Source organism: Ursus maritimus, unplaced genomic scaffold (assembly GCF_017311325.1).
Source record: "Ursus maritimus isolate PB19 unplaced genomic scaffold, ASM1731132v1 scaffold_6, whole genome shotgun sequence".
Taxonomy (NCBI): domain Eukaryota; kingdom Metazoa; phylum Chordata; class Mammalia; order Carnivora; family Ursidae; genus Ursus; species Ursus maritimus.
The window spans coordinates 35415279-35468450 of NW_024426774.1; the positions used below are offsets into that span (position 1 = coordinate 35415279).

The 53172-nt window shown below is 47.3% G+C and overlaps 1 long non-coding RNA gene across 1 annotated transcript; it reads right to left on the reverse strand.

Moving 5' to 3' along the window:
- Nucleotides 1-9292: 9292 nt before the first annotated feature.
- On the reverse strand, nucleotides 9293-15372 carry LOC121101001. The gene is made up of 3 exons (XR_005832838.1): nucleotides 15238-15372; nucleotides 14772-14907; nucleotides 9293-9999 (listed from the first exon to the last, which is right to left on the reverse strand). It is a non-coding gene; the product is annotated as an uncharacterized LOC121101001 (long non-coding RNA).
- Between the last annotated feature and the right edge of the window lie 37800 nt (nucleotides 15373-53172).

Below are 53172 nucleotides of genomic sequence, written 5' to 3' on the forward strand. Positions count from 1 at the left end.
TTCCTCAAAGGCAAGACAAAGCTTTACAATACAGTTGTCCTCGGGGACTTCCTCCTGTCTTGCATGTCCCTAGGCATGCAGTTCATTTCATGGCACAGGACAGGTCACCAGGACAACCAAGGTCAACATGAAATGCAGCACAAGTTTCTGCCCTGGGCAGGTGACGTGCCAGGCGCCTCTGTTCATATCACTCAGCCTATGAGTTTGGTAGCACTGTCATCATCCCCACTTTACAGACAAGAAAACTGGGCTCTAAGGGCCAGACCAAGGCAAGAGATGCAAGATCTGAGATTTCTATTTGCATTGCTTTACTCTTTGTGACCAAAGAATCCCATGCTCATGACAAAATATGTGGAGACTACAAATAGGTAAAAAAGAAGCCAAAACATGGCACCCACAGTTCCACTCCTACAGGGAGCTCCTACTAAGAATACATTGAAATCAATATTCCCAGAGATCTCTACTTTGAAGAGGAAGAAGCACTGTTTCTCTACTTTGGAGATACCTTCCTCCGGCACCAAGAGAGACAAAGCTGCGCCCTCCTCCCAGGATGGACCATCACTGCCCTTCCAGAAGTTGCAGGTAGGCCATCCCAGCCTGCCCTCCATCTCGTCTTTTAAATAGACACCACCTTCTCAGTTTAGACCCAGGCTTGGCCTTGCTCTTTCGGCTGTAACAAGACACTGACTGATCCTGGTCTAGTGGATGCCCTCCAGCCCCCACTCTCCTCACGTGATCCTTGCCCTTTGTGCTGTTTCAATATGAAGATTTACCACATGTTAAACATTCCACTTGTGGTGCCTGAGGATCGGCCAGGATCCAGCCCACGGGTATGGGTCACACTGTCAGGTCTCAAGGGACTGAAGGCAACTGAGCCCCCAGACGACTCCTGCCAAGAGCCATCCCTCCACCACTGCACCCTGCACGCTCACATCTGCACATCTGGCTTTGGCCCAATTCAGACTTTCAATTCTTTGTATTTGAAATCAATTCCTACAAGTCTGGTGGATCGCTGTTTCCAGGAAAAAGGAAAGAATAGTGGACTTCACGGTGAAAGGGGAGGGGAGCAGGGGTGTGAGCAGACCTTGCCGCCTTCTTCATTCCTTCCAACTCTCTCCTCTTCTCATTTGCTCTCCTTTTCAGAGAAGCATTCATCCAGTCTCCAAGGAAGACAAAATAAATGGGAAGTTCAGACGTGGAGGGAAGTTCGGGCTTACCACATTCTCCGCAGTTCAAGAACATTTTGTTGTTTTAAAATAAGAATGCATCTTATAATGGATGTGAACATTTGATGTGGTAACCGTTCCTTGTGCCCTGAATATGCTGTGATTAAATGAACAATGGCATCTTAGGAAGCAGGAAATGTGACAATTGGTCAACTTACTACAGACAAAGATCAGAGACTCACACATTTATCTTCTCTCCTTCCCCAAACCCCACTAAAATGATGAAAAGCATACAAACAAAGGTGTCACCCACTAAATGGAAAAGAGAACAGGAGGGAAATTTGGGGAAGGAGAGTGAGGAAGTTGTCACCACGTGCTTGCAGAGAGAAGGCACCAATGCGAAGGGTGGGGACCCTCCAGACTGCAGTGGTGCCACGTTCCTGAGGAAGAGGGGGCGCTAATAGAAACAGGGTCTGGAAGACAGACTGCATATTGAGCTGCAGACCCTCCAGATGCCCTCCTTAACCCACAGGGCCAGGCATCCCACCAGGAGATGGAAAATGGCCCACGGTGCTCAGCTGTGATCAGATGTGAGGCATATGGAGGAACACATTGCAACCTCTCCCTGACCCTGGCCCAGCACAAAGCAGCCAGAAGGTGCCATCCCACCTGCCCCAAACCCACTCCAAACCAACCCTTGGCCAGGCCAGAGAATGTCCAATTCTGACACTTGGGGTCCACTAACGAAAGGCTAACTTACTGCTGATCTACCTTCCAGTGAAGCCTACCCACTAACAAGCCTGCCCTATTCCCACCCCACAGTTACATGGGGCTGCCCTTCAAAGTTGCAGAAGACAAAGTCAGGGGCACCCCGCACTGAGAAAAGGTCTCAGTGTGAGAACTCCAGAACAAAGGAGGCACAGAGAAAATAGACAACGCAGGAAGCAGAAGAAAACATCCAAAGCAACAGCGATTAAATTTTAAATTAAAATTTTGCCACAATAATTAAATTCTCAACTACCATAAAGTATCAATAGCTATAGATTGATCTCCAATTACCTTCAATTAATAAATCAAAGATCAGCAATCAAAGCATATAGAAAAACATGGAAGTCAATCTCAAAGAAATGCAACTACAAAAAATAAATGGCTCTATGGGGGAAAGGCAAGGGCAGGGCTACTCTTATTCAGTATTTTTAAAATTAAACTTTTAATCTGAGGTAATATGTATAGATTCCTGTGCAGTTGTAAAACATAATGCAGGTACCTCACATACTGTTCCCCAAGTCTTCACCAATTGTAGCACCTTGTAAAAGTGTAGTCAAATATACTGCCGGTATATCAACATTGATAAAGTCTAGACCTTAACAGCAAGATTCCCCGTGCTGCTATGTGACATCCACACCCACCTCGCTCCGCGCCCCAGCCCACTCACTAACTCCTGGCACCCTCTAATCATTCCCATTTCCACGATTTTGTCACTTCAAGAATATTGTATAAATGGGGGCGCCTGGGTGGCACAGCGGTTAAGCGTCTGCCTTCGGCTCAGGGCGTGATCCTGGCGTTATGGTATCAAGCCCCACATCAGGCTCCTCCACTAGGAGCCTGCTTCTTCCTCTCCCACTCCCCCTGCTTGTGCTCCCTCTCTCTCTGGCTGTCTCTCTCTGTCAAATAAATAAATAAAATCTTTAAAAAAAAAAAGAATATTGTATAAATGGAATAATATAGTATGTCACTTTTGGGGGTTGGCTTTTTTTTTTTTTTTTTACTTAGCATAATCCTCTGAAGATTTCTCCAGGTTGTTCCGCATGTTACTAGTTTGCTCCTTTTTACAGCTGAGTGGTACTCCAGGGTGTGGATGTACCACTGTTTGCTGAACTGCTCACCTGTTGATGGACATCTGGCTCGTTTCCAGTTTCTGGCTATTATGAATAAAGCTGCTGTAACATTATGGTACAGGCTTTTGGGTGAACACACATTTTTATTTCTCTGCCATAAATACCCAGGAGTGTAATTTGCTAGGACATATGGTAAGTGCATGTTTAGTTTTTTAAGAAACTGCCAAAATGTTTTCCAGAGTGGCTATCACATTTTTCATTCCCACCAGCAATGTACGAAGTTCTCCAGAGCCTTGCCAGCATTTAGATATGTTCTCCTTTTGTATTTCAGCAATTTTGATATGTGTGTTACAACAGTGTGGTGCTTTTAATGTGCATTTCCCCGCAGACCAGTGACACTGAACATCTTCTCGTGCGCCGGTTTGCCACCTCTATAGCCTACCTGGTGAAATGTATGCGCACGTCTTTTCCTCATTTCTAATTGGATTCTTTGTTTGCTTGTTACTGTTGAATTTGAGAGATTTTTACATATTCTAGATAGAAGGCCTTTGTCAGACAAGTGTCTGAAAATATTTTCTCCCAGGTTGCAACTTGTCTTATCTTACTAACAGAGTCTTTCAGGGCACAAAAGTTTTCAATTTTGATGAATTCCAACATATTGTGGTTTTTTTTTCTTTGTAAATGGTGCTTGTGGTGTTATATCTAAGACTCTGCCTAGCCTTAGATCCTAAGATATTCTCCTATGTTTCCTTTTAAATATCCTATATTTTTTAATTTTATGTTTAAATACATATTCCACTTTTTAAATGTTTACTAGAGATATCAAGAAAAACCAGCTGGGCCTGACATTTTCTTTTGTGGAAGACTTGTAGATTTAATTTATTTCATAGTTATAGGAATAGTCAGGTTATCTATTTCATACTGGTGAATTGGGTTGTTTGTGTTTTGGAGGCTTTAGCCCATTTCATTGAAGCTGATGAATTGTGTAAAACTGTTTTAGTGTCCCCTTATTATCATTTAATGACAGCCAGATCTGTAGTTGAATTCAGTATTTTATTTTTCTTTATTTTTTATTTTTATTTATTGGTAATATATGCTTTCTCTATTTTTATCATTGTCAATTTTGCTAAAGTTTATCAATTTCATTGATCTTTTCAAAGAACCAACTTGTTCTTTCATTGATTTTTCTCTATTTGTTTTCAATTTCATTGATTTCTGCTCTTTATTATTTCCTTCCTTCTGCTCTGCTTTGCATTTATTTTGCTGTTCTTTTTCTCTGGTGGGTAGGAATTTAGATTCCTGAATTGAAATCTTCTCTGCTTTCTAATGCAAGCATTTCGGTGCTAGAAATGCCCCTCGTGGTACAGCTGCTTTAGCTGCATCCCACAGATTTTGATATTTTGTCTTTTCATTTTCATTCAGAATTAAGTACTTTTTAATTTCCTTTGAGACTACCTCTGTGACAAATGAACTTCCAAGTGTTCTGAGAATTTACTGTTAATTTTCTGTTACTAATTTCTAGTTGGATTCCATTGTGGTCAGAGAACACACTCTACGGTTGCAATCGCCTGTGGAAGTTTGTCTTATGACCCCAAATAAGGTCCATCTTGGTAAGTGTTCCATGAATGCTTGAAAAAAATTGTGTATCTTGCTGCCATTGCGTGGAATGCTCTGTAATGTCGATTAGATCCTGGTGTTTGATGGAATCGTTCAGTTCTTCTATATCCTTGTTGAATGTCGATAGAGTCGTTTTATAAATCGCTGTGTGAGGCATATTTAAGTTCCCAACTCTAATTGTGGATTTGCTTATATTTTCAGCTTTATGAACTTGGCTTTATTTATTTTGAAGCTCTGGTGTTTGGTGCACTCACATTTAACACTGCTGTGCTCTTGGTGTCCTGATTCTCTTCTCATTAACCAATGTCCCTCTTGTCCCCAGTATCCTTCTTTGTTCTGAAGTTTCCTTTATCTGATATTAACATACGCACTCTTTTCTTATTTGATGTTTCCATGGTGTATTTTTTCCATCCTTTTACTTTCAATCCACCCATATGGCTAAATTTAATGGTATTATCTTACAAAGGAGCACGAAAGACAAGTCGTTGAATGGTGTTTTTGTTGTTGTTCTTTATCCTGCCAATTTCCATCTTTTAATTGTTGAATTTAGATCATTTACATTTGCTTTGAACACATCCTTTTTTACTCCACTGGTGAGGGATTCCCATCCTAATGTTATAGGGATGACGGAACAGGATGGCGGAACACCTATCACCCAATACGGGTCAGATGAGATTAACAGCAGTTTGTCAACAACTTACACTCATAGCCCAGGGAAGGAGGACTCAGGGCTGCACGGGGCCTGCAGTATGGAATACAGTGAGCCAGCAGGGGCCGTGGGAGGTGGGCTTAGCAGTAACAAGTGTATGGGGGTGACCCCTGTATCCTGCGGCATGATGGGTGATTAGCGTGTTTGAATACTCCCATGGGCTGGCACGGGGCTGAAGCCTGCTACTCAGGGGTGAGCAGGCACTGTGCCTGACCCCCATGAGAAGGAGGGTTGATTGTCTGGAGGACCATATCTGCCAAGACGCATCATAATTAAACTTCTGACTACCAAAGATAAATAAACAAGTTTGAAAGGGGCTAGAGAGAAATGAGGCATTACCTACAGGGAAACAGCAACGTAAATAATAGTGATTTCTCCTCTGAAATCATGGAAGCCAGAAAGAAGCAGCACCACATTATTCGAGTATTAAAAACAAAAGCCTTAAAATTGGCAGTCCCAAATTGTATGTCCAGCAAAAATATCTTACAGGAATGAAGGGGAAATCAAGACCTTCTCAGATGAAGGAAAACTTCACCAGAAAATCTGTCCCAGCGGCATACCATTAAATAATGACTGAAGGAATCTCTCTAAACAGAAAGAAAATGGTAATGGGAGTCTAGCACTTCAGGAAGGAAGAAGAAGAGTGCAATGGGTAAAACTTCTCAGGAGTTTTAAAAATTATGTTGAGGAAAAAACATTACAACTTGCTTCTGCTGGGTGTGGAAGTGTGGGAGATCTGCTCCCCACCTGGTTTCCAGTGGGGGAATCAGAGTGCTGCCTGCTTCCACCGAGTGGGGGGGGTAGTAGGGGTAGAAAAGCACCTCACCGGATTCCCCCTGCAGGACATGGAACCTATAGATTAGTACTGCTCCCATCCCGGAACGGGGGACAGGTTTTCTGTCAGTGCTTGGTGTAGGGCAGGTACTATGCAAAGGTTTTCTGCTCTGCTAGACTGCTCACTTCCCAGTTTTTTGGCTAGGAGAAGCAGGCTTTTCTTGGAGTATTTTTTTTTTTTTGCTTGTATCCATTGGTGGTTCTGAGTTACAAACTTCTCCAGCGCTCTGTCCCATTTAGAAGGAAAACAAACAAACAAACCGAACTCCCCACCATGTCATTCCTCAAGCCTTGACGTCCCCGGACAGTCCATCTTCTTCTTGCCCCCTTTCAGAGACTTTCCATGTTTGCTGTATTATGTCCAAGGATATTTCTGGTTGCAAGAGGAAAGACGTGGGAGGAATGGAACTACTCCATTTTGACTAGAACTAAAATCCAGCAAATACTGAAGTTGAAGAGGAAAAAACATTGCCAACAGACTATTCTAATTTTCTTATATCTAAAACATCATATGTAGGATTATTTTCAGCAGAGCTTGTGAAACTTAAAATTCTGATTTCTCATAACTACTTTAAAATCATTCCAGCAGGGAATGTACTGGTGAACTACTAATCTCTTTTCTTCATCTGTGATAAGAAAAGGTCTCTTGTTTTTGTCTGATTTCACACTGGGCTTCAGATTTTCTTCTTTTACTTCTTCCCCTCCCAGTGCATCTCATGGTAGGTAAACCACCCATGTTCCCAATGCACATTCACTGGGCTTCTTAAGAGGAAGATGGGGCAGGGTCTTTGCTTGAATTTCTAGCTGGTCTTCCACAATCTGTCTTGCTATTAGACCAGAACCACAAGGAAGTATGGAATAAAGGCCATTTTTCTTCAGTTTCTTTACTGGAGAAAGCAGTGTCTGCCTTTTTTTTGAGGTGAGATTCACTGTTATCCCAAGTGAAATCAGAAACTTGTGTTGATGCTTGTAGTTTCTCTAAGCCATTTTGTTTGTAATTACTTCATATTCAAAAGCGCCAAGAATGTGCCTGTTTATCAGTATGTGGAGAGGGCTCTCCTGCTGCTCTCCTTTATGCCATTTTTTAAAGCTGAATTCAATATGCAGCACTTGTTACTTGGAAGGTATGGGGCGATTCTGGAATAGATATGTGCTTTTGCTTAGTTCCTGGGTTTTTTAGTACCCAAACACCTGCTCTCTCACCCACACCATGTTATTTTTCTAGAATTCTTTCTGGATAGTATGCCATAATTGTAGCTGGGTTTTTTGGTTCAATTTTTTAAAATTTAATCATGTGTGGAATATATCTAATGCTGCATTTTTAAATTCATTTTTTAGGTGTGTTTCTTTCTTATTCCACACACAAAAAGAGAATACCTTGACTATAATAGGCCACTCCATCCAAAGTGTCAGTGTAGGCAGTTTAGAAGGCCAGCTTAAAATCATCATGTTCCTGCAAGCAACACCTATCACTTCCTTTGGTTCTTTGCTTTCCTGTGGATTTGAACTGGGGTACCACTGTCTTTACCGTTTGTTTGGATTTTTGGTTTAAGCTGAGTTTGCTCTGGATGCTAGACGGCTTGTCCACTTAGAAAAAAATGCAGAACTCCAGAAGAGAACAATTTACCAAAAGCACTTGCTCAGTTGATGGTGCAATGCCTCTGCGTCTGGCCCACGTCCTCCCCCTTCACAGAGGAACTTTCTGAGCCTACAACTTGTTTTCCGTGCACTGACTCTGTTGCCTGCAGTTCTTCCAGAACCGTCTGACTTTGCGAGCAAATACAACTGTTTGCGGTTGTCGCTGCTGCCGTTCAGGTGGCATCGAACCTATGGTCCTTGAAAGCTTTTCAACTAAAACTTTTCCTCCCTTTGTACACATGGAGTCCAGAGCCTTCCTGAGATGAATGCCTGGCATGTCTGGGACGGGGCACAGTGGTGTGGGCGGGACACGCCCATTGTGAACTTGGTATGAGAGAAAACTGACCCATGGTTGGTGCCAATTTCTCTTTCTTTTCCTTTGAAACAAGATAAGTGACATTTTATCTGAGGAGTTATATCAGCTCTCCCTCCCAAAGCTTTAATGTCCATTTGCAGCTTTTCAGATACGATGCCAGAAGGCAACTGAAGGAAACGAGCTTCCCCGAAGCACTCGCTTTAAAATTTTTTGTTTGTTACTCATTTTCATAGATTTGGAAGATGGCATCCTTTTCATTTTTTGTGTTGTTTACATAGATTCCATCCTGGAAATGGTCTATGCCACAGGTGCTCATGGCTTTGAGATTCACGGTAGCTGTCAGCACCGACATACTGAGTCCAAAGAGGGTCCTCTGTACTGGGTCCTCGCAATCGTGACGCCTGTCTACTGCTTCAGCCTGGCCCCCTTCCTCAGCGCTCTGGCCCCCTGGCCTCCTTTCTGCCCCTGAAATACACTGATTCCGTGCTACCCCATGGCCATCACACTTGTCATTCCTCTGCTGGAAAGCTCTTCCTCAGACCCCCACAGGGCAAGCTGCCCTCACCATTCAGAACTTCTCCTCCACTCACACACATCACCACCACTCCCAGCCCATTATCATACGCTGACTCTTTTGTGGTGGGGAGGGTGGTTTGGGTAGCTCTTATTAAAATCAAATTACCCTGTGTGCTTCCTGGTTCTGTGCTCAACATCTCACTCCCTTGTAGAATGTGAATTCCGTCCAGGCAGAAGAGTGACCACCCTCTTCTCAGCCGTGTGTGCATAATAATGCCCAAGAGATCATGAGTAATGTGTATATTTGTTCAGATGACTTCTGTAGAATCCAAATGAAATAATTTGAAAGGAAATGAACGAAACTATCAAAAGGTAGATATATTTTTGGCTTGATCTGAGGGATCGTTAAAAGAGAAAGAAAGATGTTAAAATTAAGTGTTTTACATGAATTGCCCTGGGCTTGCAACTAGAAAGGAACATTCTATTAAAGCTGGATTCAACAAAGCAAGAAGAGTTACTCATTCACCTCCTCTCCTTGCTTTCATCCAGTGTGTCGTGCATTCCAGCCAGATCCCTGCCAGGGACCGGGAAACAGGATGAGGACACCCTAATTCCTGTCTTCAACCCCTTTGCTGGCTAGAGCCACAGTCCGTACAAAGACAAGGACACATGCCTGGGGGCCCCAGGAGCACAGAGCAAAAGAAGTCACCAGAGATCAAGCTTCACAGAGGTGTCAGGAGATGGCTGAAGAGTGCCAGCCACGGGCAGGCATCCAGGAGGCCAAGCCCAAGGGGAAGGCAAAGCAGTGGCAGAGTTCATGGGCAAAGGTTCAGGCAAGGAGAACAGAGGGCAGAAGCAAGAGACCAAGAGACTGGCATCCAGATGGGGTGCGTAGCCTGTGCAAGCTACCCGGTGCATGTGTGTCCCGCTGGGGGCCCACCCTTTTCTCTAGTGTTGTTACCACTGTTGATATTAAGAGGAGCGGTCAGCATTTAGTGAATATTTATTTTTGCCAGTCACCCTGGTGACATGTGACATACCTGATCTCGTTTCATCCATCACGACAGTGTGACAATGTGGGAACCATTATCCACTTGATCGATGCGAAACGAAGCCTTTGACAGGTTGGCTGACTGTCCCAAGGTTGCACAGCTAATAAGTGGCAGGTCTGGGCCAGAACTCAGGTCTGTCTCCTCTGGATATGTCAGAGGGCCTGGACGGGGCAGCAAGCTCACAGATCCAACAAAATTCCCCTCAGGGTCTTCCCCCCAGTTCCTCTGTCTGTGCCCAGGCTTGGACTGGCCTGGCCTGACCTTAACATGCCCGTACGGGAGACTCTGGACTGGTTTCAGACAAGGAGAGCACCTGTGCAAAGATGGGCACAAGGAAAGCACATAATCAAAGAGAAACCAAACTGAGCCCTATGCACCTATAGCAAGAGTTTAGAAAGTCGAAAGCTGGAGTTGAGTTTGGCAGAAATGCTAATCATAATAGACAAGAGTTTTGTTTGGGGTGTTTGTATGTTGTGGGGTTTTTTTGTTTCTGTTTTTTGCATTTGTTGATTTTATTTTGTTTCTTAAACATGTATTTGTAGCAATGCTGTGAAACTTTCACTATTTGCCTAATATCTACCAATCTCGAGTGGGCATCAAAGTTGTTCCTGCACTCACAAGTAGCTTCTGCCATCCATAAGACAAGACTTTCACAGGATACACCACATGACTTGTCCAAGATCAGACACGTGTCTACCGTAAACCCTGGATGGAAGGAGAGGCCTAGGGACACAGGGAGGGGAAGAGCTGGCGAAATCTGTAACAGAGGGAACAAGAGGTTGGGGAGTGGGGAAGAGAGAAGAAAGTATCCCACATCTGTGAACCAGGTCTATTGGCTCTTGAGAGATCCTGAGCTGCCTCCCTAGTGCAGTCTGGGGTGTGAACACCAGTCCTGGTGTTCCCAGAAATCCTGGTCTGAAACTTAAAGAGAAATTCAAGAACACAGAGAAGAAGAGCCAAAGGATGAAACCAATGACAAGAAACAAGATAGAAAGAAAAGTACATTCTGGAGAAGGCTGAGAAGCCTTCATGAGAAGCACATGATGGTGAATCACAGCTTTTTAAATTTCTACCGAGTAATTTTAAAGCCATGTGAATTTCATAAATCAGACGGTGGTGGTTCAGATGGGAAGACACATGCCTGACCACAGCGGTTTATGGAGGCCACAATGGACACTGAAACTCCCGCCTTTACGGAAGATCCTCAAGGACAAGCTGACCCCACACCTGCCTGGGGTTAGGGGGGTACTGCTGCAGCCCCAGAGATAAATGATGGGGTGTATTCAGGTGGCTCTCCTAACCCTGTCTGCCTTTGCACAGAAAGAGATAAATGGGCAGTCCATTTTGAGATCCAAAGGGCAGTACAGTGGAAAACAATCTGAGTGATGAAATCTCACCACCAAAAAGCCCCTGAGAGGCACACAAAGGTGTGTGTACAGCTTGTGCTTGAGAAAGCAAAAAAAAAAAAAAAAAAAAAAAAAAAAAAAAACCCCGGCAAAAGGTTTTATAGATCATTGTAAAGAACCTAGTTTTCATGTTGGGTGGGGATGCTCATTATTGAAAACAACAGAGAAAAGAAAGCATTTGATGGTAAGAGTGTGTCATGAATCAGAGATCTCGATTAATCTGGTTTTCTGCTCCTGATAAAATGATGGGTAGGCTATATTCTTTAAAAAAATAGGAGTTTAAAAAAAATAGAAGTTCAATCTCTGGGTGAAATGATGATGAGAGAGTTTTATTTACTTTTCCAAGTTTTCTTGGATGAGTGTGTTGTCTTTTCATAACCAGAGATAAGCAAGAGGGAAGGTTATTTTAAAGGAAAAGTAAACATGATGGCTCCTCATTTAGGCCTTCCACTTCGCAGTCTAATTTTTATCAGTCCCCCAATTATATCAGTTCTTAGGCATCGGGTTTCCTCTTGAGTGATAGGACATTTCCTAAGTCGGGTCCAGTTCTCCTGAGAACGTGCAGCAGCCCAGCAGCAAAGCCGGGCCTCCCAGAGGATGCCTGACCATGTCTCTGGCCTCAGATCTCTGCTCTGAATGCCAATGTCTAACCCCCAGTGTGTTTTTCCAAGCCAAGGCGCCTTCTCAGGAGTGGGCTCATTGCCACATTGGCTGGGGAGAATCACTGTCCAGCCCAAGCCATTCAGCTCAGACACTGGCCCCTAGCCAACGTCTGTCCCGTGAGCCCAGGGGCTGCCAGTCTGCTGGGGTCAGGAAGCTGTCACGAGCTGGCGGAAGTCTGGAGCACACACAAGCTCACTCTGAGGTCCTCTTATTCTCCTGGTGTTTACAATTCTCTCTCAAAAGACACAATGCTTTCCTAAATAAAATGAGTTATGGCAGCAAAAGTGAAAAACAAAGTCCCTCTCCTTCCTTCCCATAGACACAGAGAACTTCAAGGCTGTCTCCATCACAAGTGGGCAGCAGAGCGTAAGAGCCGGGCTGGCCACAAAGGGGAGATCAGAGCTCCCCCCCAAATGATGATTCGTAGTCATTGCATTTCCTACAAGATAAAGGAATGTGGTCTCCTGTTAAATGAGGACTTCCGTGTGTGCAGACTATAAAACAGGAATGCGTGTGGAAGTCCCAAGTGGATCCAGGAAATCCTGGGGTGTCACTACAGACCTGTCTCTCCACCTGGCTCAACCATTTCCTCGGTCTGGCCGTGGATGCGTTCTATCACTTCCTGGAGCTTCAATTTCCATCTCTATAAAATGACACGGTAATAATACCATCCGGGTTGGTGAGGATTAAACATGTAGACATTAACTGGCATACAGAATGCCCTCAAACACTGCTGGTTATTACTGTTATCATCTGCATTTCTAACGATGCCTGTTGAGACAGTGAGGCTCACTGGCCAAGAGAGACTGGGATAGGAGGGCAGAGCACGGGCATGAGCGATCACTGCTCTTCCTGACGACCCCGTGTGGAGTGCCTCGGGAAGAAAATCAGCCAGTGACCACCATCTTGGGTCATGCATGTCATGGGACCGTGACACAGACACTGGAATGCCAGTTGGGAAAATCATGTCATTTCAAATGCTCCTCATTTCATCGAGGACAGAGCATGTGCCCGATGCATTACCTGAAGCTAAACGAGCAATGGGGTAACGTCACTTATTATATCTGAGGATCAGTTTCCTCATCTCTAAAGTCTGGACCAAAAATGAGATGCCGAAAATAAAAGTTCATTATAAACAGTCAGATGGCTCTCAGACACGACTGCTTTCTAATATCACACCTCCAAACCACACGTGCAACTTCTCAAGGGACCCTGGAAACGTGTGGATGCTGACATTCAATGTTAAAGGGGAATGTCAGGGATGGTGGGGAGGCCGATGAAAATCCACTGGTGGAGTCCATGCCTCTGCAGCTGGTGAGTCAACTAACATTTCTGGAATACAAACCATGCGCCAACACCCCACGCAGAGCTTTGGGCCGTCTGCGTCCGGTGGAGAGAGGTGGACTAAGAAGGACATGCCCACATGGGAAGTCAAATACAAAGTGAAGACAGTCCTCGTGTTGGAAATAATATTAGTCAGAGAAAAGTGCTGGGGTTAAGTACCATGGAACTAGTGATACTAGTGATATAGCACTTGGTATCACTAGGTAGGCTAAGGTTTCTTTTTTTTTATTATAATAATATTTTTTTATTATATTATGTTAGTCACCATACAGTACATCCCTGGTTTTTGATGCAAAGTTCCGTGATTCATTAGTTGTGTATAACACCCAGTGCTCCATGCAATATGTGCCCTCCTTACTACCCATCACCAGTCTATCCCGTTCCCCCACCCCTCTCCCCTCTGAAGCCCTCAGTTTGTAGGCTAAGGTTTCTATGTGCACTCCCTTCTAGCTGAAATGTGCCACGCCCATCTTTCACATATCATGCATCCTTGTGATATCATGGAGTGAGAAGGGTTGTAAAATAAGGGCCTGACTCAACAGAAAAAGGCAAAATCCAATATAACAAATCTCAACAGGATACAGGAATTGTATAGATTACTTAGAGAACAAGAACCTGATAGATGCAAGACTCAAGATCAGAAAAATTTAAGTATATAATCCTGTTGCTTCTAAGTATTGCTCAAAACTCAGAAATGGTAAAAGATGTAAACTTTCGACTACATTTAAAAACAACAACTTTTGGGGCGCGCCTGAGTGGCTCAGTCAGTTAAATGTCCGACTCTTGATTTTGACTCAGCTCATGATCTCAGGGTCGTGAGAAGGAGCCCCATATCAGGCTCCACACTCAGTGGGAAGTCTGCTTGGGATTCTCTCTCTCCCTCTGCCCCCCCCCCCCCCCAGATGTGTGCGCTCTTCCTCTTGCTCTCAAATAAATAAACAAATCTTAAAAAAAATTTTTTTTTCATAGCAAAAAAAAAAAAAATACCATGGGCAAACACAAAAGATGAACAGCAAACTAGGGCAGAACACTGCAATTCATAACTTAGGCAAGAGATAATTGCCTTAATTTATAAAGAGCTCCTAGAAATCAGTAAGAGAACGAATAAAACCCAATGGATGAATGAGCAAAGAACATGAGGAGACATTTCAGAGAAAAGGAAAAAAGCAAATGGTTCTTACACATATAAAACCACCACTGGGGCACCTGGGCGGCTCAGTCAGTTAAGCGTCTGCCTTTGGCTCACGTCGTGATCCCAGGGTCCTGGGACCAAGCCCCACATTGGGCTCCCTCCTCAGCGGGGAGTCTGCTTCTCCCTCTGCCTCTCCCCCCTGGCTTGTGCTCTCCCTCTTTCTGGCTCACTCTCTCACAAACAAATAAATAAATAAAACCTTTTTAAAAAGCACATAAAAGCACCATTATAAAAATTAAAACTATGGAGATAGCATTTTCTACCTTTAGGGCTGGCAAAATTCTAGCAGTATATGGAAGCTGGCTCTAATGAGCCCACAGGAACAAATTATTAAATTTTCAGGAATAGCAGCAAGCTAGTCATTAAATGCAGCCATTACTAAGATTTTAACTGTATAAACTTAAAATTCATGCATTATATTAAAAACAAAGGAAGTAAAACCCAGAACTTCCTAATTCTACGACTACGTTTCAGTATTACCTCTGCTACCTTCATCTCTGGTGTCTGTGTGGTGGAAAGAGCATGCAAGGGTGTGCTGTTGCCCGTCTTTTCCCAAGTCCACGGTCAGGGACATCACGCTGGTCGTTTGAGATTGGCCTGAGTGCAAGTGGTGACACTGTGGAAATCAGCAGACACAACAAGTCAGGGCTTTTCCATTTTTTGCGTTTGCCGGTGTTGGGGTGCTAAGAGAGGGGGTTGTTAACCATTTACCAGCACTCCCCTGCAGAATCCCAAACGTTAACAACATTGGAAAGGCCGGGGAGAGAGCAAGCACTCTCATTCACTGCTGATGGGAGGGTCCAGTCTGATAGGAGCCGGTGAGGGGCAATTTGACAACATGTACCAAAATTAGAAAGAGACTGACGCTTTGCCCCGCTCTTCCCCCTCTGAGAATCTCTCCTATAGCTCTGCCTGTGTGCGTGAAACAAGGTGACTGTGGGCTTACCCAGCAGGGCTTGTAACAGCAAAAGACGTGAGTCTCCAGGATCCTTCCCGGGGGACTGGTGAAAGCAAACCCAGTCCATCCTGACATCAGTCTCCCATGCAGCTGTGACAGAGAACATGGAGCTTTCGGGGGAGCGACAGGGAAAGACCTCTAAAGCAAAGTGCGCGGAGAAAGCAAGGCAGGACACTTCTTGTCATGTAAAAGGGAAAGAACATGAATGTATTTTTGCTTGTTTGTATTTGCATACAGGAACTGTAAAGGATAGACTAGTACTAATTAAAACTAGTTACCAGGTTCAGGAAGTGGTTATGGGGCTTATGGGATAGATGGGGGAGAAACTTATTTCTGCATCCATTTTAATATAGTTTTACTTTTTAAACTATGTGAATATGTTCTCTATTCAAAAATGTTTTCATAAATAAGTCATCTTTTTGTGATGTGATTTATCATGATGGAATCCGACATACAGTTGGCAGCTTTTCCACAGTATGTAAGATTTGGAATACTTTCTTTGCCAATAGAGAAAAAGAGAGAATTGTGTTTTGATGTCGTGGTCCTTGAGACAGCTATGCTTACTAGAAAATTTAGATAAAAGCAAACATCAACGGTAAAATGATTAAAGCCTGTGTGTAAGATGTGTTCACTCTTGTTTTGCAATCCACGGGAATTACAGGATTTATTTCTTGATAGGGCCTGAAGGGATCATCCATGACCGCACTCAGATGTGTTATGAAATTTTCCTGCCCTAAAAGCTGAGAAGCACCAATGTGGCTTGCTGGTGAGTCAGGAAGCGGAGCTGTAAGGTTATGAAGCTGCAGGCTTCATGGGGCAGCTGGGGCAGATATCCCAGTAGCTTTGCAGGTTCGGCCTGAAGCAGATTTGGCTGCCGTCTTCAGCATTCTGTGAGCCAGCTGGCACTGCCATGTCCCAGAGCCACAGGCTACTCCTCACTCCAGGGCACTTGGCAATGTTCCATGCTGCTGGCAGGCCAGGCCCAGAGGGAGGGAGTGGATCACTGCTAACGTGCCACCACACCTGGAAACATCAGTCAATGATGGAAGTCCCTCCTTTCATGGACTTCAGTGTGACAGTGGCCTTTGCAGTTTCTGAGCAGAATGGCATCCCAAGCCACACAGAGAGAACTGCATACCTCTCCAGTGGCCCGCACTGCCCCACAATGGAATTCATCTCCTTCCCTTGTCTGCCAAGGTCAGGTCCATAACTTCTCACCTTCTCCATCACTGCCATAGCTATTTCTGTGCCATGAACACATCGTGCTTCTTCCTGCCTCAGGGCCTTTGCACTTGCTCTTCCCTCTTCTCCAGATCCTTCTCATGACTCAGGAGTTAAGAGTCTGGGCTCTTGAATCAGACTATCTGCCTGTTTCTGTGCCTAAGAAAACCATAGACGTGCACAAGCTCATGGGACCTTGATGTGTCTGGAGTAAGCACTGGACTCCCATCCCAAACTAAGGCTCAGTAAGCTCAGCATTTCCTCCTCAACAGACCTACAGAATCGGGGTGGGGGAAGAAGCGTACGGTTTCCTGCCTGATTCTTTTTTTGCCTTAGTAAGCAGCATTTTACTCTTTTTGTCCTAATTAGCTAAAGGTTGGCCACTCCTCAAAGACCTAACTTCTGCCTATTTCGAAATCCCAAACTGAGAGGAAGAAGGAGAGACTCTTCCAGCGACAGTAGCAAGAGCTCCAGGTGAGCTGTCCATCCAATTCCGTGGGACAGCCTGGGCTTGCTGTCCAGCGGGACATTGTACTGGCTGCAGCTGGGTGGGCAGCTCACCTGTGCACTTGGGGGTGTGGCTTCTACGGCACCTGGACCCCTAGCAGGGGGCTGTGGACCTGGGGGAGTCATCAAGGATGGCCGGAGAACTTCTGGCGTGTCTGGAGGGAGGAATGATTCTGTTTTCTTTCTGAAGAAATGGGTGGAATGTAAAAAGCCTCACCGCCGCTGGAACGAAGATGATATAATGAAGGTGAGATCTTCGCAGGTCCCAGAAGCCCCGTGAGGTCAGCGCCTCCAGGATTTACATGCAGGGACATGACTGTTGAGGTTTTTTTCTTTTTTTAAATTGATGCCAGTAGGTGATATACATGCAGATAATGTGGAGGGTTTTTTTAAAGTTTATAGTAAGAAAAAGGAAAAGGAAGAAGGCAGGAGAGGAAGGGAACGAAAGAGTCGCATTGCTTACAGACTGCAGTCAGGGTTCAGTGACTGTGTGCAGGGACAACACTTACGGAGTCGTGACGCCCACTGGGAAGGATCCAGAAGGGGACTGTGGCTGGGGTGTGGAGTCACGAAGGCCACCTCTCCCCAAAATGCCAAAGACTGATTCCACTGCCCATGACTTCCGGATTGGGGAACTAGCAGGACGAAGGGTGCCGTGCATCGAGGAAGACTAGGTCAGGGTGAGAAGTCAGAGATGAGCAACTACCCTTGCTAGAAGTCAGGAATGCCAAGGCAGCTAAGGTACAGCTCTGCCAGGACCACACAAGAGGGGCAGCCACAAGACTAGGAATTTTGATATGATATGGTGAAAACAGGGATCAGCTGTTCAGTGAACCACAGGAGCACAGGGACGTATGGAGCCCCATGGGGGTCGTGTGTAGTCAGGACAGACTCCCCGGAGGATGCCACTAAAGCCCCCAAGGATGTAGGAGACATGGGTGTGGGGCCTCAAAGGAGGCAACTCTTCTCCCATTTCCTCCTATTTGCTGGGTGAAAAATGAACTGTCCAGGCCCGGATGGCACTTTTCCAGATCATTCAGAAAGTTTAGGCAGGTCTGACCTGAGTCAGAGCCTAAGGGAGGGCAGTGAGGCTGTTATTTCCTCTAGGTCAGTCTACACAGCCATCCACACCACCAATGGCCTCCTCCCAGCATGAGGACTCAGCAACAGCCCCTCAGCCTAGGGGGGAGGGGACACGGACAGAGCCCGCAGTGTGGCCAGGGGACTCATGGTAATTATAGGACTGCGGAGAGACTCACCCATTGCCCCAGGGAACGGGTCACTGTCTGCTAAGGTCCTTGAACAGGACACGTGCTAGATAATGCTGGAGCTCGTTCTTACATTCCACTGCTCACTGTCTAAACGCAAAATCCTCTTTGTCTATTATCGCAAGCCCCACGGACAACTGGCACTGACAACTGCTTCTGCTTTTGCCATGCGTGGAACGATGCCCTGTGCGTGCACCGACCACGGGCCCCGTCTGAATACACGGCAGGGCTCCTCTGCTGCAGACTGCATGCGTAGCTGCTAAGATGAGTGATGCTGCCAGGGAAGCCTTGACAGGCATCGGGAAGGGAGGTGGGTGCTTGCTGAAGGCAGCAGAGGGCACCCTGGGTGGCAGTGTGGCCCCACGGGGGTGTCCTTCTGAGGCACCGCACCCTGGGACCTGCCGCGGTGCAGGGTGGGCAATGCAGAAGTTTGGTAGACAGGAAACAGAGGCTCTTGACTTGATTTCCTTCAAATTAGGGGACTTTTTTTTTTTTTAAAGATTTTATTTGTTTATTTGACAGAGACAGAGACAGCCAGCGAGAGAGGGAACACAAGCAGGGGGAGTGGGAGAGGAAGAAGCAGGCTCACAGCGGAGGAGCCTGATGTGGGGCTCGATCCCACAATGCCGGGATCACGCCCTGAGCCGAAGGCAGACGCTTAACCGCTGTGCCACCCAGGCGCCCCTGGGACTTTTTTTTTTAACACAAAAAATCATTTTGGGAAAAAGTATTCCCTGCTTAGAACTATGTTCTAGCACTGAAAAGGTGACACTGACAATAGCTGCTGGGTTAAATTACTTTATCTACTCACAGAAACAGCGAGCAGAGTGGGAGGCAGGTCTCAGGAGGCCTGGGGGCCTGGAGTTGAGCGGCCTCCGAGGGGCTGGGACAGGAGCCCCCGTCCTCCTCTGTCACTGAGGGCTGTCAGTGCAGCACATTGCAGCACACGCTGTCTCATGGATGTCAACAAGCTCTGATGTGTTTACGGAACACACTGATGTCTGCGCATAATAGATAGTAGCCTATTTCATTATTCAGAGAAGTATTTACTCCAAAACTACTGTTGCTATGATTGTGCGGCATTTACACTTATTTTAGTACCTTCATATCAAACACTAACCTCGCGCCCGCAAAGGTTTTCTGAGGCTCAAATGAGAAAACACACATGCGTCCAGTGGCTCAGTTGGTTAGGCGTCTGCCTTTAGCTCAGGTCCTGATCTTGGGGTCCTGGGCTGGAGCCCCACATCGGGCTCCCCGCTCAGTGGAGAGTCTGCCTCTCCCTCTCCTACTGCCCTCCCTCCTGCTCGTGCATGCTCTCTCTCTCGCAAATAAAAAATAAAATCTAAAAAAACCCAAACAATTGTTTCTGAGATGAGTTGGCACATAAATTAGGAAAGCATGAAAATTCTACTTCTTCAAAGACATTCTAAGTTTCAGAAACTTTTCCTCTAATCCAATTAGTCCTCTCCTCACATGCCCCAAATGTATTCTGTCCACTTGTACATTCTGTGAGCACAGGGTCAGGCTGACCGCCTCGCTCTGCTCACACCTCTGTTCATCCCAAGCTGCTGATAAGGATCCAGGCTTCTTTTCCTCACCTCCACCTCTAAACTGAAGGTATCCACAGAAACCCGGGGGGACCAAAGCAGCCGACAGAAGTGTGGCTGGAATATTCCAGGCATTCAAGCTCCCCCGGGGCTGTCTCAGGGCATGGTTTGTTGAAATGTGGGCTGCCCACAGCTGGGCTGGACGCCGGCTGCTGTGCTGCAGATTCCACACGAGGAAACCAGACACAACAGCCAACATCTATGCCTCCGTGGGCCAGACACTGCTCTAAAGCACTTTACATGGATTAACCAGCTCAGTGCGGTGGGCACCATTATTTTTCCCATGTACAAATGCAGAAACAGAGGCACAGAGAAGTTAAGACACCTGCCCAGTATCACACAGCTTTTGAATGGTGGAAGTCAGACTTGAACTGGTTTAGAGTCTCCAGCTCCAAATCTCTGCCCCATGCTGACCACAGGAATCAGGGGATTCCCACTTGGAATCACCACAGAGCCAGAAAGAGGGATGGGACCTGGGGAGCCTGATGATGACAGTTAGTGAGAAAGGTACCCAGGAAAGCCTGGGACTGGGTCCTTGGTCACAGTCCCAGTGCAGGCCATGCCTGGGCTGCCTGGTGACCCATGAGGACACTGAGGTGCAGGGAGGAGGAGCTCCAAGGGGCGCTTCTGTAGAGCATAGGTCCTCCAGACTCACACCCCCTGGCGGCAATCTCAGTGGATGGAGGAAACCCACCTGCCTTACTCTGGAAGACAGACCACCCGAGTGAGACACCTCTATCACCTAATGGTGGTATTCTAAGTTGAGCAGAAGGGATGAAAATAAAAATCTACACTTGAGCACTGACCCTGCAGTGCCGTCCCGATAGGGGATCAGAGCGACCGCCAGCTACTCTGAACTCGGAAGCCCGCTCTGTAGATGACCTTGCAGCCATTACTGCGTCTATGGTTTGAAGGTGGCTTGCTGGTTCCAGACTTCAGCTGGGTATGCAAGTGACCATCTGAGGACGGCTGGTCTGTTCACAGTCATGTAATCAGCAACTTGTGGAAATGAGGGGGTTTACAAAAAGAATGTCCTCCTCTCACTGGTCTCCCACTTCCGCCGCCTGAGGGTGACTGGCATGGGATCAGCAGGCTTGCTAACACCTGCGACACACGTCTCCTAAAGTTCAGGAGCTACCACCACTGTCCACAGTGGATGAAACACACTGTAAATAACCCTTTCCATTTTAATGATGACAGACTAAGAGCCCCTTTGTTTAATTAAATTCAATTAATTAACATACAGTGTGCTATTAGTTTCAGAGATAGAAGGCAGTGATTCATCAGTTGCATACAATACCCAGTGCTCATTACATCATGTGCCCTCCTTAATGCCCGTCACCCAGTTACCCCATCCCCCACCCACCTCCCCTCCAGCAACCCTCAGTTTGTTTCCTATGATTAGAGTCTCTTACGGTTTGCCTCCCTCTCTGATTTCATCTTATTTTTTTCCTCTCTTCCCCTACAATCCTCTGTTTTGTTTCTTAAATTCCACATATCAGTGAGATCACATGATAACTCTTTCTCTGATTGACTTATTTCGCTTAGCATAATACCCTCTAGTTTCATCCACGTCGTCATTGTAAATGGCAAGATTTCATTTTTGATGGCTTAGCATTCCATTGTAAATATATACCACATCTTCTTTATCCATTCATCTGTTGATGGACATCTGGTAAGAATCCCTTTGTTTTCGAGGGCTGGTGACTTCCTCATAACAGATTCAGTAGTTTCTGAAGTCATGTGACCTCTCTCAGACCGAGCAGCACTACCTAAATCAACTACGTTGGTATTTTTGGGGTGACTGATGCAACTCACAATCAGAATCAGTTACCTAATTTTCAGGAGTCCATGCACATGGAACTTGGGGCCCTCTGAGCAAAAAGCATGCAGACTGCAAGATGGCAAGAGCAGAGCGTTGAACCAGGCACGGGCCCTTCTGAGTGCGGGACCTCTGCAACTGTACCGGCTCTGCCTTGTCACTCTAGCCTATCCCAAAGGGCCGGACAGGTGTTTTGCCTCTTTCAAATGCTTCCATCGCCGGCTCATTCCCTCAGGAGGCATTCCTCTGGGGACTACCTAGGAAGCTAAGCAGGTGCACTGACAGAGGGATACAGCTAAGACCCATCCCTCCTGCTCCAGACCTCCAAGAGGACACACAGGTGCCTGACTCCTGACCTCTTGACTTCGCGTGTTCTTGCAAATATAGAACCACGGATCTAGTACAGGCTGAGACCCCGCAGCACAAGCTGCCGGAAGTGCCTCCAGCAACTCCAGCATTTGATGGAATGAAACTCAGCAAGTTGTGGGTTAAATGTTTCCCTCCCCCGCCTGTCTTTAACTGTTACACGTGTGCATTTTAATGAAATACAATCTTTTCAGTATGTGATTAGTTTTTCCGCTACTAATAAAAATATTTCAAAGCACTTGATTCATAAGAAAGCTTTTAGCATTGTCGAAAGTTTGGGATTCCTTTTCAGCTACAACTCAAGTTCCATCTAGGACACACATCCAGGGATGAGAGCTCCCGCTTTTGCAATCAGATTCCTATGGTCAGGAAGTGCCCATTCTTTTCTTCCCAGTTGGCATGGGAGTTCAGACCTTGACTGGAGGCAGGTCAGATGCACTCCACAAAGCTGTTTTTTGGAAATATATCTGAATTCGATTTTCAGCGAACACTCCCCTCAATGTCCTCCCACATGCTCATTCGCATGAAGCTTCCTTCCATTGCTCAGAACGTTTCTTCAAATTACATTTTGGAAAGTGCCTCAAAACTGTGGCCTCTCTCATCAGGATCCTAAATGGTGGCAAATCGTCCTCTGAAGGTAGATTAGCTTTCTGCAAGCAGTCTAAAGTTGTTTACAGTCAAACTGTAAACCAAAGAGGGGCCAGGAACAAGATGAATCTCTACTCCCAGCCAACTGGTGTTTTCTTGGGCTGTCCTGGGTTTCCGGGGGAATTTAGGGAGGACGTTCCGATCAATTCTGGGCAGGTCCCTTCAGGGCTTGGTTAGAATAAGTTTATATAGCCCGGGGGCTTCTCTGAAGAAAACAGCATTTGTTTTATTGTATACATTTGGGGGTGTTTGTGAGTATGTTCTAATTCCCTTAGTCTATAATAATATTTCAATTTAGCTTTCATATTCTTTGCAGAACAAGTTAAAGCTACTTAAAACTTTTCTCTCAATAACACAAAAAAACAAAACAAAGAAACTTGTAACTTGACAGACTAGGAGGCTTCTTCTTTTTTTTTTTTTTTTTTTTTTTTTTTAGGGCAAGTAACTTTCTCATAGCAAATTTGGTAATTTCTGAAGTCCCACAAGCTCTTTCTATGTAGATCACATTTCCTCAGACCAATGTTGGCCATCTTATAAAGTCAAGAGCAACATTCTCACAGCTCTGGCACCTTTCCATCTGGGGCTTAGGACGGTCTTCTCCATTCCTTTAATCCACTGTGGGTGGGCAGGCAGGGGTGTGGGGAAATTGCTAAAGAGGAAAAGAAGGATTACGCTAAAGCCAGCCCCGGAAACCTGGAATGAAGATGGTCTGAAAAGCAAGAAATCAAGGCCTGGGTTTTCTCTTTCCTTTGCCCGGACTGTACTTACGTAAGCAAGACCTCATAGAGCTGTCTTTGACCCTGTCTGTGTGGTTCACAGTGAAAGCCACAGGGGAAAGTGGGGAGCCCAGGAACCCCAGAGATCTCTGGGGAGAGTGAGGGAGGCAGCCCTGCACATTTAGCCTGCTACGCTACAGCCTGAGCCTGCCAGATGGCTTGACATGTGGGCCAGAAAAGGACCAACAATCAGGGCTTTTGCCAACTGACTAGGCCAAATGATGGGGACAGACATAAGCCCCTCGTGTAATAAGTAATTAATCACCAGGAACTTGCTGTAAGCTGTCCTCAGCCCTATCTCACAGCCCATCTCACATGGTCTTGGCTGCTTTCTGCTCCCAGCCCCGTGGCTGGCTGTTCTAAAGCCTGTGACAGTAGAGGTGGGAGGCTCAGAAAAGAAGTTCAAGGTCTGGGTGGCAAGGGGAGCAGTGCCCCAAAGTGGGCAGCAATCACTGGCTTGGGAGGCAGTGCAGAAGCATCATGGAGGGCCACTTCTGCAGGGCACGTTCCTCTCCCATCACAGTCATCGTCAATTTGCATGAAGACGTTTTTCTGGCAGGTGACAGGGAAGTGTCTTAGGAAAGCAGTGCCTTTTTCTAATGTGTGCAAAGACCCTGTAGAGGTTAGCAGCAGTTCTGGTTTCAGCCACGGATCACCAGGTAGCAGAGAGGCAGAGAAGAAACACACCACCTCCCAGGGCTAGGTAAGACTTGGAGAGGAAGGGAAATGTGAGCCGATCTGCTTTGCTCCTGTTGTCACCTCTGAGATAATAGCTTGGCGGATATATTCATTAAAAATTAAACTCAGCCTACAGGTAAGAGAGATAAAAAATAATAGCAACTGAAAGAGAGGAGGGTTTATTCTCTCGCACTGAAGACAGAAAATGGGCAGTCCAGGGTTAATACGGTAGCTCTAGGAGGTCAGCAACTAACCAGCCCAAACCAACACACTTGCCAGTTGGGAACCAGAGCCTTCACAACACCTGACACCTACCACTGCAGGCTGCCTTATCCTCAACAGTTTCTACATATTTTCTCATCTTAGAGATGCCCCTGGGAGATGGGTTTGGTACCAATACTCAATCCTGCATATGAAGAAATGGGAGGCACAGATGGCTCAGGGAATCTGGATTCATCTAGAGAACACGTATAAGCTACCTCCATCTTTCTTCTCTACTGTCTGCAGCTCATGACCTCATTCAGAATCACCTGTGGTTCCAGCCATCCTATCCACATCCCAGAAAAGGGGAAAGAGGAGGGGCAAAATGGGAATTGTAGGGCCCAGCCTAATGGCCTCCCTTAAGGGACTGCCTCCAAATTCCCACACAGCACTTCCTCTCTGGTCACATCCAGCTGCAAAGGCAGCTGGGAAATGTAGTCTTCAAGCTGACATGTGGCCAGAGTCACAAGACTCTGTTCCTTCCCCGGGCGCCTGCCAAGCACTAGCCTTTTTCCATTTCCCTAGTGCATTAATTTATCTCCCCTTTTCAGTGCCCACACGGACCATGGCCAAACGATGTGGAGGAGATCCAGCATACAAAACACTGCTAGGGAAGCTGTCCCACTTGGAAGAGTTGGGTCTCCTCTTTTACTGAGCCAGGCAAACTCTTGACCTGGGTAATCAGATTAGATGGGAACAACATGGAAACAAAAAAGTAAGAAGACATATTTATTGATCTGAGTGCTTGTACGTGTGCCATTTTTTTGGTAACTCCTCAAGACTGATCTGAGAGAGGAGCAATCACACCCATTTTGCATTACAGGATGCCAGAAGCTCCAAGACAGAAGCAAGACTGCCCGAAGTCCCCTTAGTGGGACTGGGATTAAAATGTAAGGGCAATCCTGACTCAAAACCTATCCTACAATTGGAGGTTAAAATAAATTGTAACACAGTAACTGGTAAGAATTTATTCTTTCACCTAGGTTGATGAAACCAGGAATTTTAAAGCCATTGCAAGAATTTGAAATAGTGTCTTAGTGCCTGGAGCTCTCAGCCAGCAGCATCGGAAACACCCACGTGATGATTTAGCTAGTCCATGACAAACACAGGGGCCCAAGATGACCGTGTGTCTTTCTCCTGAAGTCAGTCAGTTCTTCAAATTAAAGTAGATATCTAAATGCCTTTATTTTTTGTTTCACTGTCAATTCAGTGGCTTAAAATGAAGGAAATATTTACATGAAGTCATGAACAGAAGGGAAATGTTTGTTATTACTGTATTAAGGAAATTCGGTCCCTCAAGCTCTGGCTCACAAAATACTGACACTCACAAGAATTTCTTTTTTGTAGCACGGACCCACGTTTACAAATTTCATATGATCCTCTACTTTCTCACAGCCACCCCCTTGCTTTCTTGGTCTGGGGATGTTAGGCCTGTTTATTAAGCAGCCAGGGAAATGGAACAAAGGCTTGTGAGAGGACACGTGTTCTTCCTCAGGTTCCCCAGCCAGCCCAGCTCCATCCTCCAGTCTCTAGGACCTCATCCTTTTCACCCAAAGGGGCGCCCCCAGCTGAAGCATTCAGCAGTCATGGGCCAGCAGCACATCTAGCCATGAGCCCCGTGGCCCACGCCTGCAAACTCTGCATTCAGAACCCCCTGGTCCCTCCCTAGGGACTCAAACAGCATGGATAAGGGACAAGAGAACATGTTCTTCCCAAGGTCACCAGGTCCAGGGCAGGGCCCGCTTCCCTCACCTTTCTGGAGCGCTGAGGCTTTCAACACACAACACTATCCTTCCTTCTACATGTGTCTTTCTCCCAATGTCCCTCCTCCTGCACTGTCTTCCTCTGTAGTAGCCTCCTGTCACCTCCTACCAGGGAGCAACGGTACTGACTCAGGCCAGGCCCTCCAAATTTCTCATCTCCTACGTGCTCTCCAGGTGAATCCACGTTCCTTGAGAGACACCCCTGCCTCACATGTCCTTTCTAGGACGAGATCATATGTATGAAATGTTTAGGACAATGGCGGGTCTGCAGGAATAGGTGCCAGGTGTTATCATGAAGGCGCAGGTTCCCAGCCGGGAAGAGTCTCACTTTGGTCAAGTTAAGTTTGAGATGTCCGTGAGACTTCCACTTGGAAGGGGTCCATAGGAGATAGCCTTTCCCTGGAAGACGCGTCTAGGCTCTAGCAATGAATGGAAGGATAGCTCTAGCAATGAATGAAAGCATCTAGGCAAAGGCATGAATGGAAGGGTAACTAACCATGACCGTAAGCCTTGCACACACCATCTCTCTCCCCTCGTGCTCCCCCATCTCAGTCGAGAGCATCACCATGCACCTGACTACTCTGGTGAGAACTGAGGAGTTGCCCTTGAATGCCCCCTCTCCCCCACCTCCCATGTTTTCTCCATCAACAGACTCTACTCACTTCCCGAGACCATGGCTGCCACCTGGGTCCCAGCCCCTCTCCCTCTTACCCCAACTGATGCAACAGTCTCCTCACTCAGCTCCCCACCTCTAATCCCAATCCCTCCAATCCATCCGCCTCCCACACAGCTTCTGAAGTCTGACCCAGATTGTGACATTGCTCCCCTTAAAATCCTCCCATTGGATGCAACTTTAAACCTGAACTTCTTACTCTAGCTGGTTGACAAGACCCTGCCCATCTGTCCACTCAACTTGTGCTACCTCTACCTGCTCAGCAGCTCCAGCCACACCAGGCTTCAGTGGTGCCTCAGGGCCTTTGCTCTGGCCATTCCCTGTCTGTGCCCTCCCACTCTTCCCCACCTACATCTCCCAAAGCCCACTTGTTCTCATCCTGTAGCTTTCAACTTCTGTGTTGCCTTCCTCACAGGGGGCTTCCCTCATCGCTCTACAGAAAGTAGATCCCACCCCCGCCCTCTTATGAACTGAATATTTGTGTCCCCCAAAATCTGTATGTTGAAGCCCCAATCACAAGGTGACTGTTTTGGATACAGGGCCCTTAGGGAGGTTTTTAAGATTAAATGAGGTCATAAGGGTAGAACACAATAGGATTAGTGTCCTTATAAGAAGAGACGTGAGAGCTCACTGATGCCCCCCCACCACCGTGCATGAACAAACCGGAGGCCGTGTGAGTTCATGGCCAGACGAGAGTCTCCCTCGAGCCATGAGAAGAGTCCTCAGAATGAAATCTACCTTGCCCGCACCTTGACCTTGGACTTCCAGCCTCCAGAGCCGTGAGAAATAAACGTCTATTGTTGAAGCCCCTGGTTTGTGATATTTTGTAATGGCGGCACAATATGACTAAGACACCCCAGTCTCATTCTCTGCCGATTGTTTACTTCCTTCAAGGAAGGAAGGCCCCATTTCTAATTACTGTCACTGCCCATTTATAGAGTCTTTGCCTATTTCCTGCCACTGGAATGTAGCTTTGCGGTCAGCATCACCTGCCCCAGGCGGACCACGGGGCCTGGCATGGAATAAGCAACCACAGTATCAAAGAATCCATCAAGAACGATATACTTCTAACCAAGGAGGGAAGGGATGGAATCGTTCCCCTATAACTAGACAGGCATCCCTAACAATGGAATCATTCTTCCCAGGGTGGACTCCGTATTCACCACTGTCTCAATTACAAATATTTATCTATTTCTTAGTTAACACCCCACCTTGCCCCAAAATGAATTTAATTCAGCTCAAAATACAGAAAATACAACGGAACAAACAGGAAGTGAAGAAATGATATGAAAAGTAAGACAAAGTCACTTAGGTGACACCACTGTGGACACTTACACGCCAGACCACACTCCGGCTCCACGTGCCCCCACAGCCATCATGAAGAAAGCCTAGGCAGCATTACGATTCAGACTGTCCACTGGATGCAAAGAAGGTGTCATTTGGAAGAAGCAGCGCTTACTAGTGCTGACCCATGGCGGAATCCCCACCCGGTCCTCCCTTAGCATCCCCTCCCACAGTGGGTGAGTCATGAACAGCATCCTTGAGGAAGGCACCAGAAAGGCACCTGGGCACCTTCCAAGCTGCTTCAAGGCCAGCACACGCTGCCTCCCAGGCCAGTGCCAGGCAAGCCGTTCTAAGGGCAGCAATACAGTGAGGTCCATAATGTGCTCTGTGTACCTATAATTTTCTATCTCTGTGTATCTCGTACTCTCATAACGTAAAATGCCCTTTGCTAAACTCAGTGATCAGAGCACGATGCTGCTAATGGCACATTGCTGAAGAGTGTCATGAATGGAGAATAAGAGCAGGATTCCTTAGAGGCAGTGCAAAGCTTGGGATGGCCACCGGAGCCACTGCAGAAGCAAGCAGCCCAAGTTCAGTGCAGCCTTTGACGGGCAGCTCCCCTGTCAGCCTGGAAATAGGTGCTCTTCTTCCCTCTGCCCATTGTTGCCGGTAAGATGAATGACCACCCTCCCTCGCTCTACCATCGAGTGGTGCAGGTCTTTACAAAGCCAACCCTTGTTATCGATGGCTTAGAAAGTACGACCTGCACATGAGCAGTTCCAGCACAGGTGACAGATGCTCAGCAGGTACACACATGGACGTTGCCATGGCCAGGCATCACGGGAGCTGGGGCAGTCTGTGGACGATCAGACTCCTCCCCCACACAGTCCTGCCCTGAAGATGGGCTCTTCCCAAGAGCACACCGAACAGGCTGTGATGACAATCAGGACTCCTCTTAAGCATCTCAAACACATTCTCTACTTTAACAGCCTAGCCTTTTAACAGTCTGGACCAAACCCAGGAAGAACTTGTGCTCTGCAAACAGTTGGCTGTCTTGGACCTTATTTCGCCCTTGGTTGCTTTTCTGACGTGTATTGTCTGTCCTCCTGGGGCATTCCTCTGCTGGCTCTGCAGTCCCAAACGTCCACGCACTGTGTACTTGGCGCCGCCCCTCCTGCCCAGCGCTCCGGGTGCACACTGGGAAAGGGCAGCCTGCAGCAATGCGCAGCAAGCATCACGCAGAGCTGCCACGTCTTCTGTGTCTGTCCCCCACACTCACCCAGATACAAGGAGTCTGGAGGGCCCTAAAGGAAGCAGTGAGCTAGGCTGACCCACCCAAAGGCATTCACAGCCAGACAGACATGGAAACAAACAGAAATGCTACAGATTTCCTTTGGGCTATTTCCATTTTATTTCAGACTTCCCTAACTTCACAAATCACATGATCTACCCCTTGTCTGCATTTCCTATAGATTTAATCCCAACTGCAATCAGGCTGCTAACCTAGAAATTGGAAAACTATTCTGCCAGGCAAGAGAAGTCTCTTTATTTCTCTGAGATTCTAACATTGTCCATTTGTCCTTCCCTGTCATTTCCTGACTTACTATGCTCACTACTTTCCTTCTTCTCATAAATCTTTTTTCCCAGTCCCTTGAGTGCTTGGCCTACTTGATAGTTTTTCATTCCCTTCCCAAGAAACACAATCCATATTGGATAGCAGAGCAAGACAAGAGCAGGTTTCCTGGAGCCTGACTGCTCAGTTCATAATTCTGATTCTGCTAATTATCTGTTGTGCAACCTTGGGTGTGTTACTCAAGTTCTCTGTGCCTCAGTTTCCTCAGATTTAAAATTGAGGCTTATAACAGTACCTCAATCAGAGGTTATAGGATGATTAAATGTGTCAAATATGTAAAGATCTTAGAACCACGAAGTATAAACTAATAGCTATAGAAGCGTTTGCTGCTATCATCAAACTATGCCACCAAATATGAGGTTACAAGAGTGAGCCAGACGGGATTGCTGTCCTCAAGCAGTCCATCCTCAAACGAAAGAGGCTGACAAGGAAAGAAACAACTTTAATGCAATTTAGAAATAAAGAGGAAGTCGAGTGAAAAGCCACATGCTGTGGGAACACAAAGGCTGGAGCAGTCAAGTCTACAGAGAATCTGGGAACGTCCCCCGGTGGCACAGCACAAGGACATAAGGAGAAGTCTGTTGAATTTGGGGTGTATTAGTTATCCATTGCTGCACAACAATTTAATCCAAGACTTAGAGATTCAACAACAACAAACACTGAGTATCTCATAAAATTTAGGCAGGTCGGGAATTCAGGAGAGGCTGAGGAGGGTGTTTCTGGCTCATGCCATCTCCTGAGATTGCAGGCAGCTGTCCCCAGGGGCTGCAGTCCTCTGAAAACCTGAATGGCACAGGAGAATCCCCTCCCAACACGATGCGTGCAAACCACTGGCAAGTGAATGCTGGCTGTCGGCAGGAGGCCTCAGTCCTTCACGGGTGGCCCTCTCTCTAAGGGCTGCTAGAGTGTCCTCACGAGGTTGTGGCCAGCTTCCCCCAGAGCGAATCATCCATGCCATCCAGATAGCATGGCAGAAGGGGTAATGTCCTGTCTGACCTGGCCTCAGGAGTCACGCTGTCTCTTCCACAATATCCGTTATACAAGTCAGCCTGTAGGAGGGAATAACAGAGTCAAGAATCACGGAGGGCCATCTGGAGGCTGGGTGTCACCACGGTGAAGGGCAAAGCAGAGGGCTGTGCTATGCTATACTTAGGAAAGGGTGGATGGGGATCCAGGTGAGACCCTGGGCCACAGGGCCTCTGGTGACCCCATCAGACTATGGCTCTGGGGAACTAGCCCCTCTGTAACAGAACCACTTTCCCTACACTGTATAAAGCTATGAATCCTTTTCACCAGCTGTCTGGATTTTCACTAACTGGGTCTCCTCTGCCTTGATTCTGGGCTTGTGGAAGAAACAGAAATACTCACCAAATGTTTCACTTGGTTATCCAGTATTTCAGTGGGCTCCTCTGCATTTCCCAGCTTCCTTGTTGTAAACAGGGTCATGGTGATGAGTGCTGGCAGACCCATGAGTGGCAGTGACACACAAAGAAGAACTCAGGAGTCTCCAGTCTCTCTCCTCAATGCAGAGGTGAAGGGGGACTCATGTTCCAGATTGTTCAGCCTAAAGAACGAGGTGCTCCTACCAGCCTTGGTCCCTGACTGTGTGGAGCAGAGCATCTCTCTCGTTGGACAGACAGCATTCACAATCAGCCAACCTTTGTCCTGTTAAGCCACTGAGATTATGGGAAATTCTGTTACTGCAGCAAAACTTAGTCTATCCTGACTAATACTGGAACCCAGGAGGAAATAAACTTTCATTGGCAATTTCAGGGCTCACAAGTATATGCTGTCAGAGATCATGCACATGTATGTGAGGGAGTGAAAGGGCACACATCTTTGGGGACGTGTGACCATTTCCCTTGTTACAATCAGAAGCTGAACAGATTAGAAGTGACTGTCAGTGGACAAGGAAGATGCAAGGAGGCAAAGAATAGAGACAACGTTTGATCGAGAACTAACCACAACTGCCAATTCTATTAACAAAGACACCTTGAATTTGTTCACTCCTCCCAGTGTCCATGGCCAGATTCTGAGTCCTGGGCCCCCTGATCTCCTGTCTGGTCTACTGCTATAGCCCCGACTACTCTCATGACTTCTGTCACTCCCTCCTCCCACCCCCCACTCTCTTCCCCATGCAGAAGTCAGAGCAACATTCTTTTTTTTTTTTTTTAAGATTTTATTTATTTATTTGACAGAGGGACAGCCAGCCAGAGAGGGAACACAAGCAGGGGGAGTGGGAGAGGAAGAAGCAGGCTTCCAGAAGAGGAGCCTGATATGGGGCTCGATCCCAGAACGCCAGGATCACGCCCTGAGCTGAAGGCAGACGCTTAACGACTGCGCTACCCAGGCGCCCCCAGAGCAACATTCTTAAAACAAATCTGTTAAATCTGTTCACATCACTCTCCTGCTGAAATCCTTTGTTGGATATCCAATGTCCATGGGCCTGGCACCTGCCTTTCTCAGAAGCCTTGGACTACACCCCTCTAACCTCCCACACTGTGCCCCACCCACCTCAGTTTCTCCTACAATGCTAAGCCTCTTCATCCCCAGGACCATCACAGGCACTGTTGGCTCTGCCTGAGACTCCCTCTCCTCTCTATACCTCCCAGAGTATCCTTCAGACATCAAGTACCATGATCTCAAAAAAGCTCTCCCTGTCACCCCTACCCCATGTAACTAGGTCAATCACTGAGCACAAAGCTCCCTAGACCCATCTTAGTCATTACAATTAAATACCAGTTAAAACTGAATAGCTAATTGGATAACTTAAGTTTCCAGGCTCACCCAGCCCTTACACCTGGAAAGAGATTGTTCCAAGTAGGGGCAGAGTGCTACGACAACTAGCATGAGAGCACATTAGCCCTCCAACACACACACACACACACATTCCTGCAGAAAAAGAATAGACAGGCCTCCATACTAAGCAGAATTTGGTTATGAAAGTACATCTCCATCCCTCTCCCCAGTCCTCTCAAACCAAGTGTCAGAGAGCAAGCCTTCAAGGCTGGGTAGAGGTTGGGACACAGTGTACCCACTGACACAGTGACAGCACATGCCCCAGCACCCCCCATTCAGGCAAGGAATCCTTTCTCCCCTGCCCCACCTGCCCCTGCAGCTTCAAGTGGTCACAGCCGAGACAGGAACAATGCAGACAGTCCTGGGAGAGCCCTGAATTTTGGAGCACTCTGGCACTGAGATCAAGTCCGGGACTCATTTTCCACAGGCACACTTTATCATTCCTGGTGGGAGCCAGGTTTCCAAGCTCATAATTCCCAAGGGAGGAGCAACGTGCCCGGATCCCAACTACACAATGTGCCTTCATCTTTCCTATAAAACAACTCCAAGTACCTGAGTTATGCATTTTATCAGAAACCATGTGCTGGGTGATTTTTAAATATTACCTCCAAAATACATATGAATGTTGCCAAGAAACCATCAACTATAAATTACCTCCTGTTCCAAGGGCCACGACATGGTTACTGTCACCATGCAAGTCATTCACATAAAATTCAAAATGTCTCACATATTAACTTTAAATTTTACAAAATTTATTGATCTTTATGGCCACAAAAGGCAAGAAGAAATATATTTTAAGTTCATGTCTTTTATTATTGACCCAACTGACCATGTAAAATGGCTCAGATTTATCATCACATCCAGTTGCCAGCATTTATGGCAACTTTTAAACATGTCATTTTACCTTTGACTTCTCGTGGTTCAGGCACTTTGGGAGTTTACTGAGTAACTCTGATTTCAGTACCAGAACAAATAAATGGTTTAAGTACTTTTGCAGCTCATTGGAAAGACAATTTGAAATTCACTGCAGAAGATTATTAATGTGGGCCACAGACACCTGGGGAAGGAGCAAGCACTCCCCAAATTGATGTCTCTTTCCACATGGGAATAAAGGAGGGGCGCCCTCTGCCAAGTAGACTCCCAAGCTCCCCTGTGGGCATCTTTGCTACAGCAGGGAGCTTTAAGACAGTAATATTCAATTGCCCCTCCATTCGCCAAAGTAAAAGTTATTACTGATAAAATGGAAAAGGTAGTTTTGGCATCCTTCAAAATGTCCTTAGTGCTGTTTACCATTAAGCAAGTACAAACAAAACAGTCATCTCTGTGCACAGAATTCAGCCCCTATTCATTACAAAAGCAAGAAATGAGTTTTTATTTTTTTTTAAAGATTTTATTTATTTATTCATTCGACAGAGATAGAGACAGCCAGCGAGAGAGGGAACACAAGCAGGGGGAGTGGGAGAGGAAGAAGCAGGCTCATAGCGGAAGAGCCTGATGTGGGACTCGATCCCATAACGCCGGGATCACGCCCTGAGCCGAAGGCAGACGCTTAACCGCTGTGCCACCCAGGCGCCCCAAGAAATGAGTTTTTAAATACCAACATTTATGGAAAAAGAACAAGCACCTAGAGGTGACAAACCAAGTATGTTCTAATGTGATCCATGTCAAGTTTTTTTTTTTTTTTTAAGATTTTATTTACTTATTCGACAGAGAGAGAGAGCACAACCAGGGGGAGTGGCAGGCAGAGGGAGAGGGAGAAGCAGGCTTCCCGCAGGCAGGGAGCCCGATGCGGGACTCAATCTCAGGACCCTGGGATCATGACCTGAGGTGAAGGCAGCCACTTAACCAACTGCGCCCCCCAGGCACCCAATCCATGTCAAATTTGGTTAAGGATGCAGAGGCTCAGTGGGGTCACCCTTTGCCCTTTGCTCCTTCATGCCTGCATGGCCAGCCAGCCCAAGTCCTGGGTTGTGCTTTGAGTTTCTCCTTTCTCTCTTCCATCTCTTGGCTCAGTGTACTCTGCCATCCAACTGACCCCCCCAAACCTGGTCTAGGATCAAATACCTCGTAGGCTACTCACAGCCGGGACCCAGAAGACAAAGTGTAATCCTACCTGTCTACAAAGGCAGAAACCATCTGTCTATGGACGTCTCCAGTCTTACACCCCATCATGAGAGTTCTAGTCCCAGCACCCAGTGAATCCAAACACACAGTTGCCTCTTTGCTTATGACAGCCCCACAACCAGAATGCCTCCCAGTCCTTTCTAAAATCTCCCCATCTGTCAAGATGGGAAGGAACCCCCAGCCCTCGCTGGATGAAATGGCCCTTGCTCCTCTCCACCACACCTGAGGTGTGGTCCAAGGCAGTGCCACAGCGCTCTAGGCACCCAGTCTCTCCCTGCTCCAGCCCCTGTAACTCGTGTGGGACACTCAGCCTCATACTGTATGTAATTGTTCTGAGCATGGCATCTCCCCCTCATAAGCTTGTACACTGAGGGCAAGTACCATGTCCCAGGCATAATTATCCTCAGTAGGAGCCAACCCAATGCTTACAAAGGGTAGGTACTGAATAGACTGGTTTTGAACAGAACCAAACTAACCTGCAAAAATAAAATATTCAGGCTATAAATTAGGGGAAAAATGATGCAAACGTTTCCACTTCATAGGATTCTGTGGAAAGTTTATATATGTCACTATTTTTTAGAGTTGCTATAGTGTTCACCTTCACTGAAGGTCTGGTGATGGGCTGACAAGGAGGAAATATCTGGCAACATCTGTGGAAGAGGGAACACGTGTCTATAAGTGACCGCTCCCTCCCTTCTGCCTCTAATAGTTTTTGTGTCCCCCCTTCCCTTAACACATGCTTGCATAAGAGGCGGTGGGCTTCCTGTGTGCAGGACCTCAGCAACAGTGACACATCTCTGAGGTCCCAGGACCCTCCAGCACATCGAACGAGGAAGTGCTTGAGGAAGGCATGCAGGGACTAGCTTTCTCCAATTGGAGTGAAGCTGGCTTAATTCTGTGGGCTTAGGAGAATTCATATGTATTTGGGCTTCTAACCCTGCTAAATAGAGGCTGGAAAATACCGTCTCTTCTAGGCACAGCTGGTTTGTCCCAGCTCTGACTCAGCAGCCAGGCATTAGTGGCCAGATTCAAACCCCAGCCTTCACAGCTTCTGCTCCATCCCAGGAGGGCCAGCCCTTGGGGAACAGAAAAGTAAAGCCTCTGTCTTAGTCCGCTTGGGCTGCTGTCACAAAACACCACAGACCCGGTGGCTTAAATCACAGACATTTATTTCTCACGGTTCTGGAGGCTGGAAGTCCAAGATCAAGGTGCCGGCAGGTGTGGTGTCTGGTGAGAGCCCTCTTCCTGGCTTGCAGACAGCCGCTTTCTCACTGGGTCCTCACACGGCTGAGAGAGGACTCTGGTCTCTTCCTCTTCTTATAAGAGGCCCCACCCACATGACCTCATCTAAACCTAATTACTTCCCAGTGGCCCCATTTCCAAGTATCATCACATGGCGGGTAGAGCTCCCGCATAAGGATTTTGCAGGGACATACCCATTCGGACCACAACAGCCTTCTTTGACCCTGGGCTTCTCTTTCATCTACCAGCAGGGCCTTAGTGGCAGAGACACACGTCACAGAGCTGAAGAGCCAGAAGGAGGTCTCCACTTTGATCTGTGAGGGGACAGCAAGCCCAAGAACACACTCCACAGCCTCCCACCTGCCCAGCAACTGGGCACCAAAAGCCCAGAAAAAAGCACTCCTCGGCATAAACAGCAGGCAGGCTGTGTGCCAGAAAGAATGAGGGGCCAGCAAGGAAACAAAAAGAGAAGGAAGAAAGCCATGAAAGAAAAGACTACTATTAAAAACAAATTCTTCACAACGCTACTTCCAGAAGTTAGTGACTGACATGATCACTTGCCAAGTATCCTCAGACAGCCTAGAACTGCTTCTTTAAATGTGAGATGCTCGTATATGGGAAAGGGCCACCCGACGCCCCTCCTCTAAATGAGCCCCTGTTCCGGACAGCAAACTCTCAGATCACCTGCATTCGTGTGCGAGGGCCGCCATAACAAAGTACCGAGACGGCTGGCTTCGACAATGGAAATCAGTGTAGTATCTCCCAGCTCTGGAGGCTGGAAGCCCAGGATCCAGGTTCCTTTTGAGGGCCACGAGGAGGAATCTGCCCGGGCCCCCTCCTCACTCGTGGGGCTTTGCTGGTAATCTGTGGTGCTCCTTGGCTGTAGAGGCATCTCCGGATCTCCTCCTTTATGTTCACATGACATTCTCCCCGGGGGCGTGTGAGTGTGTGTGTCTACATTCTCCCTTTTTATAAGGACACCAGTCATACTGGATTAGGACTCACCCTAATGACTTCATCTTAAGTTCACTGTCTGCAAAGTCCTTATTTCCACACAAGATCACATTCTCAGGTTAAGGGGTTAGGATGTCATCAACACCTTTTGGGTTTAACTCACAACACCTCTCAAAAGTAACCCATAACACCACTCAAACATAAAACGTTTACATGGATATAGCATCAGCGAACTGGATGAGAGGTACAAATAAAGACGGATGATGAGGGCTCCTCACATCTGGGCACAAGAGGAAAGTGTGTGTCAACAACAGCTGAAGGGCACTGATGAGTGAGGGCTGGAGTGTGAGATCCCACCGTGACCTTCAGCCGTGTAAATGCCCCACCCCACGCCATCCTGCCCAAGTGCTCATACAGCAGCTTGGAGGCCTAGAGCAAAGCCAGACTGCTGGGGTGGGGCAGGGGGGAGATCTCCTAATATAACTCCGCCCCTGATGTGTATGTTCCTTAATTAATCTGCCCTGAAAAAGCAAGTTCCTAAAAGAATAAAAATAACTTTATTAATACATGTCAAAGGCTGCAGGGTTTCTCATTTGTTCTTTCTTCCATTTTTAAAAACTGCAAGACCCTCTTAGAAGCACAGATTTTCACACGACTACCCCACCCCCTTGAGATCACCCCACTAACTGTCATTAAACCTGACATTTCAAAACCAGACATTTCTTATGGACATCACATAATTCAACCAGCTACCAAGGGGTAAGGCTCTCCCAATGTAAAGGTCATCGGACGAGTGTGGATTGGCTCATGAGGGGTCATGAGATGCTCTTCAGTGGTCCTTTGCTACTGGGAAGTTTCATTCATTCATTCACTTGATTAGTATTTACTCAGGATATATACGAGGTGTATTCCTTTATAGGACTGTTTTAACAAACTACCACAGCCTGGGGGACTTAACAGAAATTTGTTGCCTCACAGTTCTGGAGGCTAATAGTCCAAGATTGGCAGGGTTGGCCCTTCTGAGGGCCGTGTGGGAGAATCTGTTTTCCATGCCTCCACCCCAGCTTCTGGCGATCTGCTTGCCATCTGTGGCGTTCCTTGGTGTGCAGAAGCCTCTGCCCAGTCTCTGCCTTCATCTTCACATGACGTTCTCCTGATGTACATGTCTGTGTCCAGATTTCCCCTCTTCAGAAGGACAAGTCACCCTGGGTTAGGGACCCACCCTACTTCCAGTACAATCTCTATCTTAACTAATTACATTTGCAACTATCTTATTTCAAAATAAGGTCACATTCTGATGTACTAGGATTTAGGATATCAACATAAAGATTTTGAGGGGACAAAATTCAACCCATAACACTACGTGTCTGGCACCACATTAGCCCTGGAGATTGAGAAATCAAGAAGAGCTGGCCCTGGGAATGAAGCAGCTCACCTATTGGGAAACCAACGGTTATGTGCCGCTCTGTTCTCACAGCTGTGACCCCATCAAAATACACATTAGGCCAGTGCAAGTCTAGATGCCCAGGACCTAAAGGATCTACCGATGCACACTGGGATAACACCTTTTTCAACAGGTAAACCGGTGGGGTTGAGGGAGATTTTCAGATTCTGAGGGTCTAAAATTTTAGGCAGTATATCTAAGAGGTGCGTAAATCACAGATTGCAACAGCACAGAGGACGGATGCACTTGGGGGACCCAGTCTCTCTAACACAGTGAGAGAGATGCTCTAACGGAGGACTGAACCCAGGTAGAGACCCGCTTCCCCTGCTGGCAGTGGGGAGGACTGCCAGGAGAAGCTGGGGAGACTGCGCTGGAGTGGGTCCCTGAAGAAGCAGGGGTGTGCCAGGGGGCACGGGATGGGGACACGCCAGGCAGAAGGAGAGGCTGAGTAGACACACTGCGAACAACCGGTCCTGGGTGTGTTTCCGAGAACCTCAATTCCGCACATTGTTCAGATGGTTTCTTGTCACCGAGCTGGTGTATGTGGGAAGTGAAAGTGTAAAATACGGTGGTTTCAGAAATAGGGTGTTATTTTGGGTGCACCTAAAAAGTTTGATAGCCTAGCAGATCACTTTACAAGTTAAAAAAAAATTTAAGTAAAATAGTGTAACTAAGTTTCTTAACTTCCTGATTATTTCAAAGAGACCCCAGGAGCACTGAAAAGTAAGTTAGTTTTTACTCATATAATCTGAAATTCTCTGCCATCTAAAGGACCGAAATTTAAAAAACACACATGTACACAGTCTAAAATTTAATCTGTGTACTATTAAAAGGGAAAAACCTCTCTTCATCCTCTTTGCTCTCTTCCTTTTACGTAGATTTGGTGGGATTTCTTGAAGAGTCGACGGGGCTCTTCCGTTCCCAATGTCTTCTCCTGGGTCATGTAACAGGGTCACTCCATGTGCCCTGCTTCAGCCAGACATGACTTAGCAGAGGAAATGGAAATCTTTATCCTCACCTTTGAATGCAAAGCTCAGGTCCCGGGTTAAGACCAGAATTCGGGAGGAATGTGTGCCTTACGAAGTCAGTCTCTGGCTGCCAGCTGCACAGTGCTTTCCAGAGCAAGCTGGAGGGTCCCAGGAAAGGCCTGTGCCCCAAAGTGTGTGCCATCCTCAATTTGCCCTTTCGATGATCAATAAATAGAAGGATAATCTCAGACCCCAAGCTAAAGCCCAGGGTGGGGCAAAACCCTAAATTCTTCAGGACAGGTGGGTAGAATAAATACCTATTTAATGATTCAGAATTAGCAAGCCAGACCCAACTTCACCTGACTTCCTCCTAGGGATGGGTGGGAACTCCTGAGAGCTTCCCAAGCCCAGACGGAGCAGGCTTGAAGCAAAGTCAGGATTAAGTAAGAACAAGAGATAACAGTAGTGACCAGCAGGGCCCAATGACCAAGAGCTGGCAGGAAAGCACGTGACAAACTCAAGTGGAGAGACGCTGGTGCCAGGACCAGGCGGCCAGCCCAGTCCCTAGCACTGAGCACACACTCAGCAAAGGCAGAGGATGCCAGCTGACCAGGAATCAGCTTCCTCGGCCTGTGCACAATGGAAGCCTGAGAAATTAAATTACGTTAAAGAAAAAATGGAGTGTATTTCTTGCACATTGACTCCTGGGCCTGAGACTGATGTCCACCTCCAGGGTCTGTTGAGTAGTGGTGGCTTCTCCTTAGTCATCCAGGTAAAGGGAAGGGCAGAGGTAGCAGCGAGGCATGGTGAGTAACTCGGCCTGCCTTTAACTGAACAGTCAAGGAAGAGGAGCAAGGGAAGAAGAAGAGGCAAGTTTTGAAGGCAAAGCAGATAAAAGTGTTAAGCAAAGACAGGTTGTGGGAGCTGTCCCACTGTCTTGCCCCATGACAACTCCTGAGGGTCAGGAGGCTGGGCGTCCCTAGGTAACCACTGCTTCCCCCTCCACCTCAACATTGTGTGGTCTACAGTCAAAGTGAGCACTGTAAGGCCAAGGGCTCGGGTGCATCTAGGTGTTTAATAGAATGCCAGGCAGTGACTTGTTGGAAAGGACAATATTGGCCTTGTTGAGTGGGGTGACTGAAGAGCTCCCAGGAGCACAAGAAGTATGAGTCCCACCAAAGCTCCCGCATGCCTTGGGGCTGCCCTTTCCCAGCTGGGAATCCAGTCTGGCCATTTGGCATGAGTGCACATGATCCCTTCTCAAAGGAGTCGCCTCCATAACAGAGTGACCAGGTGGAGGGGAGGCTTCCTGATAGCCATCCCCATACCAGCCAGAGGGAGTGCCAGCCTCACAGCCCACTGCTCCCTCCAACCCAGGCCCACACCACCTATATCCGCCACCTTCTAGATGACTCTGAGGAGAAGGCCAAAGAAGCTATCAGATCCTCAGCCTCAGCCTCCCTAAACCTCCAAACCAGTCCTGAACTTCCACCAACTCAGACTTCTTGCAGGCAGAAAAAGCAAACCCCATTTCTTGAAAACCTCTGCCTTCTGGGTTTTCCTTTATTTGCAGCCTACCCAAACCCTTAGCACTCTGGTCTGCAAAGTGGACAGGACTTTAGTCACTCCCCACCCTTCTCTCCAGTCCACAGCTTGCAGCATGTGACAATATAGAAGACACACAACATTATGAAACCAGAGCCACATGGACCTGCTGTCAAAGGAGGAGAGTCGGGAAAGGCCTGTGAGACCACAGACTAACACGGTTAGTCCAGCCCTCTTGAATTCCATTTCCGGACTCACACTCTTGATTCAAGTCATCTACTTATCATGAGCCCCAGTTCAATGGACCCCCATGAACATTCCTTATTTAGGAGCAATATGAACGCTGGTTCCATGGAAGGTCTTGGGTCTCCGGGGCTCTAAAAGTCTTACACCTTCTTAATTATAACACGTATGATCAAGAGGACTAGTGTTGTCAAGAAATTGTTTCTAAATTGAAGCTCCAACAAATCCAGGTTATATGGGGTGGCTTGTTTCCAATAAGCCTTAACGGGACCTGTTTCAACATGAGGTGCCATGAATCAACATCATCACAATGTTGACCAGAACACAAACACCTGCAAAAATTCAGATCCCCTCCTCCTGATACCTATCATCATCCTACGGGAGGAGGAAATGGAAGGTGGAAAAATCCTATTCTATTCTATTCTATTCTATTCTATTCTATTCTAGAAGAGGAAAAAAATAATTACCTGGACAAGAGCACAGCCTAGAAAGCAGAATGAAGAAATACTGTGTTTACCAATTTTAGGAAATCACTTTAGTTGCCATATTTGAGGAATGTCAATGTCCATACATGGGCTGATCCCTGAGTGATCTGCAACACGCTTGGCCCAACATGGAAGGCTGAGGACATGGGCTGTGCCCAGAACACACTCAACTTTAGCTCCTTATGTGAGCAGATCAGAGAGAGAGGATGCCTGTTGGCCCTTCCTCAATTTTTCAGGACATGCTACTGACCCTAAAAGAGACTAAAGTTAAATGTCTGTACAAAGGATTAGAGTAAGCTTCGCAAAGCACTGCTAAGGGGAGCTCTTGCTGCCCAGGCATATGACCCTTCAGGCAGAAAGCCCCAAAATCTATGGGTCTTTTATATTGGCCTGTATCCCTCAATTCTGGACTTTTCCACTGAACAGGTTATAAATCATCCAAAATTCACCTGCATGGAGACCCCACCGTGGATCCCTCTCTCACCATGAGACCCCATGCAGCTTTCAAGGCATCCCCCAAACAGAACCAACACTGCAGATGATAAATTAATAAGAAATGGAAATTTAGGTGAAGAGTATGGGGAATCAAGAGAAAGGGTCCATCACATACCATCCAGGGAAAAAGCATGGGCCAATGCAGTAGCAGGCCCAGGGGGGAGAATCTGTGCTGTGGGACCAGCTGTTCTGGTGTGTTTGACAGCCACTAGGATTATAAAAAGGACACATATGCAAGCAGAAAGAGGAGAAGGCCAATGGGAAGAGAGTTTTGAAAGGACACTGGTTCTGTCGCTTCCCATTTGGCCACGACACCAAAGTTTCCTGCCAAATAATTTGGCTCACAAGCATTTATCACGGGAGAAGCTCTGAGGATTAAAGAGCAAACAAACAATCACAACCAAGTACCTCAAGTGGCTGGCCAAAAGACACGCTCACTAGGTAGCAAACAGGCGTGCAGACCACTGACACCCCGAGAAATACAACCTGGCCAATCACGATTTCCACGCTGAGCCTCTGGGAGATCACACAGGCAGTCTGTAGCTGGTCCACAGCTGCTGAGGCTTCTGCCTGTGTGGCCTTTAGGAATGTATAGATGAGCAAAACCCTTTCTGGATTTTTAAAGAGAATTTCAGGCTAGACTCAGAATCAAGGCCATGGTAAACGTGATCTTTCTTTTTATCCAGTTATTAACAGACTCAGGCAATGTGGGTACCTCTAAGTTCACATTTTCTAAGGACACCAAGAAAAGGGAGTTTGAGGCTGCTTTTACAGGAAGGCTGCCAGCTAGCTCCACGGTGCCACCCACCCAAGCTAATACTCCTTTCAAATGACTAATTAATGGTTTTAAACCCTTTGTCTAAAACCGCCGCGTTGAATTTATCTAGCACCCACCTTCCTGCAAAGACCTCCTAAAAGTCTTGAGAATTCTTCTCCTTTGCATTTTCACCCATGACAGAGTTCAGGCCTGTACACCCTGCACAAACCACCACAACCACAAGTTAGTGGTTCCTGCCTCCAGCCTCCCTCTGCCCTGATATGTAAGAAAACTTTGCTTCAGGGCCCCTGCAAGATTATTCCCTCCTCTGGTATACTTTGGGACAGCTCCCTCCCATCCCACCCAAAATAAGCTCAATACTCTGCCAGCCACGTCCTCCAAAACCCTCAGGTGTCAGCAGGAATCCTTTCCCCCAGGGACCCCAGGTGGTGGCTCCCTGACTGGCTCAGTTTCCCCCATCAGAGCACTCTGCTTTGCAATCATGCTACGGCACACTTGTTCAGAGTATGTATTCACTTCCTGCTGCTGCTGTAACAGATCACCGTAAACCTAACGGCTAAAAACGACATACATTTATTCTCTTCCAGTTCTGAAAGTCAGAAATCCAGGTCCTACAGGGCCACAGGCAAGGTGTTGGAGGGCTGGTTTCCAATGGAGGTTCCAGAGGAGAATGTGTTGTCTCCTCTAGCTTCCAGAGGCTGCCAGCCCTCTACGACTTGTGGCCACATCACTCCAATCTCCGCTTCACCATCACATCGCCTTCTACTCCTCTGATTACCTGCCACCCTCTTATCAGGACCCCTGTGAGTACACCAGGCCCATTCAGATGATCCAGAATCATCTCTCCATCTCAAGGTCCTGAACTTAATCCCATCTGCAAAACTCTTTTTGCCATGTACAGTAACATTCACAGATTCCAGGGATCAGGACGTGGACCACTCTGGGGGCCATTACCCCGCCTACTGCACAGTGTACTTCCCCGTAGGATGTGAGTGGTAAGGTCAAGTGCAGCTGGTTGAGCTTGTACTCCAGGGGGGAGCACGCTGCCTGATATGTTGTTCAGTGAATGAACAAGGAAATAGGCCAAGGAGTGAAGGAGCGGAACAGTTCTTCTCTCACCTCGCCCAGGCCTCCTCTTGCTTCTTACTTGCTTTTCTCTTCCCTTTCCCTCTTATTTATGTATGGATTCCCTTTCCCTCTCATTTATCTTTTCATTTATTTATTCCCTTTATAAACTCTTATTTACATATGCACTTACGTACTATTTATCCCCTCCCCCTCTCTTCCCAGCCCCCACTTCTTGCTCACATGCACATCGGGGAGCCCGATGCAACAGTTTGTCCTCACTCATCTTAAGCCTATCTCCTGTCTCAGCTTTCATTTCGGTGAAGGAAATGCCCAGATTTTCCTCTGCTCTCACCTCTCCCCAGATCAGTCACAGACTTAAAATGGACAAGAAAGATCACCGTGTGCTCCCTCCAGAACAGTCTTCCTGGCTCTCCCTGCCCTTCCTTGTCTAGGAGCTCCTCGACATCTTGGTAAGTTGTAGAGCACCGCAGGAACACACTCCACGCCTGTCCAAGTGAACTCTGTCCAGCGGCCACGGTCCTTTCTGCATCTGCTTGCACATCCACTCAGCATTCCGACTTGCCTGTGTCTGTGCTGCATTTTTCATCCTCCTTTGGACTGCTTGTAATGTCTAACTGGTTCCCTCATTAATAAATGAATTAAATTAAGTCTTCGATGTGTGTTCATTTTATACTTACAGGAGTCATGATTTTTCTTTAAAAAAAAAAATCATCCTTTTGAGATCTCAGGAGAGGCTGCTGTGGCAGACATGGCGCTGGGCACCTTCTAGAGAATTTATAGCTGACGGGTGGCTTCGATAGCTGATGGCTTCGGTGAGGAAAGCCTGTGCTTTCTCTCTTCCTTTCCCTTTACCAAATGGAGCAGCTGGATGAGGCACATTTCAGAAGGAACAGAGCAGAAACCTGCCCAGGCCGGTGAGCGAAGGCACAAGTCTGCCAGGACATGCCCCAGATGGCTGGGGCGCCTGCCTGCCTTCACCTTTTATTCCAGAGGCCACCTCTCCTCTTCCTGACACACTCCTCCAGGGGCTACTCCAAGGGACCTTGGCTTTTCCCGGCCCCTCCCAGCTCCGGCCTCGGGGGCCTATTCCTCGGGGTAGACAGCAGCTGGCTTCTCAAACTTGTACAGTCTGTGCCAGCACAGCTCCCGGCCCTGACCCCACCCCCAATAACCATCGGATGGAGAAATCCTGGAGTTGGCACTGCTCCCCTTTACCCGTGAGGAGCTGCCTACTCGTCCTTGGAAAGAAAGGGAAAGTCCACTTCCAGGCGGGAGAAGGGGTTGGGCCAGGACCTGTGTCCTGTCTGGTGACTGTGGAGAGAGAATCCAGATTGCTAATGACCGAGCAAAGGCAGGTGGCAAGCAGCCGAAGTGGCAGGGGCTCTGCCCCAGGATCCCACCCGCTGTCAAACTGCAGCTATCCGTCCATTGATCAGGAGAAGCCACGCTGAACTTGCTGCACGCAGACGCCCTCTGCAGTTATCACAACTACTCGCTCTCAGCTAGGGTTTGTGGTTCTCTCCGTGTGCAGCTTCACATCCCAGGCCCTAGGGACCTCATGTATTTGTGTAGGGTGGGCAGTGAGAGGACTGGAGGACCCCCACCAGCCCCGAGCCAGAAGACAAAGCGCCAGCTTCCATTCTCCATGGGGGCGTGGCCCAGAGCCAACCCCAAGCTTCGTCCTTGCTGCAGAGCTCGTGGGTGTACAAATGTGCTCATTTGATAGATCTCCCCCGGCCCCAGTCCTCAAGCTCTGTGCATGCAGGACCGTGCCTGCCACTCACTCAGTCATTCCCTCAGTCTGGTGTGGACACAGCTCAGTGACACCGGGTGGAATGCCATCATCACGGAGCCCACTGCCAACGAACATTGACTGAATAGTGGCATGAACACAGTTTCAACTGCAGTTGTGAGCACTGCTCCGGAGGACAGGGTGGTCCTGGGGGAATGCATAATGGACGTTCCACCTGGTCCAGAGGTCAGGAAAGCTTTCCTGGGGAGGAGTGAATGTGCTCAGGAAACAATTCAGGCTTTCACCTCTAAGCATGATCCGGCCAGTAGGAGTCTTGCAAATGCCTTTTACTGTTTGAGGAAATTCCCTACTATTCCTAACTTGCTGACAGTTTTTTACCATGAATGGATATCAAACTTCATCAAATGCTTTTCCCACCTATTGAAATGACTTTATTTTAATCCTTCATTCTGCTAATACAGTGAGTTACACTGATTTTGTTTCTAATACTTCACCAGGCTTGCATTCCTGGGAGAAACACAGCTTGGTCCTAATTTTTTTTTTTTTTATCATTTCTCTAATATCCGTGGAAACAGGAGACAGGGGCCCATGAAGAATTTAATTCTGCCCCAAATCCTCAATCTTCGCTTTTTCAAAAGTCGCTGTCACCTAAGGCTGGTTGAAAACAGAATTATGTTAGAGGGACCATGGTACGTGCTGTGGACACAGGTGTATTTATAAACACACTGCCTGAGGGCTGCAGGTGATGGAGCTGCAGGTCAGACCCAGGCCTGGAAGGAGGGCAGGGGAAAGCACATTTAGGGGAGGCGTGTGGCAGGAGCAGAAGACTGGGAGCGAGTCTGGCAAAGAGCCAGCAAATCAGTGTGGCCGGGTAGAGGGCCATCCACGGATGATCTCGAATGCCCAGATACAGAGATGGAGCCCTCTCCTCCTGGTCAGCAGGGAGCCAAGGAGGCAGGAAAGTGGCCACAGTGCAAAGGCAAGGGAATAAAGGATGGGGTAAAGCTGTCCTTGTAGGATGCCTCCAGTGTGATTCACTGTGAGAGGACAGAGGGGTGCTGTCTCAGCTTGGGCTGCCCTCACAAAATACCACACACTGGGGACTTGACAGATCCTGAGGCTGGATGTCCAAGATCAGAGAGTCGGCGGGTCTTGTTTCTTCTGAGACTTCTCTCCTTGGCTCGCAGATGGCCATCTTCTTGCCATGCCCTCACGGTCATCCCTCTGTGCGCACCCCTCATGTCCAAATTTTCTCTTCTTATAAGGACGCCAGTGAGATCGGGTTAGGTCCATCCTGATGGCCTCATGTTAACTTAATCCCCTCGTAAAGGCCTTATGTCCAGTACAGTTACATTCTGAGGTACGGGGGGTGAGGACTTCAATGTAGGAACTCTGGGGGGACACAATTCAGCCCGTAACACGTCAGTGCTTTCCTGATTGAAGAGATTAAAATTTCTACATTTTTCTTTGTACTTTTTCAGTTTGCCTATCCAAATTTTTTCCCAGTGAACATTACTTTAAAATTGACTTTAAAGAAAAAATAGACACCGTGAAAGTTATTTGTGCATCAAGCACAGGTTAGCTAGAGAGTGCAGGCCAGAGCCAAGGGGGCTCGCCACTGGCCGGCTGTCTCTGGACATCCGTCCTGCGTCAACTCCAGGTGTCACCGTGCCCAGTAACCGAGGCAGCAAGAAGTAAAACAAAGGCAGTAGCTAACGTGAGGAGTGTGGTGCGGAGTCAGAAGGTGATCTGGTAAAATACGCTGCCTCCTCTTCCACGGCTTTGAGTGACAGGGCTCCCCTGGTCATTGCTATCTTTCCCTCAAAGATACCGCTGCTCTTTCCCACCCAGACTGCACAGCTTCAGCCAGAGCTCAAGCACCAGGGCTCCATGGGGCACCCCCTCCGCAGCCCCGGAGCTCCGCTCTCTCTGGGACATATTCCAGCGTGGCTTCAGAGGCTGGCTTACAGCAACAGCTGAGAAACACACACAAGCACACACGGCTAGAGCCAAACTCACCATCCTGCCTGGGCCAGAAGACTGGAGAGGCCAGGTTTGGACTTTGGTTCCCAAGTGGATCAAAGGGACTTCCATTTTTTCCAACTTGAAAATTAATTGACAGGCATTGTCTCTACAGATATGCTTAGCATCTAAGAGATTTGGGTTCACATTCTGGTTAAAGATGAGGTCTCCCCTCCTCTCCCATTTTTGTAAAAACAGTTTGGCTAGAAAAAGAAAACTTCCCATAATCTCTCCATCTCTGGCAAGATACTTTTATTCCTTCCCTCTGAGTGAGGGAAGTATATAAGCCACCAAAATTCTTGAGAGAAATTCGGCAACAGGTATTATACTTAAAGCCTGCAGTGTTTTGTCTACGTCTCATAAGGAAAGAGGGATAGAGAAAAGACTTACAATCCTAAATATTTTACACAGCCTTGTTCCTGATAGTAAAAATTTGGAAGCAAGGCTGATATCTAACGGTAAAAGAATGAGTAACTAAACATGCCACACTGTGAACAGAAGGTCCCTCGGCACCCCTCACCTCACCCACAAAGAGAGTGAGGGGATCCACGGGAAGGCCCATGCCCAGGTGCACTCCCAAGCCCATGGCATCAAGAGTGTGGGGCAGGAAACAGAAGGTGGCTCTGCAGCCAGACCAACACAGGTTCAAAGCCTGCTCAGTCCTGCCTTGGCCAGGTGGCCCTGGCAGCATTTCCACCTCCACCCATGCACAGTGGGTCAAAATCCTCAGCCGGCGGGGCTCTCAAAGGAATTACATGGGGTCTGACACGTGGGAGCTCGCATCCACCCACGGTCACCCAACCAGCATGTTGCAGAGCCAGGATTTCAAATGAGGTCCAGCCAGTTCCGAGGTCATTACTCTTTCTGTTCCTTACACAATGCCATCTCTTCTAGATTCTCCTCCCAGAAGTCCTGGGGAAACAGCAGTGGCAGGAACCACAGACAGGTGGCTGAGACATGGGCCTCCAGCTAGGGATCTGAACGTGGTCTTTGCCCGTGGGACACAAGAAGTTGATTCAAAAGGTCACAGAAACCAGCAGATTTCACTGCGAGGCCTCAAGTCCTGGGACTGGGGTGCAGAGGGGGATCCAAAGCAAACAGGCACAGGTTTGGAAGCAGATGCTGTAGTCCATCACGCCCAGCTGTCAGAGGGCCGCAGCTTGAACTCGCAGGCAGGGAGGGGCATTTTATTTCTCTTGGCCACAATCTGTGTATTTTCACAACCAGCTGGAGGCGAGGGATGAGTCTCCTGCCGGCTGCAGGTAGAGCGCTCGCTGGTGCCGGCTCCACGGAAGACACTGCTGGCCCCCCTTCAGGAGCAGCTCATGCGGTGGATGCCGGCCTTGGTGGGCGACAAGCTCCGTGTCGGTCCACTCCCTCTGCCCTGAGGCCCTGGGAGGCCCTCCATGGTCCCGTCTCCACCCCCCTCACCCTGAGAAGTTGTAGGTACACTGATTGTCAGTCTGTGACACTCATTTTTTTTTTAAAGGTTTTATTTACTTATTCGACAGGATAGAGACAGCCAGCGAGAGAGGGAACACAAGCAGGGGGAGTGGGAGAGGAAGAAGCAGGCTCATAGCAGAGGAGCCTGATGTGGGGCTCGATCCCATAACGCCGGGATCACGCCCTGAGCCGAAGGCAGACGCTTAACCTCTGTGCCACCCAGGCGCAGGTGACACTCATTTTTGCACTTATGTCATTCATTTCTCATTCTGTCCTTGGGTTTCCTTTCACGGTCCACTGGAGATGGGGTCTCTCTCCACAGGAAGCTGGGGCTGTGGTGACTAGTTTAGAAGCAGGAAGGCAGCTCTGGAACAAAGTGAATGTCATTTCCAAATGTGAACAGATTTCTCGGGCCCATCACAGGCAGCAAAATCAGGTGGTCAATTTGTAAACACAAAACTCTTCTTCCAGGCCGGGCCCACAGAGACAAAACTAACAGGCCTCCATCCGTCCTCCTTTCCTTCCTTCCTTCCTTCCTGCCTTCCTGCCTTCCCTCCCCTCTCCTTCACCTTCCCTTCATCCTTCCTTCTTTCCTTTCCTTCTCTTTCCCCTCTTCTTCTTCAGAAAGACCAAATGGAAATAAAGCTGAGGAATCCTGCAGGTGCTCTGAGCACCAGGGCAAAAAACCCAGTGATTCATGTGGGAACACAGATCCCTCCTTCTCCACATGATTTCACCCAAAGTACAGTCACCCTTGCTGGGATGAACAAGAGAAGTAAAGGGATGGAGGACACATTTACTGAGCACCTACTGAACGCCAAGTGTGCTCACAGCCTGTGAGGCAGGCCTTGTGCTTCCTGTCTGCAGAGCGGAGGCTGAGAACATGGGTCAGGAGAGGTACTGGTGGAGATGAGGCTCGAACTGCTGGTTTCTGGCTCCAGAGCTCATGCCTCTGCCCTCCCGCAGTAATGTAAATGGAATCCCCCAAAGAGGCTTTTACTGAAAACCAGTGACTTTTGCCAAAAGGCTACAATAAAAGAATCCACATATGTTCCCACAAAGAACGCTAAACGATGAGTACGAATGATATACAACTACGTATCACAATATGAATGAATCCTGTGGCATTGTGGGGCTGGCTCGTACCAGCTCCTAAGAGCGGATTATGAAATATTTTGGAATTTTCCAAGCTGATTCTTAAATCATTGGTGGCTTGAAATCAGCCATGGTGGGAGTGTTTATATCACTGAAATTGGCAAACACTCCAAACAGAGCCATTCTTTCTTTTTCTTTTTTTGAGAGCCAACTTACCAGCACACTGCTGGATGGATCTTACAGACGCTGAGCTGAAGTGACCAGACAGAAAAGAGGACACACTTAGAAACAACAATTGTTGGAGAGGATGTGGAGAAAGGGGATCCCTCCTACATTGTTGGTGGGAATGCAAGTTGGTACAGCCACTCTGGAAAACAGTGTGGAGGTCCCTTAAAAAGTTAAAAATTGAGCTACCCTATGATCCAGCCATTGCAATACTGGGTATTTACCCCAAAGATACAGACGTAGTGAAGAGAAGGGCCATATGCACCCCAATGTTCATAGCAGCAATGTCCACAATAGCTAAATTGTGGAAGGAGCCGAGATGCCCTTCAACAGATGACTGGATTAAGAAGTTGTGGTCCATACATACAATGGAATATTACTCAGCTATCAGAAAGAACGAGTTCTCAACATTTGCTACAACATGGACAGCACTGGAGGAGATAATGCTAAGTGAAATAAGTCAAGCAGAGAAAGACAACTATCATATGATTTCTCTCATCTATGGAACATAAGAACTAGGATGATCGGTAGGGGAAGAAAGGGATAAAGAAAGGGGGGGTAATCAGAAGGGGGAATGAAACATGAGAGACTATGGACTATGAGAAACAAACTGAGGACTTCAGAGGGGAGGGGGGTGGGGGAATGGGATAGACCGGTGATGGGTAGTAAGGAGGGCACGTATTGCATGGTGCACTGGGTGTTATACACAACTAATGAATCATCGAGCCTTACATCGGAAACCGGGGATGTACTGTATGGTGACTAACATAATATAATAAAAAATCATTTAAAAAAAAAAAAAAAGAAAAGAGGACACACTGATTCCACGTATAAGGAGCTCAAGAGCAGACACAGCCGCCTACAGGAACAGAGGTCAGGGTGGAGGTCGCTCTGAGGTGTGGTGGGAGCACTAGGCATGCTGGTCATGCTCTGTGTCTTGATCTTGGAGGTGGTTATATGAGCATGCTCAGCCTGTAAAATTCACTTGTGATGGAGAATTTTTCACAGACACAGCCTCCTAGCATCCCCAAATATCTTGGCAGGGAGGAGGGAGAGGAGCACTATTTGGCGAAAGCAAGGAGACCTCTCCTTGAACCTTTAAAAGAGATCAAATGAGTCTTCACAAGTGAGACGCTAAGACTCAGACTCAGGAGTCAGAGGCTCTACTCTGAAAGTTCAGGCAAACTCCTCGGTCACTCTGGGCCTCAGTTTCCCCATCTATTAAATGGAAATAATAATTTTTTTAAAGATTTAATTATTTATTTGACAGAGATAGAGACAGCCAGCGAGAGAGGGAACACAAGCAGGAGGAGTGGGAGAGGAAGAAGCAGGTTCATAGCAGAGGAGTCTGATGTGGGGCTCGATCCTATAACGCCAGGATCATGCCCTGAGCCGAAGGCAGACACTTAACCACTGTGCCACCCAGGCGCCCCGGAAATAATAATTTTTTAAAAAAAACCTACATCTAGGGGTGTTAAGGAGACTGAATGTGCATCACGCCGCCTCAAACACTACCATATCTAATTTGTTGGCTATTATTTGTTTTTGGCTTTATTATTAATAAGCAGGGTTGGGTAGGAGATAAAGAAAAAAGGAGGGAAAATGAATGTGTGAGAAAACAGTCAGTGAAGGGAAGCACAGCACTTCCTGCAAAGTGTGTGTTTTGCCTCTGCCGCCTAGCACCCCCCTCCCGCCACCCATGGCTGGCTAAGCTCCCTCCTAACTGAAAATACTGAGTCTGCAATAGGACAGAATGGCCCAGAGTCAAAATAATACCAACTGGACCAAGTTTGATTCTGGGGCATGTCAGGCACGTGGTCCAATCTAGACTTAGTGGAAGAATTCACCCAGCTAAACCCATGGCAGGTTCCCAGCATAGCTCTAAAGGAATCATACCAAGTGCGGAAGGACTAAAAATTCTGGTAAGGTCTTAAAAAAAAAAAAAAGATACATGGAGAAAACATCAATAAAAATTATAAACTTTTCCTTTCTCTCAGAGTGGATAGTGACAGGCTTATGTGTTTCATGCTTTGATCCCAACATGATTTTCACTTTGGGCTCTCAGTAAATATTTACCAATAATCCACTTTGTTCTACAGGAGACTCCAACTCAAGGTTCAAAGAGAAGCATAGATTCTCAGAGGTAAAAAGGGACCAAGAAGATCACCTCATCCAACTACCCACTGGTTACCTAAATTTTCAAATAATCTGGTGGGTGGCCGGCCAACGTTTCTGACATTTGCATACGTCCAGTGACAGGGAACCCACTATGTTGGGAGGTACACCGCGCATTGCACGTGGCTCTGTGAACATGTCGCTGAAGAGAAATAGTTGGCCTGACTGTGGTCCACTCAGAGTTCGGCTCTACGCCTCAGGGCCGCCCAGCACAGCAGAGAGATGCCCCTTCCACTGGATGTTTCCCATCACGTGTGCAGACCCTGCCTTGCTCTCATATTTTTTTGGCTCAACAATGCCTTTAGAGAATGTCACCTCCATTTTTTTCCACAAATAACAGGGTTTCCCATTTTTTCATCTTCTCTATCTCGCTTCCCTATTTTTAACTACTGCAAAGTTACAAATCAAAACCTAAAGAGTATTATTTCTTCCATGCCACTTTTTCTTTTAGAAACTCTTTTTAGGGGTGCCTGGGTGGCTCAGTAGTTAAGCGTCTGCCTTTGGCTCAGGTTATGATCCCAGGGTCCTGGGATCGAG